The sequence below is a fragment of the Macrotis lagotis genome, chromosome X (genome assembly GCF_037893015.1).
Source record: "Macrotis lagotis isolate mMagLag1 chromosome X, bilby.v1.9.chrom.fasta, whole genome shotgun sequence".
Lineage (NCBI taxonomy): Eukaryota > Metazoa > Chordata > Mammalia > Peramelemorphia > Peramelidae > Macrotis > Macrotis lagotis.
In genome coordinates, this window is record NC_133666.1 from 41,589,744 (window position 1) to 41,661,832 (window position 72,089).

Below are 72,089 nucleotides of genomic sequence, written 5' to 3' on the forward strand. Positions count from 1 at the left end.
TGGACTATCAGAGGTTTTCTGCTCAGTGGTGGTAGGAATAGAAGGAAGAATCCTTGTCATTAAACACCTTGATAACTCTCTATCTTTCTAAAAGAACCTCCATGTTCATTACTCTCCAGTTAGTAAAACTTAGGTAACACAAAGTTGTTCCATTACTCCCTAAGTTGGGGTATTGAGATCACTCCCCTAGCTCCTACAAATGTTTCTTCTAACTTCTGTGTCCTAGAGATAGGCAACAGCCTTTCATATAGCCTTTTAAAAGGTTCATTTATTTGTTTTGTGCTTTTTAAGGCATTGGTAGGATCATGGATTCATAGAATTTAATGCTGAAAGGGATCTTGGAGGAAAAAACTACACGTGTAGCAGAGTTGGGTTTAAAGTAGACTCCAAAGCTTATGGCTGTTTTCTAGTGAATTCATTCCAGTTGACCCAAATGTGTATCTTCCTATATATTTGAAGTGCATTTTTTATTAATTTTTATTAAAGACATTATTTGAGTTTTACAATTTTCCCCCATCATACTACCCTCTCCCTCCCCCCCACCGGAAAGCACTCTGTCAGTCTTTACTTTTTTTCCATGTTGTACCTTGATACCAATTGGGTGTAATGAGAGAGAAATCATATCCTTAGAGAAGAGACAAGAGGTAAGTGCATTTGTTACATACACAGAATAAATCTGTGTTTCTAATCTTGTTTGTCTTGGGCTGTAGTTAGTTCCCACATCCTATTAGTCGATAAGCAGTGTCAGCTATGTGCCAGGTCTTGCCAGGACCTGGATGCCTAAATACAAAGGATACTCACAAGAAGCTTACATTCAAAGAAGTGTGGTTTGCTTGACATACCTTAAGTCATTTAATCCTTCAAACCACCCAATGTATAACAATTGTTAAAATGGAAAATAAGCCCCACAACTTCTAAGTTTTGAGGTAAAATTTGAATCCAAGTCTTTGCATTTGTGCTAAAGTATTTATAGGGCAGATGTTTTCAACTTTTGTTGGGTTCTGATCCATTGGGCTTTTTGGTGATGCCTATGAATGCTTTCTCAGAATTATATATATATATATGTATAGTTTTTAGTTTTTGCAAGGCAATGGGGTTAAGTGGCTTGCCCAAGGCCACATAGCTAGGTCATTATTAAGTGTCTGAGGCCCGGATTTGAACTCAGGTCCTCTTAAGTCTAGGGCCAGTGGTCTATCCACTGTGCCACCTTAGCTGCCCCCAGAATCACATTTTTTAAAGTAAAATAGAAGTAGCAAAAGAAACACTGAGTCACAACAGATGTATCTTAAAGATTTCATTCTTCAGCATGCCATCCATATATGCGTGTACATGTAGCTTCAATCTCCAATTCATGGATTCGTATCCAAAATGGGATTACGTAGGGCCGACATTGAGCCTCAACGGAAGTCTGGACTAGATGGTCAGTCTATTGGGGGAACTTGTTAATTCACGTGTTAGGGCGCATCAGCAAGCGCATGGATTTCACTGCAAAGGCACTGGTCTGTGAGTCGGCATGGACCAAGGTTCTGAGCTGGAGAGCGCAGGCGCATCATGTTGCCCCGCCCCCGGAAATGAGACATCATTAGGTGTTTTGTTGCTCAAGGCGGAAGGCCGAGTTCCGGCGTGAGTGCTCGAGCACTTGCTCGAGCTCTACCGCCTCGGCCTCTGTTCATCTAGAGCGGCAGGAACTTTGGCGCCTGGATTTCTAGGCCTCCCAGGGAACGGGTTTTGTTGGGGCGGAGGAGGCAGCTGGGGTCAGTCACTGCAGAGGCTGATCCGGGAGGTGGCAGACGCTTCCGGCCTGCCGTCGTCAGGACGAGGCCGAAGCCGGAAGTCTGTCAAGATGGCGACCTTCAAGATTTTCGTTGGGTGTGTTCTCTGCTTACTGCTTGGCGGCTTGGCGCTAGGTAAGTGCCGCGGGTGGGGGGGTGGGCCAGCGTTAGCTGGGGCCTGGTTACCCCAGCCGCCTTCGTGGGACGCCTCCCGCCCCTATCCCACGAGCCCCTCCGGCCCATGGGACACCCTGGGAATGGTGATGCGCCAGGGGCACTGACCTCTATTCCCTGGTGGCCCAGCCTTCTGACACAATTATCCTTGGGAAGGAGGTGCTAAGGTTGTCGGGTAATCTAGATCTCATCCCAAACCATTTCTGATTCTGATGGCCAAATAAGTCTAAGACTTTTTGAAACATGGCGATCTTCAGAACTGGAAGATGGGAGATGGGATCTAGTCCAGTATCCTTCTGCAAAACCAGGGTCTGAAAAGGTGAATGCTTAAAAACGGTAACAGTAAACAAAGAACCTAGCAAGCTTTGGGAGGCAGTGGTGTAGTGTAGGTCCATTAAGGCTCCTGGCTAGAGGGAATCACTTCTCCCCACCCTCTACATAATTAAAGAGAAAAATCATACACCCCAAGAACTACCTTATTTTGCTTTTCCTTCCCCTAGCAACCAAATATCAAAATTCCTCTTGGCCCAAGGCCCACTCAGTCTGGCTCCAAACTCCAAACCTATCCAAGCTGAACTTGGCTAGAAACAAATCAGTAGGGATTCAAAATATGACCATAACAGAACTGAAGCCCCCAGTTTCTCAGAGCAGCAAATCTCTTTGTTTCTACTGCCCCCAAGTCCTTAAGAATGTAGGTGGGGATTACTAGATTTTAAACTTGGGTATTGCAGGTATTAAACACTTTGAAGCGAAAAAAAGAGCATCATTTGTATTATGTCGCCTTGGCAAAATAATTCCCAGTCTAGGAGTTAGTCTGCTGGCAACCAGCCTCTCAATTCTTAGGTTGCTCTGTAGAAAGTAGATTCAGTTTGTTTCTGAGATCTTATCTGACTGAATCCAATGAGATAATACATACAGGTAAAGCAAGGCACTATATACTAGCTGGCTATTGTGATTTAAAGTCATTCTTTCTTGGTAGAACCTGTTAAAGTTTGACTTCTGATAAGAAATCGAGGAAAATCCAGCTAAGAAAACACTTGTCAAGGGGAGAAACATATCATCCAGGGAAGCAGCAGTTTAGAGTACAAGTTCATTTATATACATTAAGAAAGAGCCTATTGGAACATTATATACTTTATCATTTAACAACAACAACAAAGACTAATGGAAGAGAAAGTAATCCTATTGAAAGTTTCAAATCAGTCAGATTTAAATTGAATTAAGGGTATTTTTTAGAGAAGCTAGGACAACAAATATAAATGAGATAGAACAGAAACCCACCTGTGTAAGAGTATTTACATCAAACATGTCATATATGTGATGGAATGAACAAGTCCTTCAAGGTTGAACACTCCCATGTTGCTGTTAGGATGTACAGTATTTTTCTGGTTCTGCTCATCTCACTCAGCATCAGCTCATGCAAATCACTCCAGGCTTCCCTGAAATCCCGTCCCTCCTGGTTTCTAATAGAACAATAGTATTCCATGACATACATATACCACAGTTTGCTAAGCCATTCCCCAATTGAAGGACATTTACTGGATTTCCAATTCTTTGCCAGCACAAACAGGGCTGCTATAAATGTTTTTGTACAAGTAATGTTTTTACCCCTTTTCATCATCTCTTCAGAGTATAGACCCAGTAGTGGTATTGCTGGGTCAAAGGGTATGCGCATTTTTGTTGCCCTTTGGGCATAGTTCCAAATAGCTCTCCAGAAGGGTTGGATGAGTTTACAGCTCCACCAACAGTGCAATAGTGTCCCAGATGTCCCACAACCCCTCCAACAATGATGATTATCCTTTCTGGTCATATTGGCCAATCTGAGAGGTGCGAGGTGGCACCTCAGAGAAGCTTTAAGTTGCATTTCTCTAATAATTAATGATTTAGAGCATTTTTCATATGGCTATGGATTGCTTTGATCTCCTCATCTGTAAATTGCCTTTGCATATCCTTTGACCATTTGTCAATTGGGGAATGGCTTTTTGTTTTAAAAATATGACTCAGGTCTCTGTATATTTTAGAAATGAGTCCTTTGTCAGAATCATTAGTTGTAAAGACTGTTTCCCAATTTACTACATTTCTTTTGATCTTGGTTACATTGGTTTTATCTGTAGAAAAGCTTTTTAATTTAATGTAATCGAAATCATCTAATTGGTTTTTGGTGATGTTCTCCAACTCTTCCTTAGTCATAAACTGCTCCCCTTTCCATAGATTTGACAGTTGAACTAGTCCTTGATCTTCTAATTTGCTTATAGTATTGTTTTTATGTCTATGTCCTATAACCATTTGGATCTTATCTTGGTAAAGGGTGTGAGGTGTTGGTCTAATCTAAGTTTCTTCCATACTAACTTCCAATTATCCCAGCAGTTTTTATCAAAGAGGGAGTTTTTATCCCAATAGCTGGACTCTTTGGGTTTATCAAACAGGAGATTACTGTTATCATCTGCTTTTACACCTAGTCTATTCCACTGGTCCACCACTCTGTTTCTTAGGCAATACCAAACAGTTTTGATGACTGATGCTTTATAATATAATTTTAGATCAGGTAGGACTAAGCTACCTTCTTTTGCACTTTTTTCATTAAGCTCCTGGCAATTCTTGACTTTTTATTTCTCCATATGAATTTACTTACAATTTTTTCTAACTCCTTAAAGTAATTTTTTGGAATTTTGATTGGTAGGGCACTAAACAGATAGTTTAGTTTTGGTAGAATTGTCATTTTTATTATATTAGCTCGACCTATCCTTGAGCAGTTGATGTTTGCCCAGTTATTTAAATCTGATTTAACTTGTGTGAGAAGTGTTTTATAGTTTTCAAAAAGATTCTGAGTCTGTCTTGGCAAATAGACTCCCAAGTATTTTATATTTCTGAGGTTACTTTGAATGGGATTTCTCTTTCTAGCTCTTCCTGCTTTATCTTGCTAGACATATATAGAAGAGTTGAGGATTTATGAGGGTTTATTTTATAACCTGCAACTTTGCTAAAATTGCTAATTGTTTCCAGTAGTTTTTTGGATGATTTCTTGGGATTCTCTAGGTAGACCATCATGTCATCTGCAAAGAGTGAGAGTTTTGTCTCTTCCTTCCCAATTCTAATTCCTTCAATTTCTTTTTCTTCTCTAATTGCTGATGCTAACATTTCTAATACAATATTGAATAGTAGTGGTGATAATGGGCACCCTTGTTTCACCCCTGATCTTATTGGGAATGCCTCTAGCCTCTCCCCATTGAATATAATGCTTGTTGATGGTTTCAGATAGATACTGCTAATTATTTTAACATCCCATACTTTTTAAAAAAAATTTAGGTTTTATTTTTTTTTTGCAAAGCAATGGGGTTAAGTGACTTGCCCAAGGCCACACAGCCAGGTAATTATTAAGTGTCTGAGGTCAAATTTGAACTCAGGTCCTCTTGACTCTAGGGCCAGTGCTCTATCCAGTGAACTACCTAGCTGCCCCCAAAATAAAGACTTTTAAGATCCTTTCCAATCTCTTTCCAGGCTATTTTTCGATCCTAATTTCACATTTCTTCCCTTCACAATGTATCCTAGCCAAACTACCTTGCTTAGATATTTACCAAACTAGTCATTTTATCTCCCGCCTGAAGTCAAGAATACGTAAGTTAAAATTCAGCCCCAAACATTTTGTAGCTATGTAACCTGGGGCAAAGTCTGCCTCTATCTGTCTAAGTTTCTTTAACTCTACAATGGGGGTGATAATAGTACGTACCTGCCAGGTTTGATGTGAGGGTCAAATAAAAGAATATTTCAAAATACCCGACACAGTGCTTGCCACATAGTGGGTTCTTTTTCCTTTTTTAAAGGTTTTTGCAAAGCAAATGGGGTTAAGTGGCTTGCCCAGGGCCACACAGCTAGGGCCGGTGCTCTATCTACTGTACCACCTAGCCGCCCCTTACATAGTAGAGTTTTGCTGGGTAGTTGATTCTTGGTCATAATCCACTTCCAAGGCCTATAGTCCCTTAATGTAGATGTTGCTAAATCTTGTGTTATCCTGTTTGTAGCTCCACGATATTTGAATTGTTTCTTTCTGGCTGATTGCACTATTTTCTCTTTGACCTGGGAGTTCTGTAATTTAGCTGTAATATCCCTGGCAGTTTTCATTTGGGGATCTCTTTCAGGAAGTGATCAATGGATTCTTTCACTTTCTATTTTACCCTCTGCTTCTAGGATATCAGGGCAGTTTTCCTGCATTATTTCTTAATATATGATTATGGGCAAAGCAAAGAGACCTTTGCAATCTCCCCCAACCCCTTTACCATCTGTGGGCTTAGGATTTTGGAAGCAGCATCTGGGTGACTCCCAAGACCTGTGCCTGGTTCTCTGAGGCCAGGTCTGTACTGTGCCTATGCTGGGCTCCTCTCTCACTCTGGTGTGGTAGAGTTTTCCTGCTGAGCTTCCCAATTATTCTTGGCAATCCCTGGGCTGAAATGTCTGGAAATCTACCCCACTGCCACGAACCCAGGTGCTCCCAGGAAACCAGGTGCCCTGTGGTCTGTTCTTAGGTGACTGGAGCTGGTTTGCTCCTGTGTGGCTTGGGCTGTACTGCAGGCCCTTTCTGACCCCAGTGGAATAGACCTTTCCCAAAGACCTTCCAAGTTGTCTTGGACTGGAAAATTATTTCACTCTAACTTTCTGTGTGTTCGGCCACTCTAAAATTTGGTTAGAATCATTATTTTAAGGTATTTGGAGTTGCCCACAGGAGTCCCTGCCTTCACTCCACCATCTTAGCTCTGCCCCCAATTTCTAATTTATCTTTTATGGAGTTTGTTTATACATTGTTATTTGCATATTTTCTCCCCATTGGACTATGAGTTCCTTGAGGACAGGGCTTGTCTTTTTCTTTCTTTGTATGCCCATAGTAGGTGCTTAATAAATGTATCCTGACTGGCTTATTAATATAAAATACTATCCTGATCAACTGCCACCCCCTTTGAAACCTCACATGTACTCAACTCCTTCTTCTTGAAGGACCAAGGACCACTTCCATTTTGGTTTTCTCTTTTCAGAATAAGTCTTTGAATTTGGGAGGAACTTAGTAACTCACCATTTCATTAAAGTATTAGTAATTCCTTGGTCAAGGAGGGGTCAAAGAGTTATAATCTGCATTGACAAAGGAAGTCCCTAGTTCAGTGAGCTCATAGTTCTCTTGAAGGTTTGATGTTGAACAGAATGCAGTCTTTCTTTGAGACAGGGTGAAACAGTGAAAAGAATCATAGGACCTAGGACTTATCTTGCCTCTTGCAACTATCATGTATGTGACAACTGGCAAGTTAAGGAACTTCTCTGTATTTCAGTTTCCTCAGCTATAAAACAAAGGAGTTGGACAATATGACCCCAAATCCCTTCTAGCTCTAAATTGGTAGTCCTGTGGTATCAAGTGAATGCTGGACCTGAAGTCAAGAGGGTCTGTGTTTCCGGCTTGCCCCCAAACAGATCAGCTGTGTGACAAGTCCTTGAAACTTTCTGTTGGACTTGATGATGCCTCCTCTGTAAAATAGGGAAAGAGGTAGTACTAAGTTCACAGGGTTGTTGTGAGATTAGAAAGGGGTCAAATGCTATCTAAATGTGTGCTGTTGCCACCACCACTACTACTAAATGTAGAAATTTACCCAGAGTGTTTTCCAAGATCATGTAAGGTATCTCCCTTCTCAAATCAAAGGGTTCCCTATTGATGGAGTAGTACTCCAAATGTTTCTATTGGCAGATAATGCTGTGCTAATGGCTTTAGGGGCCAGAACCCTATCAATCCTCCTTAGCAATGTGACAAAAGCCAGTATAACCATACGTGCTGAAAAACTCAAGCCAATGAAAATGTCTATTTTCACAGTAAGTGAAAACTGACAGCTAAACAGTAAAGGAGGGAGCAAAACAACAATAGAATTTACAAAGCACAGGAGTCTGAGGACAGTGAGTGTAGGGGAAACCAGTTCTATGTATTCCAGAATCTCACTGTTTAATAAGGTGACCATCACCCTGTATGGTAGGCAAGCAGTAACTTTTTTGAACAACCCACAATCTGTGTTTTTCGGGTAGACATTTGCTGCACATAAATAATAAGCTGGACATGGAATGGAGTAGGAAGGGAAGAGTGGCGAGTATTATTTTCAGTGATTCCAATATGATGGCTGCTAAAATGTGCAGTCTCTTTGAGGTGTTTGATTTAAGGAACTTATAGGGTCTCCAAGGACAGAAAATTGTGAAAATGACAAATGATCCACAGAGCAATAGAAGGATGTAAATGGGCTATAGCATGCTGCCAACTACTTGCTTGCTATAAGTAGTTGAAAAGGCATTTTTAAGAACAGCAATAACTGAAAAAAGAGGTGAATTAGCATCATCCTGAGACTGAAAGGCAACAAACAGGTTGTCAATCCGAATAGCACATTGGCACCCCTGCCCAAGACACTAAAGGGATAAAGACAAAGCATGGAGAATGTTAGGAAGAGCTTGTCTGGGTTTATTGTGGAAAATTAGGATGAGAATCATAAATAATGTGACTGGGGAAGATGGTGGGTTTGGAATACTTTTTGTGAAATGAGTGGCATTTCCTGAAGCTTTCAGAGTATCAAATGAACTAAGTATTATACTGGCCTCTGTTGCTATCTAGTTGTGTGACCTTGGTTAAATCATTTCCCTTATCTTGACCTTGGTTTTCTTAGTTTTCCAGTAAAGTAAAGAGTGTTGGACCAGATCAGTAGAACATCCCCAGTTCATAGTATATTTTTACTGGTTCATAATCTGTGGCCGGCAACAAGGTGGCACTGCAATATATAGAGTGTGAGGGCCTGAAATCAGGAAAACCTGAATTCAAATCTGCCTCAGACTCTTACTAGCTGTGTGATCCTGGACAAGTTACTTTACCCTGTTTTCCTTACTTTTCTTGTCTGTAAAGTGAACTGGAGGAGGAAATGGCAAAGATTCTCCAGTATCTTTTCCAAGAAAATTCCAAATTGGATCTCAGAGTCTGACAGCTGAAAATTGACCATAGCAAAAAATATATGCCTGCCAAAGATAATTGTTCCCTAAAATTTATAAGCATAAATAAACCTTATTCTTCTTCACTGTAGTGTCTTGCTGCTTGTGAACCAGGAATCTTCCTCTTCAACTTGCAGTACCAGCCCCAGAGTCACTGAGAGCGTCTGAGCTGTGAATATGGAAAGTGCAACTGTCCTTATTAAAAACAGTTGGATACTTTGCCAATCTATGCTATAATCTTTGGGGAATGATGAACTGCCAATACATTGTTCAAATGTATTATTAATTCTGTTTTCTTAAACAGAATAAACGGAACATATTTTTTGTTCGCTAATTCATGCGAGCATTATAATTGTATTGTGCCTTATCCATAGTTCCTTCCACTCCCATTCCCAGGTCCTGAGAGCATACATCCTGTTAAACAGTGACCCTCTCAGGGCCTTTTGGATTATGTAGGACTGGTTACCCCTATACTCTGTGACCCCAGACTCTTGGTGCTTTGTAAATTAGAAGTTTGGTCTATCTTTTGTTGTTGACCCTCACTGTTAGGCTGTTAAGTTTTGACTTTCTCTAGCATCAGTGGAACTTGTCTGTGAAGACAGAGTAGACAAACAATGGAGACAAAGAAAATGAGAGAAAGTTCAAAAGGGAGCAAGTGTAAAGCAAGCGAAGTTTAAGAGCATAGAATGGGGGTGGGGTGGGTTAATCTTGTAAAGGAAAAACAACATGTCTTCCTCTGGGATTGGCAGAATGGATATAGAAACATGCTTTTCAATGACGAGAAGGGAAGAGATGTGTGCTCCTATTGGATGACCTAGGTTTTTCTCACTGAGGCGGGAAGCAGATGGGCCACAAATCCTTCTGTGAATTTGCTGTAGTTAGTAGATGACTGACCACATAGAAGAGAGGGGAGTGCCCTGGATTTGGATTCAGATTTCTCTTTTACAACTTTATGGCTTTGTGACTTTGATCTGGTGCCTTCACCCATTTGGGCCCAAGTTTCTTTCTCTGAAAAATAAGAGGCTCAGTTGGACTTCATAATGCCACCAGCTCAAACACATGGCTCAAGAACCTCTGATCCTCCTGTCTCCAAGTTAACGCATCTCTCGCTTGATAAATGACTAAGAGAAGTGTCATATGTGCCTTGACACTTACTACTTTTCTGATTATGGACAAGTCACTTAACTTTTCTGAGCCTCAGTTTCCTTCTCTGTAAAATAGAGCCAGTGATCTTCACAGGAGGTCCAAATAAAATAGCTATAAAGCACCATGCACAACTTCAAGTGCTGTTGTGATTATGTAGTTGTATCAATTCCCTTTTTTTAAGGTTTATGCCAGGCAAATGGGGTTAAGTGGCTTGCCCAAGGCCACACAACTAGGTAATTATTAAGAGTCTGAGGCCAGATTTGAACCCAGATACTCCTGACTCCAGAGCTGGTGCTCTATCCACTACGCCACCTAGTTGCCCCCAGTCTTCCCTTTTACCACTTTGTTTTTATAAGTTATTCGAATATAAGAGAAAAAGTGACTTTTGTCTTCTGTCCTGTATATTTGGAAATGTGTTTTACTGTCATAAAATGCTCTGCTCTTCAATTATTCACATTAGCTACTTACTGATTAGAGTCAGGAATATTTGAACAAACATTTAAAATCTGGTATCTCTCTTAATTGCTTTTAATGCCCTTATAAGGAAAAGGCATTTAAGGAAAAGTTATATCAGGAAAAGCATTAAAAGTATTGAATGCTTGACTATATTGGACCCAAATAATCTAATTCTCAGGTTTTTCAGTATCATTTGAAAATGCTTTGAGAAGGAATGAGGAGTATTTCGAAGATCTTGAAATAATATTAGGAGGACCAAAAGCTGATGCAATCCAGTTCTTCTTCCCAAAGAGTAAGTGGACTCTCCTAACCTGCCTGTGCCTTGCACATAGCAAGCAGGTAAAAAAGTGGGTGCTCAGTTGTGGAATTGAATGAAATCTATCCTTCTGAAGCTCTCGAAGTCATTCCCCAATGATTGACCTTTGGAGCAGTGCCTGAGACTCAGTCATTGCCCAAGGATTGGTGGAATCTGAGCCTTCTGTGGCAGTTAGCCAGGTGTTGGGAAGCCCTGATGTTCTGGATGAGACCAGATGTTTTTTCCATCTGTCTTGCTGATCCTTCTTTTTAAAGGTCAGATTGTATCTCCCAGGGCCTCTGTAATACTGTACTTAATGTGTTTCTCAGGCCTGCAACTGCCCCGTGAGAATGATTAACCGCAATGAGACATTTCCCCTATTGGAACACATTTGGTGTCCCTTCAAGGAGAAGTACCATACATGCTGCCACATGAATTACAAAGATAAATCAATTATTTAAAATTATGCAAAGATATGCCAGAAATAATTGGAAGCCATTAGTATGTTAACAGAGCATTCCATCAATTGCTTTGTTTCTATTCCAGCTTTAAACACTGCCCCAATCTGTGACCTTGGCCTAATCTATTTCTTGTATCTGTGGCCCTTTTCCTAGTCTACAAAATGTCCACGAGAGTTAGAGGGTGGTGCTTAGCATATGCCAAAAGCCAAACTGCCTTTTTTTCCCTGTAGTGAGCAGCCCAGTGCCAGAGAAAATCAGAACTGGGGTCTTAAATGATTTAGCCTTGCAGGATCCTAGAAGGAGCCACTTTACATTTCCACGTCTGTCACCTGGTCCCAATAGATTGTCCTCTGGAAGATACACAGCTCTTCCCTGCCTGCATCAAAAACAGCTTGGATCACAGTATTTGCACAAGAGATTGGTGTTTCTGAAAGTGTGCAGAAACAACCATTGGAAAGTGGAACCCCAAATTTGGTTCTCTGACCTAATGCTGACACATAATAAAATCCAGCTGTTCCATCTCACAGAAAGCATAGAATCTGTTGTGAGTCAAATCTTTAAAAAATGCTGATGATCAAATGGTTTAAAATTGCCTTTCCCTGCCCTAAATCGGCCAAGTATGTCCAAAGATCAAATGAGATAACATATGTACAGTGCTCCTCATAATTTAAACCTCTACATAAATGTACTATTATTTCCCCCTGCACAATTGCGGGTATATGGAAAGACATTTTACAAAGCTTAAAGCTGTATCAGAGTCTTGAGTCAGAATGAACAATGAGCACTCTTCCCCCAGCTGCTGCTGCTTCCTTTTCAATAGTCTCTTTGTCTTTCTGCTGTTGCACAATAAACAGTCTCCTGTGGGTTAAAAAATGATGGAGTTGAGGTATAGCAGCATTGACCTTAGAGGCAGTTTTTGAGATTCCCTTTGGACAGATGTTCATCTCTAAGTTTGGAAAGGCTGTGATCGTCACAGCCTTCCTTTAGCTCCCCTTTGGCTTGCCTGAGTCTGGGTATTCTTCCAACTGGTGAATCCAAAACAAGATTTTGAAACTTAAAGACATGTGAAGCTTAACAACACCATTCAGGACATGTCTTTGGAAGATAACTTTATCCTTAATCTGTTGACAACTCATTTATCTTATGTTCATCTAGGAACAGAAAGACCTGAGGTGGTCTGCTTTTAATTTTGATTTAAATTTAATAATTTGTTATTTCAACAATCATTTGACTATTTTCTTTCATTTTCCCCAAATTCTAAATGGAGTGTTCCTTCCACTGTGCACTTTGCCAGCCTGGCAGCACTATTTTCTTTCATGAACTTGCCTTTCTCTTGGTTTTTGGCTCTGGGAGACATGTAGGTAATAATAGTTTATCAAATGGGGGAAGGGATTAATGACAATTACTAAAAATCTCTTTTGGATTTCTGTCTCTCAAAGCTTGTCGGCTAAAGGAAGGACAGAAGATGGAGGCATGTCATGAAGATAAGAATCTTAATCAAACTATGTGTTTGCAATTCAACTGCTGCTTTTCTTTAAAAGGAAAACATGAGCCAACTTGCTATACTCCTGTGGTAGACAGTAAGTTGATCAGCAAATAATAGATAAGGGTCTAGCTGAGAAAAATGCAGAAACTGTTTACATGACAAAAGTTTCAATTCCGAGCCTTCGGTCAGAATTTTGCACAGCTTCCCCCCCAGGTCCTAGGCACATTCCAGTTTTATTAATCCCTTCTTAATGTTCAAACTGGGAATTGGTCCAAAAGCAAGTGAAGTAGAAATCTCTACAGTATTTGGGGTGGATTAAGTGGTAACAATAGGAATAGTGTGTGTGAGATTTTTCTAAGGCAATGAATTCATAAAACAAGGGCCTCTGATTTGGAAAGAAATCCCAGTTCTCTCTGACTCTGTCGCTCTCAATCTTCTTTCTCTCCTTACTCGTGTCTCCCTGGTATTTGGGATGATACTTTATCCCAAGGGATCCTGAGGGAATTTCAGTAGAAATGCAAGCCATCTCCTGGCATGAGACAATTTGCACTTAAACTAGTTGTCTGTTCTCCATTGGAGCCCCTGAATCAGGATTTGGCAAAAGGTTAAGAATGGTGTCCAAATGAATCAGAAAACTTTGGGTGACTTCAATTTCTAGTCCTTTTTTTAATACAGCAGTCAGAGTAACCCAGTTAAGTGATGCACTTACTGATTAGATGAGAAAACTGTTATTTATTTTCCCTAACAAAAAAAATTCTCTCTGGAAAAAATATCTTGGAGATAGATACTATGTTATGGCCTATGGAGCTCAACTGTTAGCCTCCTTCACAATTTAGTCAGCCATCCCACTTATTCCAAAGTGGGTCCAAGAGTAATGGAATAGCTTTCCATTCCCCATTTGGAGGGCAGAGAGTAGCTATATAACTTCCACACAGCCTGTTATGCCCAGTTACAATGGAGTTCTGTATGGTGAAATAGAAAGAAAGATGGATTTGGATTCTGAAGACCTGAGCTCAAATTCTGGTACTACCACTTCACTGCCCAAGTGACTTTGGACAAGTCACTTTTCCTGTTAGAACCTCAGTTCCTCTGTAAAATGAGGGGGGAGAGCGGTTGGACTCAATACTCTCTAAGGCTCCTTCTAGTTCTAAATATTTTGTCCACAGAAATGACCTTAGCACCTGAGAGTAAGTGGATGATCTTTCCCAGTTGGCTTGTAATCCACCATCACTGGTGCACCTTCCCCTTGGGTCTGTGGCTGATCACATTGCAGCTTTTCCTTTCTCTTGCTTTGGATTTTCCTATCATTTTGTCTAGTTTTTAGGGTTTTTTTTTTTTTTTGGAAAAGAACCATTTTGACTTTAGAGGAGTTACCTTTTTTTTTCCATGCATTTATATTGCACACATTCCATGTCTCTTAAGTGGCTATCCATTACTATCATATAGAAGGACTTTGGCAAGGGTGGGGACTGGGGGCTAGGGGGGAGGGAAAGGAGGATTCTTTTAGTTTGAAGTTTTTTACACTACAGTTCTCTCCTGATGCCTCATTGCATGGGATACATGAGGGGAGCAAGACTTTGGCAAACCCTCTCAACCAGGCTGGATAGAGAGGCTTCAAGTGCATATATTTTCAATTCTGTTCTGAGAAAACAAACAGGATCCAAGAGAACATAGTAGTTTGGTCATGCTGGGCTACTCACTTAACCTTTCTGATGCTCAGATTCCTCATTTTAAAAATAGAGATAGGGGTGGCTAGGTGGCATAGTGGATAAAGCCCTGACCTTGGAGTCAGGAGTATCTGGGTTCAAATCCGGTCTCAGATACTTAACACTGACACTTAATAGTCTCTAGCTGTACTTAACTCCGTTTGCCTTGCAAAAACCTAAAAAAAATAAAAAAATAAAAATAGAGATAATAAATATCTATCTCACAAAATTGTTGTGAGATTCATATAAGAGAATGTTCAGAAAACACTTGGTAAATTTTAGAGTACTACAGAAATGACAGTCATCATCATCGTTGTTGTTAGTTTTATTCAATATTTATTCAATACCTATTTATGAGGCACTGGGGTGAGAAGACTCGGGAAACGAAACCCCAAAGGAAATAAATGGTTTTTGTCTTCATTTGATCTTTTTTTTTTAGGTTTTTTTGCAAGGCAGTGGGGTTAAATGGCTTGCCCAAGACCAAACAGCTAGGTAATTTTTAAGTGTCTGAGGCTGGAGTGAACTCAGGTACTCCTGACTCCAGGACCGGTGGTGCTCTATCCACTGTGCCACCTAGCCATCCCTGGTTTTTGTCTTCAAAGAGCTTTGGCATTATCCATTAAGGTCATAGATTTTACAGATGAGAAAACTGAGGCCCAGGGAAGAAAAACGGCATGCCCAAGGTGACCTAGAGAACTGAAAATGAAAGCCCTGTCCCCAAAGTCTAAACTGAGTGTTCCTTCCATTGTGCACTTCCCAGCTTGAGAGTGCTATCTAAATATTGGTTCTTCTTGTTTTTGTTATCTTGGGCCCAGTACCAGGCTCTGTCTCATGGCTGAGGATTTGGCTGACCGGGTGCAGAGAAGCTCAACCCTAGAGTCATCTAGGGTGATGCATTTGTTGGCTACAGTACCTCTCAAAGCCTGTCTGTTAAATTAGAAAGAGGCCATGTTCTGTGGGCGGGAGATACTCCCACCCAAAGAACTGGAAGAAGACTTGAAGAAGCAATTTAAAGATCACATATTTTTCAATAATAATAGTAATTATAATAATGTTAACAATAATAAAGGCTAACATTTATGGGGTGCTTTTTAGAGGTGTTTTAAGGTTTGCAAAATACATTTCTTAATTTGATCCCACAGGTGCCTTGTGAAATGTCATTATATCCATTTTATAAATGAGGAGACTCGCCTCAGAGAAGTAAAGCAACTTGCCAAAGGTCACACAGCCAGTTTGTGTCAGAGTAGTTCTCTTTGTGCCAAGGCCACTGTTCTTTAAACCACACTATACTAGATTTGATCAAGCTTCTTGGACAGTTCCTCAGAATAGTGAGGGCACATGACCAGTTTCCAGTACTTGAGGATTTACTACCGCAAAAAGTCCTATGAGAAGCCATTTTTTTTTAAAAAAAAGTTAAGATAGTCACTGTTCAAATCCAAATTCTTTGTTGAGCAATGTAACCTTAATAATGGAAGCCAGACCTTACTCATAACTATAGTATCACAAGTTTAACACTTAATAGTTACTATTCATTCATTGGTATAGTTTTTTTGTGTTGTGCTTAGACTGACAATTCTTCAGCTCTTATAGAATGTGCTTTTAAGAGTGAAAGTCAAAATATTCCTAGTCAGCTGCAGCTACTTGTTACCTCGATTAATTTAATGGGGCTATAGTTGGAAGTCAACATTTAGGGGGCCATTACTTTACCAAGTTAACTGTTCAGAGATGAATTAGTTCCTTGAGTGCCCAGGGATGTTTAGCATATGTCCAAAAAGGAAGCAGACGTGCAGCCCTAGGAGGGAATGCCTACCATGGATCACAATCTGTTGACAAAAAATAGCCTCATTTTTAAAAAAGCTTGCCTTTTGGGGAGCTGCATTATCTTAGGCCCAGTACTAGACTATGTCTCATGGTTGAGGATTTGGCTGCCCCGGGTGCAGCCTTGAACTGCGTATATATGTTATCCCTTAACATGAAACAAGAGCGGCTCCTTCTCCAACTTGATAAGCTAATGGTTTTCTCTAAAGATCTGATGAAAGGTATCTTATCTTTGGCTCCCTCAAGTCACAAAGGTGCTGTCATTTGCCCAACAGGGATTCAACTGTCCATTCGGTCCTTCATCTTCAGCTCTGCCTTCTTGGTTTTACTGGGATGTATTCCGACCTGTTTCCGCGTGTTTTGCCAGAAAAGGTAAGCAAAAAGCAAATATATTCTTTTATTTCTTAATCTTCTGGAATTGGAGGATCTCTTTCTAGGGGTTCCAAAGCCTAAGTTCCTCTTCTTTCAAAGGGGAGGGCAAGCTATAGGCATTTTTGAAATCTCTGAAAATAATGTTTCCATAAGGTTTGTGTAAGCATGGTCTTTTAAAAGAAAACTATTCCATGGGGGCAACTAGGTGGCATGGTGGATAGAGCACCAGCCCTGGAGTCAGGAGGACCTGAGTTCAAATGTGGACTCAGATACTTAATAATGACCTAGCTGTGTGGCTTTGGCTAAGTCATTTAACCCCTTTGCCTTGTAAAAAAAAAAGCTAAAAAAAGCTATTCTACTTCAATTCTTTTATGCTCTCTCCCAACCCAACACAATATCTGCATTTGTAGAATGTGTTTTAGCTCTGTTTCTGAAATACACGGGCTAATTGGAGATGATTGAGCGCCCACATGAGAGGTGGAGATGACAAAACGTGTTTCCTCCCAGTTTAGAAGAGATGAAGGGATTGAGGGGGGCTAGCAATTGCCTAAGCAAGTTCCTTAGAAGTAAAACTGGAACTTGATCTCAGAGGTGATCCCATGATAAGTACATGATTTGGATTTGAGTGAAGTAGGGTTGTGCTAAGTCACCAGCCTCACTTTCTCCTCCAGAGCCATCTGGATTCAATGGCCAGATAGGAATCAGGATGATTGGAGATGGCCCTGGATGAGAGGCAGTCAGGGTGAAGTGACTTGTCAAAGGTCATACAACTAGTAAGTAACTGAAGTAGGTTTTGAACTCAGATCCTCCAGACTCCAGTGCTGTTACTCTAATCATCATGCCTCATAGCATATCTATGTGGGGCTTCTTTCCTGCAATCCTGCAGAACTTTGCTGCAGAAGTAATATGTTCTTTCACCTCTAACACTTCGTATTTTTTTCTAAAGGAAATTTTGCCAATATGAACTGTATGTAAATGTAGAAAAATGGAGCTTGTGCGAATTTGATGCCAGTGTCTTAATCCTATGGTCTACAATGGCCTGCTCAATTGCCTCCAAGTCTCTCTTCATTATCTGCTAGCTGGGGTCAGCAAGTACCTGTGAAAGCTCGCTAGTGCAGTGAGGTACAGCTGTCCATCTTCCTAGATGGCTGAAAGCAGAGAAAGGAACTGATCGTGGGCTAGAAGAGGGAGGGAGTGGTCCATGGCCCCATTCATGGTTTTGAGGGCCAACCCCTTGCCAATATTTACCTGTTTGTATACACTTGATAGGATACCATTTGCTGTTGTTGGATTTTTTTTTTAGATTTTTTTTTGCAAGGCAATGGGGTTAAGTGACTTGCCCAAGGCCACACAGCTAGGTCATTATGAAGTGTCTGAGGTTGGATTTGAACCCAGGTCCTCCTGACTCCAAGGCCAGTGCTCTATCCACTGCACCACCGCCCCCTCTTGTTGGATTTTAATCGAGGTACTTTTAAAATGCAAATGGTGCTGGTTATATTTAAAGAAATTCATGTCCAGAATTCTGTTTTCTTCCTTGAAGACTGAATTACTGAATTTGCATTAAGTGGAGAAATCAGTATTACCATCTGAAGATGACAAACCTGTCATTTTCTTTTCAAGCCATACAAAGCACTGGTTTTGAAGATTGCACATGATCTGTTGTTATACTTTGAAGGAATTAGCAGACAGTAGGAATGCCCCACTAGATAGTACTGGTATTTGTCTAGTGATGCTCTATGAAAAATGTCCCCTCTGAAATATAAAACATGGTGTAAGCTTCTGTATTATGTAGATTCTGGTATACAGATAGCCTTGCTTACAGAGGGTTCATCTCCTTAGTGTGGGAAGGCAAGGAGAGAGAAAGGGTTAAAAAAAATGAGTAGAACGGAGTCATAAAAGTGGCCTAAAAATCATTATCATTTGCATTTGAGGATAGAACACAATGTTCTTCATGTTTGTGTGTTTCTCTGAACTCTGTAATATGACCAGAGATGTTCTTTGGAAACTCTGGATCTGGTCATTAGCCACCTGCTGAAAGGTTTTCAGTTTCCGGGCCTTGCTGTTTTCCTAAGTCTAGCTTTCAGAGAAAGGAAAGAAAATCCTCCCAATTCTCAACACAGTGCTAGTTCTAGAGAAATATTGTAAAAGAACATTTTGATCACAAGCAGAGTACACTGGGGCCTGGTGATAACAGTTCACGTTATAGTGGAAATTCTTGCTTCATCCAAGTCAGTTCAGTTACTGAAGTAAAGGTCAGTTTTTCCATATGAGATGTTTTTGTCATGAGCTCTTGAGAACGGCACAAGAGATTCGAGGATGCTAAAAGGTCTGCTATTAGAGATGGCCTTAAGGTCACAGGCAGAATACCTGGGGCCAAATCCAGAAGGGACAGGATCTTGTTTTGAATCTTGACTTTAAAACTTGTTATCTAAGTGACCTTGGGCAGATGACTTACTTTTCTATGCTTCAGTTTGTACATCCAAAGATAGAAAAAGCTTTGACTTATAAGCTACTCATCAGTCCGATACACGATTGGCTAATAAGCTTTAACACTTGGACAGTGCCAGTTTGCCATTCATAGGGCTATACTGCTCTGCTATTAGTGCACTCCCTAGAGATTGATCTCATCAGATGGGCTGGAACCACGGCACTTTCTAAGGCCTGAGGCCCCCTCTCTTGGAGTGAAGCCATTCCAGGGCAGCCCTGTCCTTCACAAAGAAAGAGAGAACTCTCCCTAGGGCTACAGTCAGCTTCCCCAGGATCAGGTATGTTACCACACTGGATACCTCATGGGAGCCATCTCTGTCCTCCAGATTTGGGAATTTGAACCTTTAGAGGCTTTCAATCATGGTAGCTTTGCCGTATTGGTTCCTCAACCAAGCACATACATCAAATGTGTGAACCTGTGGTTCCTCTTGGACTGAGCAGGATTAATATGTCAATAACCCTTCATCAGTAGGGTAAAACTAACCTGTATTAGGACTATCTGAGAAGAAAGACTGTACTGATGACTGGGTCTATTGAGTGGCAGATTAGGAAGTACAAGGTTGTTGCATTCTATTGTTGTATTGTACATGCTACTGCTGTCTGGAGTTGGTGATGTGCTGGGATCCCTCTCTGATATGGGAGGAAGAGAAGTCAAGGAAAGTCTTGAGGAAAGACCAAACTGATGATTAGTCCATTGAGAGACTGTCTAGGATTTATTGGGGATCATCAATTCTGTCACCAGATATCACATGTTGGTGCTTGCCTGGCATTGATGAAACCCTGTGGTGCCTCACTGATATGGGAGCAAGTGAAATTAATTCAAGGCCAAGATACTCCTGCAACAGCCAGACTATCTCTAATAGTCCTATTTCCTATTAGGCCACAGGTAGAACAATTCTAGTAAAGGCAAGTGAGAAGGATGCCTTGTACAGTATTTCCCTCCCTATAATAAATATATAATTGTGCAACTCATGCCACCAATTACTTGGCTGATTGGTTGGTTGGTGTGGTCCCCTTTAGTACCAAAGGGTGACCTGTAGCAGACAGAAAAATAATATTTATAGTACCTATGTCTCAACTTTGTTGTGAGGATCAAATAATGAAAACACTAAAATGCAGCAATAAAGTGACTTGGAGTCAGGAAGACCTGAGTTTGAATCTTAACTCAGATACCAATTATCTGTGCGATCCTAAACAAATTGTTTAACCTCTGTCTGCCTCAGTTTCCTCAACTGTAAATGGGGTTAATAATAGTGCCGTTCTCCCATTGTTGTGAAGATCAAATGAGATCATATTTATAAAATGCTTTGCTAAACTGAATAAATGATAATTGTGGTTGTTGTTGTTAAGGTTTTTACTCTTATTACATCTGCATCCTCCCCAAGCCCTCATATTCTGTTTTCATCCTCGTTTTCATATTGAATATGTTCTTTTTTCAGGCTTTTTTGCTACCTTATCCTCTCTAATTCCTTGGTCTCCATGATCCTGTACCCTTGTGGTGCAGTCCATCTGACTGTTCCTTTTCTAGTCCTTTCCTAGGTTTTCTTTCCCCACCTGTTCCCAAAGTGTGGGTATCCCTGGAAGACTCTGTTCTCAGCCCAACCTTTTCTCTACATTTCCTCCCTTAGCAGGCTCATCGACTTCCATGGCTTCAATGATCTGCCTCTTTCAGTGACTTTGCAGGTGGTGATCTCATTGCCCTCTGCTGGTGTCAGCTTGGTTGCACTGGCATGTGTTGATAGGGCTACTTGTTTCTTGATCCAACGGCTTCTGCCAGCTGCCTAGCATCCCCCCAGTTTTTGCCTATAGCACTCTCTGCAATATTTACATATGACAAGCAGGAACCTGGTCCTTGCTCTCTCTGTGCCCTGGCCAGTTATTACTGCTCTTTCAACTGACTGTAGAGCCCTGACAACAAGGCAATTGATGAGGGATTCTGAATGCCAGAGACTGGGAGGATTGTGCCTCCTTAGAAAGTAATTCACCATTCTCTTTTTGGAGGAGACCCAGCTGGAACGCCCCTATTGGCAAAGAGTTGGACGGAAATGTTAACCCAACTCTGCAGGGTGTTTGGGTGGGTCATCCATTCTCTAAGAGCAAGGCATCCCCACTCTCCTTTAACTAACACTTGGTCTCTGTGTCTCTCCTTTTCTCTCTCCTCTGTTTCCCTTTCTCTTTGTCTCTGACTCTTTCTGTCTTCTCTGCCTGTCTGTCTGGCTCTCACTGGACACCAGGGATGATTTTTTTTTTTAGTTTTTGCAAAGCAGTGGAGCTAAGTGACTTGCCCAAGGCCACACAGCCAGGCAACCACTAAGTGTCTGAGACCGGATTTGAACTCAGGCACTCCTGACTCCAAGGCCAGTGCTCTATCCACTGTTCCACTTAGCCACTCTCAGGCCTGATCATCTTGACCTTTTACCAAAGCATTTTGTAAATTAACATACTTTGTAATCACTCTTTAGAATTCCTATTCTTGTTGCAAATCATCTCCACTAGGTGTCTCTCCACTTAAATTCCTGTATACAGAATTGTAAAAATGCCACATCCTCTGTATTTCTTTTTTTTTAATTTTTGAAAGGTTTTATTTATTGTGTTACAATTTTCCCCCAGTCTTGCTTCCCTCCCCCACCCCACACAGAAGGCAGTTTATCAGTCTTTACATCATTCCCCTGGTATGCATTGATCCAAGTTGAATGTGATGAGAGAGAAATCATATCCTTAAGGGAAAAAAAATTAAGTATAAGAGATAGCAAAATTACATAATAATATAACATTTTTTAAAAATTAAAGATAATAGTCTTTGATCTGTGTTCAAACTCCACAGTTCTTTCTCTGGATACAGATAGTATTCTCCATCGCAGATAGCCCCAAATTGTTGCACTTGTTGGAATGAGCAAGTCTGTCAAGGTTGATCCTCACCCCCATGTTGCTGTTAGGGTGTACAATGTTCTGGTTCTGCTCATCTTGCTCAGCATCAGTTCGTGCAAATTCTTCCAGGCTTCCCTGAATTCCCATCCCTCCTGGTTTGTGATAGAACAATAGTGTTCCATCACATCTGTTGTATTTCTTGTGAACTTAGGCACTAAATTAACAAGACCATTCTGGGGTAACCAGTCACATCCAGAAGAATCAGCAAAGCCTAGGACACAGAGGGTGGGACTTGGAGTCAGGAAAACCTGAGTTTTGTTCCTGATTTTGATACTCCTCTATCACTCTGGATAAGTAGCTTTGCTGCTCTGATCCTCAGTTTCCTCAAATGGAAATATTCATTCCTCCAATAAGTACCTCCCAGAGGTGTAGTGAGGATCAAAGCAAATGATTACTAAAATGGTTTGTGAGGTGCTAGATAAATGACAGTTGTTGCCAGTGACTACTACCAAAGGACTCCCTCTCTGGTTGGCTCTGCTTCACATGATGACAGTCATCTTTGAGCTCTGTCAGAACATGACATTCAGTGTAACGAAAGAGTAACAGACTGCCTTCTGTGGAGGGTGGGAAGCGAGATTGGGGGAAAAAATTGTAAAATTCAAAATAAATAAATTAATTAATAAAATTAAAAAAAAACCATGACTTTCAGAGAGCTCATCATCTGTGTATATAAAACAACTATAGGCCCTTGGCTAATAATCCGAGAGTCCCAGGAAAACTTGTGGTGATCAGCATGCTGCCTTAAAGGCCTACCACTGAAAAGGACATCGGGACACATCCTCTGAAAGTACATTGAATTTTTTTGCAACATAGAGAGTTTGAACATAAAAAGTGGCTTGTTTTGCCAGTCCTTCCCTTCAGTGGCTTCTTTTAGATCTAGAGATACTTCTATGAGGATTTGCCAAATGTCCTGTTTCTTGGGGTTCCTTTTTTATTCAGGTTAGTCTAGTGGTCACACAGTTATGAAAGTTAGAGAGAAAAGGAGTAAATCCTGGGTCTCTTGTATTAGTACCCCAGGAGAGACCAGATTCCAGAGACAGAAAAGCAGGCAGGCCACACTCCTTTCAAAGAATAGATCTGAGGATTTAGAACTAGGAGGATATGTGGTGGGGATCAGGGCGAGAACCTTACAAATCATTTCATTCAACTCCTGTTTATAGAGAAAGAAACTGAGGATCAGAGATAATGTGCTGATGGGGCTGATGAGGGGAAAGGCTGGGCTGCCACCTCAGGTTTCCTGATTGCCCCTCTCCTGTGACATTTCCATACTACTCTTATCTTCTCCATGTTGCTGGGCATTGAGTGCTGGATTTGTCTTTTTTTTTTTCACCTGATCTGTAGGTTGTACAACCATTATCCTTCACTAGGCTAAATGGTTTTCTTTTTCCCTCTATCCTTTTCTGTATTCTTCCTTGACCTCTGCTATGGCCACTTCTCTGGTTTGTTTTTTTTCCCTTTCAGGGTACACACACCCATCACATTTAAATTTTCTAGGTGTTTGGTTTGCCAAGCAGCCAATCAGCACAGACCTATTACTGTGAATGACTCAAGAACAACTGAATAAATGAAATCATACCGATAACTCATATGAACCTTCTCATTGCTTAGGCCAGTTAGAAGGAGCATAATTAGACAGGGCACAGGTGGGTGTTGAATTTGAAGGTACAAGATATTAAAAAGATAGAGTTAATGGGGAGAAAAGAATATACTGGGAGAAAGGGGAAAGAGGGTAGAATGTGGTAGGTTATTTTAGCTACAAGAGGCAAGGAAAAGCTTATGTAGTGAAGTGAAAGGGGGAAGGTGAGGGGGAATAAGTGAACTTTACTTTCATCAGAAGTGGTTCAGAGAGGGAATAATATGCACACTCAATTGAGAATAGAAATCTATCTTACCCTAGAGGAAAGTGGGAGAAGGAAGGAATGGGAGAAAAGAGATGGGGAGGTAGGGGATGAGTAGATGATAGAAGAGAGGGTAGTCAGATGCAGTACACTTTGGAGGAGGGACAGGGTAAAAGGAGAGAGAGAATAAAATAATTGGGGTGGAAGGAAATAAGATAGAGGAAGATATAGCTAGCAGTAGCAACTGTGGGAAAAAATGTTGAAACAATTTCTCTGATGAATTTAAAATAAAAAATGCTACCATTCCAAAGACAGAGTTGATGGTATCTGAATACAGACTGAAGCATACTGTTTTTTCTCACTTTATTTTCCTTGAAGTTTCTCTTTCTTGTGTGTGGGGGGTTTATGTTTTCTTTTACAACATGACTCTTGTAGTAACTTTTTCACGCCTATACTTTTTTATTTTTGCAAGGCAATGGGATTAAGTGACTTGCCCAAGGTCACATAGCTAAGTAAGTATTAAGTGCCTTCGGAGATTTGAACTCAGGTCCTCCCAACTGCAGGGCCGATACTCCATCCACTATGCCACCTATCTGCCATATGGCTTCACATTTTTAGACTACACCAAGTAACTTACTCTCTCAATGCGGGGAGTAGGATGGAAGGAAGGGAAAGAATTTGAACTCAAGTCTTTGGAAAGAAATGTTGAAACTTGCTTTTGCATGGAACTGGGGGAAAAATTTTAAAAATGAAATACATAAATTTTAAAAAAGAATAAATGAATCCATGCAATACAAACATTGTCCTATAGTAGATTGGCTGCCCCTTGGGGGCAAGGACAGCTAGCCATGCCTGACCCCTGGGCTGAATACTTTAATCAGATATGTTTAGATGACTAGTCACGTGGCCCATGATGTCTGAAAGACCATTTAAAAGAATCAGAAATTTCTTGTAACAGAATTAGAATTCTTCTCATTAGAATCAGAAACAAAGAATTAGAAAAGAAGACGTAAAAAGAATGACTAGGAGTGTGCTCTTGGGAGCTGAGTGTCTTACCTTCCATTTTGTTGTTGCAGAAAACCTGTCAAATTGCGAATGAGAAATTCAGGAGTCACCAGGAGCCTGCTCAAACACCGAAGTTCTGGGAAACACAGACATCGCAGCAATAATGTGAAGGAACACTTACTTGGAGAACAAAAGAGAAGGAGGAAGAAGAAGAAGAGTCAAAAAGGTAATCATTTCTTCATTGATCATCTTACAAAAGAAATGATAGGCTGCAATTGGAGATTATTAGCTTCTAAAATATAGAGACCTGAAGGGAAGTGATCCCTTAGTTTAACTCAGAGGGACACTGGCATCCTGGGCATTCTAGTAGAGGTAGGGAAAAGCCTGCAGGTTAGACAGGTGCAAGTAGGAGTAGAGGCAGTCTCACACTGCCCTCCAGGGCTCCCTCTCCCACCCACCCCAAGCATCCCTGCTCCAAGTGTTAGTGGGATAGCTGTCCAGGGAATCAAGCCCTAGGGGGCAGTAAAAGATTCATTCTGCCCTAACCTGCTCCTAATTCTTAGAGAAGGATGACCCTAAGACCCCCTCTGAGTTCTGACCTCAGGGATTCCTGTGTCATTGTAGAAGCAGGTAGGAGGGAAGCTTTCTTCACTTCCTCCTTAGTGAGAACTCTCTTAGCATTTTCACTGGGCAACAAACTGATTAACATTGGGGTAGACAGTAGAGGTGGCAGAGGTAGAAGGGAATCTGAATTTGAATCTTGCTTTTGGTACTCAAACCTTTGTGTGATTAGACAAGTTATTTATTTTCTTGGTCTGTTAAATGGTGGACTTCTCTTAGTCCAGTGAAAAGGATAATGAATCAGCACAGTAAGTGTGCATTCACATCACACCTGTGTTACCTGTAGCCAGGTGAGGCTATCTGTGCTTCAAAGTGCTTGCCTTTGGAATGACAGAGTGGCTGCTACATAACCTCTCAGGGAGTGGCTGCTACATAACCTCTCAGGGCCTTTTGAACTCAGTCCAGAGATTCCTGATCTCTGCACTGACCTTTGATTTCCCTACTTTTCCCTTTTCCTTAAAGGATTTTTATTACCTGTAAGAGAATGCAAGTGGGGCGGCTAGGTGGCATAGTAGATAGAGCACCGGCCCTGGAGTCAGGAGTACCTGAGTTCAAATGTGGCCTCAGACACTTAATAATTACCTAGGTGTGTGGCCTTGGGCAAGTCACTTAACCCCATTTGCCTCGCAAAAAACCTAAAAAGAGAGAGAATGCAAGGGAATAGTTGTTTAGCAAAAAAGGTAGCATGAGGATGCTGAAACTTGAAAAAATCCCTTAACCGCTCTGGGCCTTAGTCTTTTTTATTAACTTGAATGTCTTAGTTTAAAGTAGCATGGGCCTCATTTTCCCTTCTCTGAGATTCTTAGCTGCTCAGATATTTTAGGATTCTTTGAATGGTGAAGTGCACCCCTAGGCGCACCTTGGTTTTTGGCTATGTAGCAGGATCTGTGTGTTTGTTTTAGTCTGGCTTGTAGCATTTCACCTGGAGGAGAATACTCAGTGGGAGGTCTGAGGACAAGTGTGCTGTGCCTCAGCACATGAGTAGGTTAACATCGAAAACTGGGTTATGGTTAGCAAATATTAGATAAATAGATTGCTTCAATTGGGAGGAGGGGAGTCACTGACAATCAATAAAGTAAAATTGAAGGAAATTAGATAGAATTGAAAAAGTATCCAGTTCTGAATAATATTGTCTTCTTTATTGTAAAGTCTGATGCCAAGAATTTTTAAATGCAGAAAACCTCAATGCATTCAAGTCAAATTAAGTTTAATGTGCATGGAATAGAAAATGATGTTTTTTAAAGTTGATTTATAGTTTGTGTTTTGGCACAGGCAAGGGAACTCTATTTTGTTTTGTAGGAATAGCATTTTGTTGAATAAATACATTGCTAGAAAGCACATTGTCAGTCTGCTGGACCAAGGCATGAAGACAACTTCTTCCAAATAGAGTGAGAATAAAATGCTTTGAACCACATAGGAAAATAAAAGGAAAGTCAAAATCTAAGTTTCTGCCACTGGTATTCCCTTCCTAGTTCTTTGTGTATGTTTATAGGCAGGATCATAGGAATTGGAAGGGGTCCTAGAGGTCATCTAGTTCAACATTCTCTCTCTTTACAGATACTGAAACCAGGCCTGATCTTGGCCAAATGTCACCCAAGTAGTGCCACTTTCCCATTCTGTCTCCTCTCTGTGTGTCTGTGTCTGTGTCTGTATTGATGGTAATTTAATAGTTCAAGTGATCTTCCTTTATGGCATTAGGGAAAGAGGATTCAGAAGACCAGGCCTTCCAGCCAGAACTCAAAAGCTTTACTCCTCTCGTTGTGCTCTGGAGTATCACTATTGATCCTTCCCCAGGGAATGTCACAGGGTCAGACTAGTTGATTCCCCAGGACTCTTCTAACTCTTATATTTGAAGATGCCTGTCCCAGCCTGCTATGCTAACAATCTACAATGAAGCCCATAAATTGCAGTTTTGTTTTTTGATTTTGTTTTTTAACTACCGCAGCAAAGCCCCAAGCCATGGAAATAGATTTTGTTATATAGAACTCTTCTTTGTAATGATATCTGGGCTAGTGGATTCTTAGCAAGAACTGTCACTGTATGGCTCAAAAAACTAAGGGAGACACAGTAACTGATCTTTTCTGCTTTGAGCATGATACTCTTTCTAAATTGGCATTTGGAATTCAACCTCTGTTTTGTTTTGCTTTTCTTTATAGGAAAATCCACATATTAAGGGATTTCAGGTCCTTGAAGTGCACCAGCAAGAGGAATATGTTATGTTGTCCATTGCATTGAACATCTTAGAAAAAAGAAATATATTTTCACCGTTTTTTGCCTTTTGCTGATTCTGAATGTTAATAAAAAGGTTCATTTGTCTCACGCAAATATATAATTTGTGACTCCTCAATTGTTTAACTATATAAAACTAAAATAGAGAGCTTTGGGAATCCTTATGTGAAGATGACATTACACAAATTTTTGGTGGGCAAATAGTGAGGGTGGTTTTTTTTTTTTTTTTGCTCTTTAGGTTATTTTAAGAATATGTGCCTTCCTCTTACTGTGGGACTAGAGAAAATAGGATACTTGCTGTAGTTCTGCCCTCCATCAAAGTAACCCAAATTAGCAACCATATTTCACTCTATATTAACTTTCTCTCGAACTGTGCAGGGAGTTCTATCTTTTCTGGTAGCGTCTTTTTTTAAAAAAGAATGTCAATTCCACAAGAGACTTCCTCTGTGTTGGTTAGGAGAATGCCTTATAAACCCTAGGAGTAACAGGGATGATAGTGGGAAAATATTGGGTGGTCTTGTCTAGGGTTCCAGAATGTGAATTCACTTAAAATTCACTTAACCTAAAAGTATTTAGGGACAAAAAGATTTATTTTGTTAACAAAGTAAAGGGATTCAATAGTAATGGAAATTTAGCAAAGTAAAGAAGGAAAATTACAAAATTACAAAAGTGCTGCAACTGGCTGATCAGCAGTAGGCAGCAGGGCCTCTCTTCTTCCCTCCTTCCCCCCCCTTCCCTTCCTTCAGAAGGATCCATAGACTTCACCATGCTGCCAAAAGGGTCCATGATGCACAAAAATGATTAAAATCAAACATGCTCTCAGGAAAGCATCTGATGAATTCATTTACATTACAGTATAAATGAGTAATGGGGCTTAATGTATTACCTCTCCCATGAGTCTTTGCATTTTTACAGAGGCATTAAACCATTAAAACTAAATACTAATGGTAGAATTCAGACTTCAGAATGCCCTCATTTTATAGAGAGAAACTTGGGCCCAGATAGGAGATGTGACTCGCCCAAGAAGCTACACTGGTAGAGGCAGGTCTTGAACTGTCCACCCCCAGCCTTTGACTGACAGATCCAGTGTTTGTTCTACTATGCCCCAGTTCATATATATAGAGAGAGCCCTTCAAAGTTGGCAAGGCTTTTTTACACATTTGATCTTCCCAATAGCCTTGTAAATCCAGTCATGATTATCCGGTCCCATTTTTCAGATAAGGGAACTGAGGCTCAGGATGTGGAAGTGACTTGAGCAGGGTCACACAGTTGAAGCAAGGTTGGAATCCAGGTTTTTGTAATACTGCAAGTCCAGCATGCTATTCGCCAGCAATGCTTCATTTAATTTCTAGCACTAACATTCTCTGTTATCTTACTCCAGAGCCTTTCTGTGGACTAGTACCCAGTAAATGATCTCACACACAATGCATTTATCAAAGCTAGACTGTCAGTACATAACCATCCAACTTTTTCTCTAAAATTTAATATTGTAGTTTCAGGTTAATTATTGAGCTGTACCATGATGCCTCCTTTTCTTGTACCTATCATTTAGAAATGACAAAAAATTTGCTTTTAGGGGGGACAGAAAAATTCTCCAAAAATTCATTCCAGATTTCAATTTCTTAGCCCTCTGTGATCTCAATGATAAAGACAGCAGAATGCAAACAAAAGGATTGTACTGTTGAGCTGAAGGTGTCCTCCTCCATTTCTCCTTAGTATGTGGGGGCAGGCTATGGCAGTGACATTTTCCAGCTCCATGTAAAGCGACTACCAAATGCAAGACAGGACAGGGCTTTGCTAGCAGTATAGTCCAAATACAGCCCAAGGACAACGGGCCTTCATTTCAGTAGCCTGTGAGCCATGGGGATTTTTCTCTTCTTCTCTTGGCTCTTAAGCCATCTGTGTAGATGGATTTTTCCACAACCTAGTTGAATGTGAATGTCATCTTTGTGTTATCTGTACATTTGTTACTCATCTTCTTTTGAAATGGGACATGACATAGCTATTTCAGGAAATCATAGCTGTTATAAGCATTTGTGGCCCCCCATACAGTGCAAAATAATCACAGTCTTAGAATAAGGCCCTGAAAGATAAAACCATTTCAGCTACCACTTCTGTTCACCCATTAGCTGACACTGTGCTAAGGCAAAAAGTTGCAAAACACAAAGCAAATTAAAATAATTCACTCCTTCAAGAAACTCACACTTTTAGGGGAGAAAACAAGACATACATCATTAAAGGTACATAGCAAATTATATAAAGTAGATGGAAAGTAATCTAGAGAGAAAGGCAATAGTGGGGAGGGATGGGGGAAAGCAGAAAAATGCTTCTTGGATTTGAGTTGAGTCTTCAGTGAAGCCAGAGGTGATGGGATAGACCATTCCAGCCATGGAGGACAACCAGTACATAGGCAAGAAGATGGGAGATGGAGGGTTCTAGGTGATGTGCAGTAAGTAGGCCAGTGGAGTTGGATCATGGAGTACACTGGAGGAAAGACTGGAAAGATAGGAAGGGTACAGGTTTTCTTACTTCTTTTGTGTTTTAGTATTTTATTTTTTCCCTAGTTACATGCAAAAAACACATTTTTAACATTCATTTTTTAATTCTTCAAGTTCTAAATTCTCTCCCTTCCTCCCCTCCCCTTCAGTCATTGGAAAGGCAAGTAATTCAGTAGAGGTTATACATGTATAGCCAGGCAAAACATTTCCATAATAATCATGTTGTGAAAGAAAATATAACGCCCTATCCTCCCCCCAAAAACCTCTCAAAAATAAACTTTTTAAATATGCTTTGATCAGGGCACCTAGTGGTGGAGTGGATAGAGCACCAGCCCTGGAGTAGGAGGACATGAGTTCAAATCCAGCCTCAGACCCTTAATAATTACCTAGCTGTGTGACCTTAGGTAAGTCACTTAACCCCACACTCTTGCAAAAAACCCCCAAAATATGCTTTGATCTATATTAAGATGCCATCAGTTCATCCTCTGGAGATGAATAGAAATTTTCATCATAAGTCCTTTACAGTTATCTTAGATCATTGTATTGCCTGGGAAAGTTAAATCATTAACAGTTGATCATCTAAAATATTGCTGTTGCTTTGTACACAGTATATTTTGCTTTGCATCAGCACATGTAAGTCTTTCCAGGTTTTTCTGAGAGTATCTTTCTTGTCATTTCTTATATCAGAATAGTATTCCATCATGATTACATATCACAGCTTATTCATTCAATCCCCAATTGATGAGCATCCCCCACAATTCCTAATTCTTTGCCACCACAAAAGAGCTGCTGTAAATATTCTTATACATATAGGTCCTTTCCCTTTTTGTTTTTGTCTCTTAGAATACAAACTTAGAAGTGGCTTTGCTAGGTCGAAGGGTATACCTGATCCCTTTGGCATAGTTCCAAACTGCTGTACAAGAATGTTTGAATCAGTTCACAACTTCACAAACAGTGCATCAATGTCTCATTTTTCCCATATCCCTTTCTGCATTTGTCACTTATTTCTTCTGTTCTATTAGCCAATCTAATAAGTATGGAGTAGTACCTCAGAATTGTTTTAATTTGCATTTTCCTAGCAATAATGAATTAAAACATTTTCATATAGCCACAAATAGCTTTGATTACTTTATCTGAAAACTTCATATCTTTCGGTCATCTATCACTTGGGGAATGGTTCTTATTTTTATAAATTTGGCTCAGTTCTCTATGTTTGTTCCATGACATACATATACCACAGTTTATTAAGCCATTCTCCAATGGAAGGACATTTACTTGATTTCCTATTCTTTGCCATGACAAACAGGGCTGCTATGAATATTTTTGTACAAGTGATGTTTTTATCCTTTTTCATCATCTCTTCATGGTATAGACCCAGTAATGGTATTGTTGGATCAAAGGGTGTGACCATTTTTGTTGCCCTTTGGGCATAGTTCCAAATTTCTCTCCAGAAAGGTTGGATGAGTTCACAGCTCCACCAACAATGTAATAGTGTCCCAGATTTCACACAACCCTTCCAAAAATGATCATTATCCTTTCTGGTCATATTGGGCAATCTGAGAGGTATGAGGTGGTACCTCAGAGAAGCTCTAATTTGCATTTATCTAACAAGTAATGATTTAGAGCCATTTACAATATGACTATGGATTGCTTTGATCTCCTCATCTGTAAATTTCCTTTGCATATCTTTTGACCATTTTTCAATTGCAGAATGGCTTTTTTTAAAAATTGACTCACTTTTCTGCATATTTTAGAAATGAGTTAGGGGAGCTTTCTTATCTTCCTTTTATTTGGCCAATTATTTTTTTTGGCCTAGACTTTTTTTTATTTTATTTCCCCCCATTTACATGTAATAACAAATTTTGACGCTCATTTCTAAAACTTTGATTTCCAAATTCTCTCCCTTCTTCCCACTTTATTCTTTCTCATTGAGAAAGCAAGTTAAGATATAGGTTAAAAATATTTTGTCATGCAAAACATTACCATAATAGTCATGTTGTAAAAGTAAACATAACTCTCCCCCACCAAAAAAGTGAAACGTCAAGAAAAATTAAGTAAGAAAAGTATATTTCTCTCTGTATTTAGGCACCATCAGCTCTGTCTTTGGGATGGATAGTATTCTTTATCATAAGTCTTTCAAAGTTGTGTTGGGGCAGAACCAAGATGGCAGCATGAGTATAGAATTCCTCAGGATCTCTCTTCCAAAATATTCCAAAAACATTAAAATTATGACTCTAATTCTCAAGCAACAGAACCCATAGAAAGATTCAGTGAGGCAATTCTCAAGCCCAAGGTAACCTGGAAGATCATGGGAAGGCTCTCTTCCATGGGGTTGGAGGGGGTGGCAGTGCAGCTAGGATTAGTGAGTAGGAGTGAAGGAGCTCCAGCCTTCTTGGAACAGCCCACAGGGTGTCTGGGTCCCTGGGAGCGCCATCTGGTGGCAGCAGAAGGAGTTCCCTGACCTGTTAACCCATGAAACACCAAGCACAACTTGGAAGATCAGCAGGGAAATCTATGCTAAAGTGAGAGTGGAGCCAAGGCCAGCATAGCCCTCAGCATAGTCAAGGCCCTCAGTGCATCCCAGATCCCGTAAAATGGAAGCAGGCCACCAGAGTGGCCCAGTAGGAGCCTCCTTGTAGCTGCTTCCAGAGTACTCAGCCCACAGAAGGGAAGAGGATGGGGGGAGACTGCTGAGGTCTCTCCTCTGTCCCTGGGACAGGGCTTAGGCTATGGCATAACTTGAAAAAGATTTTGAAAATCAAGTAAGGGAGGTAGAGGAAAAATTTGGAAGAGGAATAACAGAAATGCAGTAAAAACATGAAAACCAAGTCAGCAGCTTGGTGAAGGAGATCCAAAATATTCTGAAGAAAACATGTTAAAAACCAGTTTAGGTCAAATGGAAAAAAGCAATCCAAAAAGTTAATGAGGAGAAGAATACCTTAAAAAGCAGAATTAACCAGATGGAAAAGGAGATAAAAAAGTTCTCTGAAGGAAACAACTCCTTCAAATGTAGAATGGAGCTAAAAGAAGCTTATGACTTTGTGAGTAATCAAAAAACAATACAACAATATCAAAAGAATGAAAAAACTTGGAAGAAAATGTGAAATATCTCATTGGAAAAAGAACTGACCTAGAAAACATGTACAAGAGAGACAATTTAAAAATAATTGGGCTACCTGAAAGTTAGGATCCGGAAAAGAACCTTGACTTTATTTTTAAAGAATTTCTACAGGAAACTTGCCCTGATATCCTAGAAGCAGAGGGCAAAATAGAAATGGAGAGAATCCACTGATCTTCTCCAGAAAGAGATCCAAAAAACAACCCCCAGGAATATTATAGCCAAATTCCAGAACTCCCAAGTCAAAGAGGAAATATTACAAGCAGCCAGAAGGACACAATTCAAATATTGTGGAGCTGCAGTCAGGATCACACAGGACTTACCAGTGTCCACATTAAGGGCTCATAGGGTTTGGAATATGATATTCCAGAAGGCAAAAGATCTTGGAATGCCACCGAGAATCAACTGTCCAGCAAAACTGAGCATCCAGGGGAAAAGATGGACATTCAATGAAATAGGGGAATTTCAAATTTCTTGCTGAAACATTCAGAGCTGAACAGAAAGTATGATCTTCAAGTACAGAACTCAGGTGAAGCATAGAGAGAGGGTGGAGGAGAAGGGATTTATTTAATGATGATGAACTGTGTGTATTCTTGCATGGGAAGATCATACTGGATAATACTCATATGAACCTTTCTATTTGATGGAGCAGTTAGAGGGAACAGATTTAGACAAGGCACAGGAGGGAGTTGAATTTGAAAGCATAATATATTGTAAAAATGGAGTCAATGGATGAAAAGGGAAAGTACTGGGAGAAAGGGAAAGGAGAGGCAGAATGGGCTAAGATATTTCATTTAAAAGAGTCATGAAAAAAGCTTTTGCAATGGAGTGGAAGTGGGGGAGGTTAGGGGGAATGAGTGAGCCTTGATTCTCATCGGAAATGGCTCAAAGAGGAAACAACATGCATATTTAATAGGGTATAGAAGTCTAGAGGAAAAAAAGGAGAGGAAGGGGGAGAAAAAAGATGGGGGAATGGAGGGGGAAGGGAGGGGATAGAGGAGAGGGTAGATTATGGGAGAGGGTAGTTAGATACAACACATTTTTTTTCTTTTACTTTTTTGCAAGGTGGTAGGATTGGGTGGCCTGGCTGGAACCATGCATCTGTGTGATTGCTGGGTCTCTGGGGTGGGATGTAGGCTTGGGGCCTCCTAGTCCCAGGGCTGGAGCTCTGTTGCTGCAGCACTTGGCTTCCCCATAGCATACTTTTGAAGAGGGACAGAGTGAAAGGAGAGAGAAAATATAATAAATGGGAGTGGGGAGGAATGAATGGAGGGAATTACAATCACCACCAACTGTGGAAAAATATGGAAGTAACTTCTCTGATAGACTTATAACAAAGAATGTGATCCACCCCAGAGACAGAACCGATGGTATCTGAGTGTAGACTGAAGCATTTTTTTTCTTTCTTTCACTTTATTTCTTGTGATGGGTTTTATTTTTGTGGGAGGAGGGAGGATTATGTTTACTCTTAAAACAAGACTATTTTAATAATGTGTAAATAAAATGTAAATCAAAAGTTTCTTTTTTAAAATCAAGGTTGTCTTGAGTCACAACATTGCTGAGAAAAGGTAGGTCATTCAAAACTGATCATCTTACAATATTGCTGCTACTTTCTATACAGTACATTTCCCATTGAATCTGCTCATGTAAGTTTTTATTGAGAGCATCCTGGCATCATTTCTTCATAGTATGTGACTACCGCAATTTGTTTAGCCATTCCCCAACTGATGGGCATCCCCTCAATTTCCAGTTTCTTGGCACCAGAAAAGAACTGCTATAACTTTCCTTATGCATATAGGTCCTTTTCTTTCCTGTTTTTCATCTCTTCTGGAATATAGACCTAGCTGTGGCATTGCTGAGTCAAAGGGTAGGCATGGTTTTATAACCCTTTGGGCATAGTTCCAAATTGCTCTATAGAATTATTGTTTCATTTCAGAACTCCAACAGTGCATTATGTCTCTTTTTCCCCTATAACCCTTCCAACGTTTTTCATTTTCTCTGTCTTATTAGCCAGTCTAATAGGTAGTACTTCAGAAAATTGTTCTAATTTGCATTTTTCCCATCAATAGTTAGAATTTTTTTTAAAATGGCCATAGATAGCATTGATAACCTCATCTGAACATGATTGTTTTCAAAATTCTTTTTAGTCTCTTCCATAACCTGAGACTAATTTATATTTTTCTTGGAGGCTTTTGATATAGGAGCTTTGGCTGTGTTATCTTCTTCTGAGTGTATATTTTTATCTTCCTTGTCACCATAGTAATTTTCCATGGTAAGAATTTTTTTCTTGTTATTTGTTCATTTTCCCAGCCTATTATTTGATTTTTACTCTGTTAAAGTAAGACTCTGCTTCCAGGGCTGGAGGGCACACTATCCCAAGCATCAGAGGTTTTTTGTAGCTGTTTTTAGAGATTCTTCTAGGGATCTCTAAGTTTTCAGTTCTTCCAAGATGATATGTTCTGAGGAGAGGTGTTTACTCCTCTCCTGGCCTGTAATCTAGTCTGTGAGTGACCACAAACACTCTTTTCTGCCCTGGAATTGTGGGAAGGGTTCCCAACTTGTGGCTACAAACTCTGGTGTGCTAGTACTTCTCCTTACCCAGGGACTGCCATCTAGGACTCTGACCTGGATCCAAGTATGGGCTAAGCGATAAGGTCCTGCCTCAGTGTTAGCAAAGAGACCCCTGTAATCTACTTCTGACCAGTTGTTTGACCCCCTCGGCAGCTGTGGGTCAAGTATTCCAGAAGTAGTTTTTGTTACTGCTGCTGGTTCAGTATTTCCTAATGCCTGCTTCAGGTTTGCTATGGCCTAGGCTGTACTGGTGTGGCCTACACTGGACTGGGACCTTATAAGTTGAATTTGGTGTCTGTGGGCTTACTGCTTCTACTGATTCAGTCACCCGAGGTCTGCTACTGGTTTGTTGGGGCTTGGTCTGTGCTGCCTTGGCCTGCAAAGGACTACCTTCCTCTCTCATCACTTTTCCTGCTAACCTTCCAAATTGTCTTGGGCTGGAAAATTGTTTCACTCTCTTTGTGGGATCTACCATTCCAGAATTTTTTAAGTGTCATTTTTTTTAGTTTTTCAATAACTACTGATTTAATAGGTTGCTCTTTATATCTCAGACTTTTTGGCACACCCATTTTGCTCCTTAACAAATATCTTGACATGTTGTTTTCCTGGTAGTGTCAAAAGCTTCTCTCTTTCTCTCTCTCTCTCTCTCTCTCTCTCTCTCTGTCTCTCTCTCTTAAATATTTATTTGTTTTCCAATTATATAAAATAGTTTCCACCTATCATTTTTTGTAAGGTTTTGAATTTTATACTTTTTCTCTCATCCTCCCTTTGCTACCCCTCCCCCCCCATTGAAGGCAGTCTGTTAGTCTTTACATTGTGTCCATGGTATACATTGATCTAAACTGAATGTGTTGAGAGAGAAATCATATCCTTGAGGAGAAAATAAAATATTAGAGATAGCAAACTTATATAGTACATAAGACAGGTTTTTTTTTAAATTGAAGATAATAGACTAGAGTCATTATTTAAAAATATTTGGATGAGACCTCAAGCAAATCCCCTGCTTTTACCCTGCCATCTTGGGAACCAGGTTCTAAGGGTTCTGGATGGCAGAGGGTTTTGTACTTTATCCTGCAGGAAAGAGGGAGTCATTAGAACTTCATGAACCAGGAAGTCTAACATAAGCATTTGAAAACTAGAAAAATCAACTTTATAGCGATGTGAAAGATAGATTGGAGTAGAGAGAGACTTGAGGCAGGGCCACCAACCAAAAGGCAATAACTGTGGCTAGAGGTGCTGAGGGCCTGATATAGAGTCATGACAGTGTAAGGCAAGAGAATGAGACTTATATGAGAGGTAAATGAAATGACAGGATTTCACAAAGGATTGTATGCATGGAATGAATGAGAATAAGAAGTCAAGATTGCCACCAATGTGGCATATATGAGTGACTAGGATGAATAGTAGCCCCACAGTAATAGAGAAGTTGGGGAGAAAGAAGGGCTTGGGCATCATTTTAATGAATTCTGTTTTAGATCCTCATGTTGAGATGTCCAAAAGGTATTTGATGATAGGAGTTTAACTCATTAGGGAAGTTAGGACTAGATAATATAGATCTGACAATGTTTACATAGAGATTATTAAACTCACAGAATAACAAAATATACTCAAAATTCTCCCTGTAGTAGGAAATGATATAAATGCATATCATATTTTCAAAGATTATTTTTGTTCTTTATCTGGCTTTTGGTAGTAATTTAAAGTGAACACATTCCATTGAACCAGCCACTTCCTGGTTCATTTCTGAGTCTTTCAAAATTTTCCATTATATAATTTCATGTATCTTACATGTCTTTTCATGAAAAGCCACAAGATGTCACTGTAGGGGAACAGTTTATGTCATGTTTATCTGTTGATCACTTAGATTCTGTATGCTACAGGCAATACATAGAGGGGGCTACTGAGAGAGTGGACAATGAAATGAGCTCTTAGGAGTCTAAGAATACCACTCAATCTGGTGTTCTTTAGAAAACTTAGTTTTAGAACTAAGAATACAAATGTAGAGAATACAAATTCATCATAATACATGCTGATCTTGAGAAGAGTTCACACATATGTGTATATGTATATCTTTAAACATTTAGATATATCTGCTAATCTTGGTTCTATTTTCTTGATAAGATCTACTATGATGCTTTCTAAGATTGGAAATGACAAATTCTAAATCCTAACTTACTTCTTGAACCATAGAGGATACAACCCTTACTTTGGTCTCCTTTCCTCATTGTTTGGGAGACTGTGAAGAAAAATGTGGGGGAGAAGAGGTATTCCACTGACTACCAGACTGAAGGTTTACAGAGCCATTGTACTGATTTCATTGCTGTATGCCTGTGAAACATGGGCAGTCTACCTGGCACCATGCCAGGAAAAGGAATGTCTTCCATTTGAATTATCTTGGGAAGATACGGTACTAGACACTGGCAGAATAATATACCAGACACAGGTCCTATTTTTTTTTTTAGATTTTTTTTTCAAGGCAATGGGGTTAAGTGGCTTGCCCAAGGCCACACAGCTAGGTAATTATCAAGTGTCTGAGGTCGGATTTGAACCCAGGTACTCCTGACTCCAAGGCCGGTGCTCTATTCAGTGCGCCACCTAGCTGCCCCCACAGGTCCTTTCTTTTTGTTTTGTTTTTTGTTTTTTTAGGTTTTTTTCAAGGCAATGGGGTTAAGTGGCTTGCCCAAGGCCACACAGCTAGGTAATTATTAAGTGTCTGAGGCCAGATTTGAACTCAGGTCCTCCTGACTCCAGGGTTGGTGCTCTATCCATTGTGCCACCTAGCCACCCACTGAGGTCTTTTCTTAAATGAAACTACCAACCAAACTCAACTGCAGAGAGTGAAACTCTGATGCACTGACCACATTGTTCTAATTTGCCCATTTGAACTTGCAGTGGAGTTCTCATTCTTGCCATGAGAGAACTCATGCAGGGCAAGCACTCAGAAGTGATACAAGAACACTTTTAAGTTCTCTCTAAAGAACTTTGGAATCAGTTGTGAGATAGTTGAGACACTGGCACAGACAGGACTGCCCAGCATAGTATGCCCATCAAAGAAGACATTATGCTCTATAAACAAAGTGGAATTGCTGTAGCTCAAAGAAGCATGAGATGCACAAATTTAATCATGTAGATTATTTGTGTCCAATGTATAGTAGAACTATTTGCATTCATATTGGTCTGATCAGTCATGGTCAGACACATTGTACATTAACCCCAACATCGGAATGCCATTTAGGTCTTCTTTGAATATGAAGGACAACATCCAATGTTCATAACTTTGATATTATCTCAATTCATTTTACTTTACCCAACTAGGCAGTTGCCAAATCTCTCCATTTTCACCTTTATTATAGAGCTCCCATCTGAATGCTTCTCTTTACTTACAGTTACTACCATATTGATGGCTACGCCCCTCACTTACGATTATTGCGCTAATCTTCTAATTGATTTCCTTGCCTCAGGTCTCTCCTCCTCTAATCTTTCTCAGCTGCAAAAGTGATTTTCCTTAAAAGTACACATCTGATCATGTTATGCCTCACTTAACTTCAGTGACTCTAGGATCAAATATAAAATCAACTGGTTGACTTTAGAAGCTTTTCACAACCAATCCCTCAGTCTGCCTCCCTTCCTCATTATATATGACAACCCTTCATGCTTTCCATAATCTTGTCAAAAAAAGCATTCTCTTGCTTCCTCACTCATGGCACTCCATCTTCTGTCTTCAGGCTTTTTCACTGGCCATCTCTTATGCCTGAAATAGCTTCTTTCCTTAATCTCCACCTCACAGAATTCTCTTCTTTTCAACACAGCTCAAGCATTACATTCTCTATAATCTTTCCTTATTTCTCTCTCCCTGTCTTGCATTTAATTACCTTATTTATTCTGTATTTATAGTTCTATATGTACATGTTATCTCTCTGATAGAATGTAAGCTCTTTGAGGGCAGGGGCAATTTCATTTTTTGCATCTATATTCTTAACTCAGCACCTAGCACAACATGTGGCCATTATAGACCTTTAATAAAGACTTTCTGGTTGATTAATTGATACATAAAATCTTTGTTCTAGAATTGAAAGGAATCTTTTGAGGTCATCTAAGCCACCACTTCTATTTGTAAAGTAATATTCTCAGGCCAGAGAAATAGAGTGACATACTCAAGGTCATATATATAATAGGGAATAAGCAATCCTTAATACCTTGTTATGAGAAGCAGCATGGTATACTGGAAAAAAGAGCTAGATTTGAGATTAAAAGGCTTTGACTTCATAATACTTTGGTTTGAATTCCAGCTCTGTTATTTAGAGGAATTATAGTAGATAGAGTGCGAGGCACTGATTTAGGTACTTTTTACAAATATTGACTCATTTGATCCTCACACCATCCCTGGGAGGTAAGATGCTGTTATTATTTACATTTTACAGTTGGGGAAACTGAGGCAAATTGTTACGTGACATGCTCAAGTGTCTGAGGTCAGATTTGAATTCAGGTCTTCCTGAATCCAAGTCTAGCACTGTATCTACTATACTACCTCCAAACAAGAGAGCTGTAATTCAAACTAAAGTATTACGAAGTCAGTCTTTTAATTTCAAATTTAGTTCTTTTTCCAGTGTAGCATGTTATTTCTCACAAGAATCAGAATAGACATGAGTTTGAACCCTGTGACTGACACTAAGGCATCTTGTAACTTCGGACGAGTCACTTAATCTTGCAATGCCTCAGTTTCTTTATCTGAAAAGAGGAATAAGTAATACCTAAAGTACCAACCTCACAAAGCTACTGTGAAGTTCAAAGGAGATAATGCAAAGATTTTTCCAAGCCTTAAAATGCTTTCCATGTGAGTTACATGTCTGTTTCTTTCTTTTTTTTAACAAGGCAATGGGGTTAAATGACTTGCCCAAGGTCACACAGCTAGGCAATTATTACTTGTCTGAGACTGGATTTGAACTCAGGTCCTCCTGACTCCAGGGCTGTGCTCTATCCACTGTACTACCTAGCTGTCCCACATGTCTGTTTCTTTAAGAAATCCATTATTTCCCTGTGCTTTTGAAATGAGTCAGCTGCTGCATATGACTTGAAAATTTACTCAGTCACAAGCTCTTCACCAGTGATTTTTAAAATTTCCAATGAGACAAGTATTTATTAAATGTCTAGCATGTACAAGACACTGTCCTCATAATACAAACATTTAAAAAATGAAGCGACTTCTCCCTGTAAGATGTTTTATTCTGCATGTACACATAAGTAAATATTACATGATATATTATTTATATATAAATATCTGTCTGCCTATCTAGCAAGTATTTTTTTTTTCAGGAGGTATGGAGGCAGTGGAACTATGAACCACGAGATTCAGGAAAATTCCTAGAAAAATGAGGGGCACTTGAGCTGAATTTTAAGGGTAACTAAGTATTTGGATAGAGGTGAGGAAAGAGAATATTCCAGACAATGGGAGGACAGCTACTTCAAAGACGTGGATGTGGGAGATGGAATATCTTATCTGGGGAATAGCAAATAGACCCTATTATCTGGAAGTTAGAGTTCATGAGTGAGATGAAATCAATTTAGAAAGTTATACTAGAGATGATGGTAGGGAGATAGTGACACATCTTGGGCAGGGGAAAAGTATGGTCTGACCTGTATTTTTAGAATATCCCCTTGACATCTGAGTTGAGGATGGATTGAAGAGAAGAGACTTGGGGCAAGGAGACTAATTAGGAAAATATTGTAGTGGTCCAGATGTAAGATGATAAGAACCTGAAGTGGGATGGTGTCCATGTGAGTAAAGATTAGAGATCAGAGGAAGGAATGTTGTGGAAATAGAATCAGCAAAACATTGCAACCTATTGGGAGGTAAGGGATGGAATCTTTCTTTGAGGGGAAAAATGTTATTTTTATTTCTACCTTTTTTACTTTATATCATTTATAAATGTTTCTTCCCTTTCCCTATCCAGCAAGCTATCAGTTGTAACCAAGTCTAAAATAGAAAAGGAAAAAAAAGTTTTTGCAAACCAATATATCCAATCCTCATGATGCTTTGTATATAGTAGGTGCTTAATAAATGTTTATTGGCTAATTGATTATTGATCTTGTTGGTGTGTGTAATATGCCATGTTCATAGTTTCCCACTATTGCAGAGGATGGATAAACTTCATTTTCTCATCTCTCTGTGGGTCAAAATTGGTTATAATTAGTGTCCAGCTTTATCTGGTTATTTCTAGTTAAATTTCTATAGTCATTTATATTAGTTTTCTGATTCTGCTTGCTTAATTTAGTCTTTTCAGGAAATCAGCCCATTACAATTTTAAAATAATAGACCTAGAATTGGAGGGGGATTTAAAAACCATCCTGTGCAACCTCTTTGTTTTACGGATGAGAAACTAAGGCCCTGTGAGTCGAGATGACTGGTCTAACATGACAGATATAGGAACATCATAGTTCAAATATCTTCTCCTGACAGGAAACAGTTAACCATGTTAGCACTGTCCCCTTCCCTCATCCTTCCCTTCCCCATATTCAGATTTTCTTCAGGGGCTTCATCTCCTTCTACTATTGAATTTAGTGTGAACTGACCTTGTGAGTGGTCCAGTAATCATAACAAGAGTTCTGGTCATACCACATCTGATCTGTGTGGAGTTCAAATCTGCTTTTTAAGCCAGAAGGCAACTAGAAGAGGGCATCCAATTTGGTGAACAGACTTGGTTAAAGGAACAGGTGGCATTTGTCCAGAAGAGAAGTCTTTTTTAATTGTTTTTTGAATTTTACAATCCCCCCACCAATCTTGCTTCCCTCCCCCACCCCCACAGAAGGCAGGCTGATAATTTTTACATTGTTTCCACTGATCAAAATTGAATGTGTTGAGAAAGAAATCATAGCCCTTAGGAAAAAATAAAATATAAGAGGTAGCAAAATTACTACATAAATTACCTTTCTTTAAATTAAAGGTAGTCTTTTGTCTTGGTTTAAACTCCACAGTTCTTTCTCTAGATACAGATGGTATTGTTCATCACAGACAACCCCCAAATTGTTCCCTATTGTTGCACTGATAGAATGAGCGAGTCCATTAAGGTTGCTCATCACCCCCATGTTGCTGTTAGGATGTACAGTGTTTTTCTGGTTCTGCTCACCTCGCTCAGCATTAGTTCATGCAAATCTGTCCAGGCTTCCCTGAATTCCCATCCCTCCTGGTTTCTAATAGGACAGCAATGTTCCACGACATACATATACCCAAAACATACATATACCATTGCCCAACTGAAGGACATTTACTGGATTTCCAATTCTTTGTCACCACAAACAGGGCTGCTAGGAATATTTTTGTGCAAGTGGTGTTTTTATCCCAGAAGAGAAGTCTTAAGAGGAGTTGGAATAGATGTCTAAGAATTTAAAGGACTATTTTATGAAAAAGGGAATTAGACTTGTTTTGCTCAGCTCAGAGAGGAGAATCAATGATTGGGTAAGAGAAGTAGATTTGAGCTCAAAATATTTTGAATAATTTACAAAAATTCCAAAAGCAGGATATGCTGCCTCAAGGGGTATTGAAGATGGAGGTCTTCAAGTAAAGGCTCTATGCTTTTGTCAAGGATGTGACAGAGGCCATTCCTGTTTGGCTTAGTTAGGATGGTTTCTGGGATTCCTTCTGACCTTCAGTCGGTGATTCCTTGAACAGTATGGAATGTTTAAAATCCCTGATAACCCTTTTCTTCTGTATCCCCTGTCCTTGACTTTTCATAGCACTGCTGTCTCCTTGTTCCCTTCCTGTCTGACTGTTTTCTCAGCTTCCTTTGCTAGATCATCATCTCTGTTTCCTTTCCTGTGTTCAGATGGGGTCATTCCTCAAGTTCTATCTTTTCTGACCTCCATCTTTTGCTCCTTCATATGGCTCCGTTCATATGCCACCTCCTACAAGAGACCTTCTCTGATTTCCCCTTTGTTGTTTCTCTCTTCTCTGGCCCCGCAAATATTTCATATTTTGTCCATGTTTTGATTTATCTAAGTACTTTTTATCACAAGGATCAATTAATTTTTGTCACTGCATACTTACCAGCTAGTATTGTGTCCTCTTCAGAGATACCCAATAGATGCTGAATTGAACTGAATTGGGATGAGTGAAGAATGGAGGCAGAATGGGTTTAAGAATCTCTCAAGCTTGAGATCCATAGGTAGGAAGGGGTGTCATGGGAGCTGTGGTAGAAAAGGTATACCAGGACAAATTCCTGAGCGTCTTTGGCATCAGGGCCAGGACATGTATCTAGCACATTTCCTGTTTCCTGACTGGCTTCAGCTTTTCCTGGAATGATTTTAATATTTCATCCCATCTGCCTCAGAGAAGTCTGATGATCCCATTTGTCACCATTTTTGCAATTGCTGTGATTGACCACAAGAGGGGGCGATAGGCAAAGTATAATGAAGGAAAGGCCCTAGCTAGGAAAGGATTTTTTTTTCTTCCTGAAATAACTGAAGACCTTACCTGACTTGATTTCTTCTCTGCCCTTACAACCTCAGGGAGGTGAGAGACTTCTCCCTGAAGTAAAATGGAAAGGCCACATTCACCAGGCAGAGTGGGAGGGGAGAATGATCAGTTTGTAAATTAGCTTTCTGGAAAAAAAAAAGATAAAGAAAAAGAAGGCCATTTCCCTTGTAGTTGAATAGAAACAGACAACCACTATTTCCCAGTGATCACCTGGGTGGCTGGAGGATCAGAGGGTTCTAGACTTCAAGCTGGTAAGAACCTGTAGTTTCACCACTCATTTTCCAGAAGAAGAAATTGAGGCCCAGGGAGGTGAAGGGACTTGCCCAAGGTTATCCAGCTGGGGTGTAGGGAGGAATGGGAGTCTAGATCCTCGAGCTCCAAATTCAGTCATCTTCCTGATATATACGTCAGGCCTTTGAGATGAAAGGAATCTTAACAATCATCTAGGTCACTTAGGCCTCCTTATTTTTATAAAGGAGAAAACTGAATCCCAGAGAGGAAGCTACTTGCAGGTCACACAGAGAGAGGAATGACTGACTGCATTCTGAGTCAATCTAGCTGAGGATACTGCAAAGGAAAAAACCTCCCAGCTTGAGACTGATTGGCAGGCTTATTTTGTCTTTGTCCAGCCCTTCCCGTTTCTGAATATTTTGCAGTCATTAGCCAATGAATGCAATCCAGCTTCTTCCTCCCAAATCCTGCATGATTCCTTGGCCATCACCCCAAATAAGCATGCCAGGGGAGAATTCCAGGGCTTTGCAGGCCTCTCCTCCCACCCTCCTTCTCCCAGCCACCAAATTAGATCATTTTCTCCCTCATCTCACACACATAAGGTTCATCTACCAATATTAATCATGGAAGTTAGATTGGTCAGGTCCTACACACACACACACACACACACACACACACACACACACACACACAAAACACATTCATCCTCCACCTCTCTCTCTCTCTCTCTCTCTCTCTTTCTCTCTCTGCTTCCCTCACTCTCTCCCTGTCTCCCTCCCTCTCTTTCTCTGCTCTCTGCCTCCCTCTGTGAACCAATCTCTGTCTCTCTGTCTCTGTCTCTGTCTCTGTCTCTGTCTCTGTCTCTCTGTCTCTCTCTCTCTCCCTCCCTCCCTCCCTCATCTGTATTGATTAAGTAGCTGGAAGTTTCAAACAACTTATCCCAGGTTCCCCTAAAGAACAACTTGCTCCCAGTTTCAGATGTTACTAGGGTAGAGGCAATTTGCTCAAATGACTTTGCTTATGTGATGGCTTCACCCAGTGCCAGACATCTTTGCCAACCACTGATACTCAACATTTGCTGCCTTGTTCCCTCCCCCTCCCCCTCCCCCTCCCCCTCCCCCTCCCCCTCCCCCTCCCCCCAACCACCATGATTAACTGCTGGGAGAGACAGCCTCACAACTTTATCTGCTGGCACTGCAGGAATGAAGTAGCAGGGCAGCGGACACTTTGGAAAAGATCCATTTTATTTTTTTAAATTTTATTTGAGTTTTACAATCTCCCCCCCCCCACACAGAAGGCACTTTGTTAGTCTTCACAATGTTTCCATGGTATACATTGATCTAAGTTGAATGTGATGAGAGAGGAATCATATCCTCAGGAAAGAAAAATAGCATATAAGAGATAGCAGAATTACATAGTAAGATAACAGTTTTTCCCCCTAAATTAAAGGTAAAAGTCTTTGGTCTTTGTTCAGACTCCACAATTTCTCTGCATACAGATGGTATTCTCCATCACAGACAGCCCCAAATTGTCCCTGATGCACTGGTGGAATGAGCAAGTCTATCAAGGTTGGTCATCATCTCCATATTGCTGTTAGGGTATACAGTGTTTTTCTGGTTCTGCTCATCTCACTCAGTATCAGTTCAAGCAAATCCTTACAGGCTTCCCTGAATTCCCAACCCTCTTGGTTTCTTTTTTCTTAAGGTTTTTGCAAGGCAATAGGGTTAAGTGGCTTGCCCAACGCCACAGCTAGGTAATTATTAAGTGTCTCAGACTGGATTTGAACCAAGGTACTCCTGACTCCAGGGCTGGTGCTTTATCCACTGCACCACCTAGCTGCCCCTATGAATTCCCAGCCCTCCTGGTTTCTAATAGAACAATAGTGTTCCATGACATATACATGCTAGTTTGTTAAGCTATTCCACAATTGAAGGATAGTCACTTAATTTCCAATTCTTTGCCACCACAAACAGGGCTGCTATGAATATTTTTATACCAGTGATGTTTTTACCCTTTTTCATCATCTCTTCAGGGTAGAGACCCAGTAGTGGTATTGCTGGATCAAAGGGGATGCACATTTTTGTTGCTCTTTGGGCATAGTTCTAAATTTCTATCCAGAAATGTTGGATGAGTTCACAGTTCCACCAATAATGCATTAGTGTCCCAGAATTCCCACATCCTTTCTGGTCATATTGGCCAGTCTGAGAGGTGTGAGGTGGTATCTTAGAGATGCTTTAATTTGAATTTCTCTAATAAGTAATGATTTAGAGCAATGTTTCATATGACTATGGATTGCTTTGATTTCCTCATCTGTAAATTGCCTTTGCATATCCTTTGACAATTTCTCAATTGGAGAATGACATTTTTTTTAAAGTTGACTCAGTTCTCTGTATATTTTAGAAATGAGTCCTTTGTCAGAAAAATTAGTTGTAAATATTATTTCCCAATTTACTACATTTCTTTTGATCTTGGTTACTGTGCAAAAGCTTTTTAATTTAATGTAATAAAAATCACCTAGTATGTTTTTAATGATGTTCTCCATCTCTTCCTTGGTCATAAACTACTTCTCTTTCCATAGATCTTCCAGCTAAACTACTCCTTGATCTTCTAGTTTGCTTATCTTATGGTTTTTTTTTATGTCTAAGTCCTGTATCCATTTGGATCTTATCTTGCTATAGGGTGTGAGGGGTTGGTCTAAATGTAAATTTCTTCCATACTAACTTCCAATTTTCCCAATAGTTTTTTATCACAAATGATCCATTTTTAAAGGCTTGCTTTACATCACCAAGGAAGGAGGGGTTGGGAGAAGGGTCAACCAACCAAGGTGCCTATGAGAAGAATCCTTTCTTAGGCATCCAGGCAGATGGGACTGTGCTCATTTCCTACCACTTCTTTTTCATTTACTGTCAGATGGCTGCATCAAAAATGAGGGCTCTTTGCTCAAATCTACGTGTTTGAAGTTGAGCATGGATGCTTTAAAGAATCTTAGGAAAGAGGGCCTAGTTAGAGCCTTAGTTGGAATCATAAAAGCAGTCTTGCAGTACAGTTGAAAGAATGCTAGATTTTGGAGTCAGAGGACTCCTGGGTTTAAGTATTAAGTCTCCCATTGAACAACTTGTATTGAACATCTCCAGGCCTCAATTGTCTCCTATCAAAAATGAAGGGGTAGGATTAGATGAACCTTAAAGTCTCTACTAGCTCAGATTCTATGATATCTCAAGATGTTAAATGATAGAATTGTCAAATATCAGAGTTAGAAAGGACCCCAGTATCCAGGTAGAGTGGATTGGGTCCTAGATCTAGAATCATGAAAACCTGGGTTCCAAAATCTCATCTTTGACATTTGTGATCATAGACTAATCACTTCTTTTCAAGAATCAGTTTCCTCAGTTGTACCTTCTGAACTTGGCTGAGATAATGAATCTGCAGCATTTTACTATGCTTAGAATGATATAGGGATGTGAGCTGCTCCTCTTGTTGTTAGCATCCATCTTATCCAACACTTTCATTTTACAGATGGAGAAATTTATTGAAGGTGCCATAATGTATTAGAACTAATAATTTAAACTGACATTTATTTAGTACTTGAAAATTGGCAAATTTCTTTATATTAAGCCTCATGACAATCGTGGGAGGTAGATACCATAGGTATTCTTGTGCCCATTTTTACAGATGAGAATATTGAGGCTTAGGATATTTGGACCAAGGTCTTCATTTTCCATATGTAGAAACTGAAGCCTAGGAAGGTTAAATGTTTTGCCAGAAGCAGGTAACTCTCAGAAGTGGAATTTGAATTCAGGACTTATTGGCTTCATATTCAATACTCAATCTACTACGATTCAGAGTTGGGAAGAATGGTGAACTTGGAATCAATAAGCCCTAGGTTTGATTTCTGCCTCAATGACTCACAAGCCTCAGTTGTACCTTTTATAGAAAGGTAATAATAATAATAATAATAATAATAATAAATGCTTTATATTTCTTAGTCGAGTTATTCACTCATCCAACAGATATTTATTAAACACTGTGTAACAGGTACTCTGCTAAGCACTAGGGATGTCAAGAAAGGCATAAACATGGCTGCTGCTCTCAAAGAACCCCCATTCTAATGTTGGAGACAATATGCAAATATGTACATACATATAAGACATATAAGAGATATAGAGTAGATTGATAAATGTTGTTGCTGTTTGTCCTTTGTTCTCAAAGAGGACCGTGACATCAGGAAGGAGATGTTATGATATACAAGTGAACTGAATTTGAATGAAGGCATACTGTGCAAAGTCACCCCCTGCTGGAGTCATCTGGGCCCAGTGACCAGATATGGAGCAGGATAACTGGAGATGGCCCAGGATGCAATGGGAGATCAGAATTATGATAATTTCAGAAGCAAGGCACTAGCAATGAGCTGGGGAATGGGCTAGGAAAGGGTTCTTGTAGAAGGTAGGATTTGAGCTGAGTCTTGAAGGAAGCCAGAGAATCCAAGAGGTGGAAGTGAGGAGGGAGAGTCTTCCAGGCATGGGGGACAGCTACAACAAAGATATGTAGATGGGAAATGGAGTATTTTGTTCTAGAAAGATCAAAAAGGCCAGTGTCACTTAAATTCTAGAGGGCATGGAGGAGAATGAAATGAAAGAAGATCAGGAAGGTAGGAAGGGTCAAACTGTGAAAGGTTTTAAATGTCAAAGAGACAACTTTATATATGATGTCTTTAAAGTCTTAGTGTAGTTTTAAGCTTGAACAGCTCAAAATTGTTCTGGAGACTTTTGGGATCCCTGTATCTGATCCTGGAATTAATAGGGAACTATGTGTATTTATTATGTAGGGAGGTGACATGGTTAGACCTGTGTTTTCAGAAGATCACTTAGGCACTTGAGAGGATAGACCAGAGTAGGGAGAGAGTATAGGCAGGATAACCAAACAGTAGGCTCCTTTGATTTGTGGGCAGCTAGATGGTACAGTGGATAGAACACAGGCTTTGGAATCTGGCCTCTGATGTTTATTATCTGTGTGACTTTGGACAAGTCACTTAACCCCGATTGCCCCACATCTGGGACCATCTCCAGTCTTCCTCATTTCTGTCTGGCCACTGGATCCAGATGGCTCCAAAGGAGAAAGTGAGCCTGTTGACTTAGCCCAGCCCCATCTCACTCAAATCCAATTCATGTGGCATCACTTCTCTGATGTCATGGTCTTCTTTGAGTACAAAGGACAAACATTATTATTATTATTATTATCTTATGATTGTCCAAATGAGAGATGTGAGGACCTGAATTGAGGTTGTGACTGTGTGAATAGAGAGAAGGGGATACATATGAGAGATATTATAAAGATTGTAATGTCAAGTTTTGATATAAGGAGGAGAATAATGAGTAAGATTGAGGAGCTGGGGCTGACATTAACTTAATGTGACTGAGAGGATGTTCAAAATCAGTGTTGGAGGGGAGGCTAGGTGGCGTAGTGGATAAAGCACCAGCCCTGGAGTCAGGAGTACCTGGGTTCAGATCCGGTCTCACACACTTAATAATTACCTAGCCGTGTGGCCTTGGGCAAGCCACTTAACCCCGTTTGCCTTGCAAAAACCTAAAAAAACAATAAAATTAAAAAAAAAAATTTAAAAATCAGTGTTGGAACTTCTTTGATTTCCTCCTTATTCAGATTCATGTAGTCACAGTCTGACCTCTTCCTAAAATCTAACTTCTTCCATTCCTGCAACCCAATTTACTATGTGGTTAATCTCTATTTTTCTTCATTCCCTGAAAGTAATACATTCCAGGGTGGTTAGGTATCGCAGTGGATAGAGCACCGGGCTTGGAGTCAGGAGTACCTGAGTTCAAATCCAGAATTAGACACCTAATAATTACCTAGCTGTGTGGCCTTGGGCAAGCCACTTAAGCCCATTTGCCTTGCAAAACCCCCCTAAAAAACAGTAATCCATTCCATGCTTACAAAGTGGATTCTTCTATGCCTGAAGTCTGGATTCTTTCATGTTCAAAGCATGATTTCTTTTTAGCACTGTTCCCCTTTTCTTCTGAGGTCATAGGCTCCTTCTCCCATGATTGTAGCTCACATTTAATCCATTCTCTTGGCCTATGGTTTTCCATGATTGGAGCCCAAATTTTTTCATGGATTTTTGATTGGTTGTGTAAAGACCTCTAAATGTATATTATATGCTCATTTTCAGTGCTGGTAAAGTTAAGTAAACAAGTTGAGATCTCTCCCACCTCCAATTTGGCAAGATGAGAGACAGGTGATAGTGACAGAACAGAGATTGCCATAGCTCCTTTCCTTTTGTTCCTTTTCCATCCCCAGGGATATCTCAGAGGGCACCACCAATCCCTGGATTATCTCATTCATTGTAAAGATATCTGAGGATACCACCAGTCCCTATGTATCCATTTACCCCACCCTTTTCACTACCACTCCCATTCCCCAAATCTCATTTCTTTTCTTTTTTGTCAAGGTGCCTTCCCTTCTCCCCTCCATGCTGCATTTTGTTCAAGTGGTTTGTAGTATACTCCCACAATAATATGACCCACATTTCTCTCTCCATTATCATTTTTCTTCTGCTTTCTTAATTTCTTTGTTTGATTTCAGTATCTTGAAACATAATACTGCTTCATGCATACCCTTTTATGTATTTGGTTCTTTTTGAAAATGGTATATACTTTTAAAAAACTTTACATATTTTATTTTTCTTTTTCTCCATGACATATCAACAAATTTTTAATGTTTATTTTTTTTTAAATTTGAATTCCAAATTCTCTCCCTCCCTCCCTTCCATTAAGAAGGAAAGAAATTTGATATAGATAATACAAATATAGTCATACCACATTAGCCCTATACAAAAGAAAGCGTAGATTAAAAAAACACCAAAAAATAAATTTAAAAAGTATGCTTCAGTCTGCATTCAGATTCCATTAGTTCTTTCTCTGGAGGTGGATGGCATTTTTTTTGTCACAAGTCCTTCAAAATTGTCTTAGATCATCTTGCTAAGAATAGCTAAGTCATTTACAGTTGTTCATCATACAATATTACTGTCACTATATTTTTGTATAATAGACATTTCTAGCTTCAAATCTTAGAATTTGTATATTTGTAGCTGGAAAGGACCTCCAAGGACTACCTACTCCAACTTTCACTTTGAAGATGAAGAAATGGAGCCCCAGATTAGTACAATAATTTGGCCAAGGTCACATCAATGGTAAGTGGCAGAATGAGGATTTGAACTTGGTTGTTCTAGCTTTATATCCTGTGTTGTTTCAAATACTGTACCTTGGAACCACTTCCCACCATCAGTCTCGTTTTTGTCCACGTGGATAATAAGCTAATCTTTGTGTTATAAAAATGGATCTCATTGAAGAAGCTGTGTGCTCTTCTTGGACTTGTGTCCCCTTGCAAACAGTAGCATATTTGGAGAACCTCACTTCTTCCACTTGGAACTGATACCAGACATCCTTTAGGATGGTGGCAGACAGCCTTGGGCATCTATTTTTGATTCCTTACTTGGTATTAAAGATCAAAGGATCATCCCAAAATTATTTCTTTCGTTATATAGGATCATAGATCAATAACTGATAAGATTCTTATTATACAGAAGAAGAAAACTGGAGCTGTAGAGACTAAGTGTCTCACATAAGGTCACAACAGGTAGTTAGCATCTGAGGTAAGATTTGAACTCAGATTCTCTGACTGGTTCTTTTTTCATTATATCACAATCCATCATCTTCTAAAGAATCTTGTATACTGTTTTTACGTAGGTATTGGAAACACCTTACTGGAATATGATCCTTAAAGCAATATTTTTCTAAATTCAGTCAACTTCTTTTTTATATCAACAAACAGTAAATGCAATAGTATCTCATATTCTCTTTCAGTCAATTGTATGATTGTAAAGAGACATTCTATGTCATTTGCAAAAGTCTCTTCCTTCTCTTCTCCTAAACTTAAGAATGCATTTGATATTTATGTGGATAATTCTTATAAATATTTTAAAAGAAGGAAAAGTAAATATATGGGTCCGTAATTATTGATATGGTCTCAGATGCCTTTTCTGGAGTATTGATGTTCATGATTTTTTTTCAAGTGTTTAATATCTTCCTTTCAGATCTCTGGGGAGCTGAGTAAAGTCCAAGCTCCTTGAGAGATGATTTCATTTTTTTTTCTTTTTATCATCAATGCCTGGCACAAAGTTAATTTAATAAATATATATTAAATGGAATTGATCTTTCACAGTTCCCAAATGATATCACCCTCAGCACAGACTTCATCTGTATATAATTGGTCCAGTCATGCTAGTCTTCCTATCTTTGTTTAAGGGTATATCTGCTGCCTTATCCAACTTTTGGGGTACTATTATAGTAATCTAAATGTGATGAATCTATGAATAATGATGGAGAAAATAATTTATTTTAGAAATTTTGGCAGATCTTTTCATTTTCTTAATTTCTTACAATACTAGTTTCATCTTTAATGTTCATGAGATAATATGGCTTAAGTGGATTTTTGCCAGACTTTTAAAGCTTGCTTTTTCTTCTATCATTTCATGCTGTTTTATGAAGCAACATTGCTTCTAACCTTCCTCCACTCTCTTTCATAAGATTTTACAAATGAATTTGAATTCTAAACTGTTATTGCTCTTGGCTGCACTATCTCTCCACTCAGCAAGGAGATTGTGTTTTTTTAGCTGAGGTAGTTTTTAGGTTCTTTTAGCCTCTCCATTGTGGTGATTGAATAAAATTTCATAGGAAATAGTTATAGTCTGTCAGCATCTGTTATTTTATTCATTTCCAATTTTACAATACTAACAGCTTGTTTAAAAAAAGGTCATGTTGAATTTCTATTTATTTAGAAAAAGTCAGTTTTATTTTTTTGTGTGATATTATTTAGTGCTCACTATGTTTAGCATCTCTCAACACTCCTCTTGAACAAGGTATTTGTAATATAAATGTGTAAGGCTTTTGTCTAGCCTACAAATTTGGGATCTATTGTTTTTCTTAATCTTGACTTTATTTTATATTTTATATTTTTTGCTGAACACCTCTATGTGTCCATATTTGAAGTTACTGAGTGCTAACAGTTTAGAATCTTAATGAATTCTTCATAGATTTTTCCCTATCTCCTTTTCTTCTGCAGTTCATAAACTACAATTATTTCCATGGTAATCTTTTTGCAAATATTCATCTTGGGCACTGTAATAGGGGGTGACCAGCTGTTGCATGAAATGATGCTTCTTTTTGCATTTGTATTCACAATAAAACTAACTTCATTAGCTCCTTTACTTTCCTTTCCAAGCAGAACCCATGAGTCATCCTATTTAGATGAAACTTTATTTTTCCTCTGGTTTCATTTTTTTAGTGAGAATGCAAGATTAATATGCCTTACTCCATCTAGTAATGTATCACCTCATTGGTCACTGGACAAGAATCTCATATTTAGAGTATGTGATTAAATTAATGTTGACATATGTTCTAAAATAATGGTCCCTAGGACCCTCTGCCTACTTTTTCTGCCATTTTGTTATTGTCACCACAGGCTTAAGGTCATTTTGTAATTGCTTTGAAAAGCTACCTGAAGTGTTTAATAATTGTAATAGATCCTGAAGGACATTCATGTTACTTTGCTTGATGCATTTTACTCTCAGGACATCTTGATTCAAGAAATCTAAGATTAGCTGTCCATTCACTATGGCTATGAATGTTGCTTGGACATTCAAATTGACTGAAAAAGCATTTATTTAGTGCTTACTACATTATGGGCACTGTGTTAATCATTAGGGATCCAAATACAAATTCTAAAAGCAAGACAATGTCTGAACTTAAGGACTTTACCTGCTTTAAAATTTTAAAAACTTTAATCAGAATTTAAAACACCAAAAAAAAAAAGATTTCCATATATTTAACAGAATACAAAAATAGGATTCTATCATGAAAACATGACTATTCATTTAATACCTTTTGCTTTTTTAGGTATAGGACAGTCATTTTTTCACCTTTCATAGAAAATGAATAAATGCAAAGGAGTCAGAAATCCACGAACAAATCCTGAAACATAAAGCACTAAAACATCTTATCAAAACTCCCCTGGAGAGTAAAGAAATTTTATGACTACTGAATGGTACTCTCCCTTAATCTCAGACCTGTGCTCTCTGTCAAACCCTCAGTCTTGCATATAAAGTACATTTTAGGAACTCTTTCCCATGACTTGTGCTCAGAAAAAAAGGAACCATAAACCCAGAAAAGAAATTTGAGAAACCGAAACCCAGAAATTTCATGCCACCTGTGTTGCTGGAGAAATTTGTACTGCCAATAAAGATTTGAGAGTTATTGAAAGTGAATGAATTCACAATTAGCCCTGTAGTTGAAATAACTTAGGATTTATTTCATAAATCTGCCAAGTTTACAGATTATGCTAGTAAATTGCATTAGGAAAGGGTGAAGAACAAATTTTAGGTAAGGCTACCTAAGAGTAAGGGAGGAAGGAAAGAAGGCCATAGCTCTGTGATGGCCTAGGCCAGGAGAACAGGGCCTAGTTTAGAGAGAGAAAGACAGTGTGTCTATCTTGGAAGGGGGAAGGAAGGAAAGAGTTTCTCTTTTGGGTACTGAACTTAAATCCATTTCCACAGTGCGTTGAATAAGGGTGGTACTTGGGAAGTTGTTTAGTACGATGGTCCTTCAAGATGGAGTCAAGATAGCACACATTGTTCATGGGTGACACAAGGACACAACAGTTCTTCCTTTCCCAAAGTACATGACCTTTAAGTCCAACATGTCATTTCCTGCCTGTGTTATCAAGCTTGGTCAAAGTTGGAGTGAAAGTCGAGAAGAATTCCCCTCCACAATTCCCTGTAACACCTGGACAAAGAATTAACCCTGTACTCTCCTGCAGCCCACATACACCTGAGGTAGAAAGGAAGGGAAAAAATTCCCTTGCCACACATTACTACATTTTCATCTAGAACAGGGTTGTCCAACCTTACTCTTAAAAGTTTTTATTGAAACAATGGAGAGTATATTTTGATTTTCCATTTTAGTGAGAGCACTGTGGTAGCTCAGCTTTGTTTACTAAAGCATTTAGTAAACCCATAGGGGAGAGCATAAAATTGCCCTGCAGCTGCATGTGGTCCACAGGTCAGCTTTTGGACAACCCAGGTCTAGAAGCAGTCACTGATGATTAATTAAAGGAGCTTCTTGTAATGCCTCAGAAATATACTAGGGTCACATGTTTACCTTAATGGGAAGATGCCCATGAAGTCTTTTTGTTGCCAGGGTTTGGTGTCAGCAATTTAAAATTGAGATGCCTTGAATGGTGAAAGAATTCACACACAGCCCTGGGATTTTAAAACCGCTCAGGATTTGTTATAGAAGTCTGCAAAATATACAGACTAAAATCTTTTCACTTCTTGGAGAAGCAGCAAACTATTGGTAAGTTTCTAGAGGGCAGAGAAACAAAGCCTAGGCAAGGTTTGTTTGAGAGAGAGATGGAGAGAAAGGATAGGTAGCCATAAGGGATGGTTTAGTCTGGCCACATGGCATAGGTACCTATGGTTCTCTAGCAGGCCTAGGCCAGGAGTACATGACCTAACTTAGGAAGAAAGAGAGAGGTATCCATGATTTCAAGGCAGAGGTAAGGGGAAGAAAAGAGAAAAGTGTGTTGCTTCTCCTCCAGACGACTTAAATGTGCACTTCTGTAGTGGTTGAACAAGGTGGCACTTAGGGAGTGGTCTAGCACCTGGCTCTAGGTGTTCTCCAATAGGGAAGCTATGTCCTGGTCCTTCCTGTTCCAAGGTGTATGACCTCTAAGTCCAACATGTCATTTCTTGTCACACCAGTGTAAGCTTGACCCGTCATTGGCCAAGGTCAAGTAGATTGGAAAACTGAAAGTTGGAAGAAGGGGAACAAGCTAAGGCTGTTTGCATGTTAATGAATTCACTTTTTTTTAGTTTTTTTCCAGGGCAAATGGGGTTAAGTGGCTTCCTCAAGGCCACACAGCCAGGTAATTATTAAGTGTCTGAGACCGGATTTGAACCCAGGTACTCCTGACTCCAAGGCCAGTGCTTTATCCACTACACCACCTAGCTGCCCCGAATTCACTTTTAACAAATGAGTCGCTTTGAACAACAGAATTCCCCAGACTGGCACAGATAATATTTTTCCTTTCACAAAATTTGTTTCTAATCACTACATCTCCTATGTCCATAACTCCGTGTATCACTGTCACATAAAGTCCATCACATCAAAGTCCTTTCATCTGATTTACTGGGGGACTTATTAAACATATAAGGATTACTGCACTTATATATCCTTTGTTTTTCTAAAAATAATTTAAATTTTATTTTATTTTCAGTTCTGAATTCCTCCCCTTGCATCTTCCTCTCCTCTACCCACTACAAAGGCAAGAAAAACAAAATCTGTTACAAATGTTCTGTTAAGCAGAATAGATTCCTGTGTTAGCATTGTCAAAAAGAGAAAAAAAGAAAAAGAAAAAGAAAATATACTTTGGTCTGAACTCTGAGTCCATTAACTTTCCATTTAAAAGAAGAAAATGGAGTATGAAAAGAGAATTTTATATGAAATCACAAATCTCCCTTTGATACTACTTGCTTCTTTTAAACTGTATAATAAATTACCCATATTACTTTCAGAACTGTCCTGCTTTTCAGTATTTTTTTAAACTTCCTTCTATTCTCTTCTGTACATTTAAAAATGTTACAGTGACCTCTTTCTTGTGGGGAGAAGAATCACTATTGCTAACCTTCTCTTCCAATTACAAGTCAAGAAGAAAAATAATCTTTTTTTTTTTTTTAACAAATAAGCATTGTCAGGAGTAAAATGAATCCATAAACAGTAGCCATGTCCAAAAATGCATCTCTATTTCTGTACCTTGTAGCCATCACCTTGTCAGAAGTTATTGGGTAACATGCTTCATCATTTATCCTCAGGAGAAATTGTTGGTCATTGCATTGATCAGGGGGATTACATCTTTTAATAGTTTTTCTTTGCAATGTTGCTATCCTCATATAAGTTGCTCTGGTTCTGCTCACTTTACTCTGTATCATTTCATATTTTTAAATCTTTTTTCCCTTTTTAAAAAAATGAATTTATTTATTTTTTTCCTCATTACATGTAAACATAGTTTTCAGTATTCATTTTTTGGTAAAATTTTGAGTTCCACATTTTTCTCCCTCCATCATTTTCTTCTTCATCTCTAGTGAGTAATCTGATATAAGTTATGCATGTATAATTATCTTAAACATATTTCCCTTTTAGTCATGTTGTGAAAGAAGAATCAGAACAAAAGGGAAAAACATGAGATGAAATAAAACCAAAAAGCATAAACCAAATTTTAAAAATAGAAAATAGTATTCTTTGGTCTGAATTGGAGAAAGAATTCCATCGTTCTTTCTTTGGATGTGAATGATATTTTCTTTCACAAGATCTTTTTTTTGGGGGGGGGTGTTAAAATGACTTGCCCAAGGTCACACAGGTAATTGCTAAGTGTCTGAGGCTGGATTTGAACTCAGGTCCTCCTGACTCCAGGGTCAGTGCTCTCTCCACTGCATCACCTAGCTGCCCCTCATAAGATCTTTAGAATTGTCTTTGGTCATTGCGCTGTTGAGAAGAGCTATACTAACTGATCATCACATATTGCTGTTAATGCGTACAGTGTTCCGCTTCCGCTCACTTCACAGCTTCATTGTACTCTCATATACCACAACTTGTTCAACCATGCTCCAGATGAGCATCCCCTCAATTTCCAATTCTTTGTCATCACAAAAAGAGTTGCTATAAATATTTTAGCACATATGTGTTATTTTCCCTTTTGGTATTGTTGGATCAGTGGGTAGGCACAGGTTTATAGCACTTTGGGCAGAGCTTCATATTGCTCTACAGAATGGTTGGATCAATTCACAACTCCTCCAACTAATGTATTAATGTCCCAGTTTTCCCATATCCACTCCAACATTTATCATTTTCCTTTTTTTGTCATTTTAGAGATTTAGCTGTTTTAAGTTGCATTTCTTTAGTTAATATTGATTTAGAGCATTTTTTCAGATGACTATCAATAGTTTTAATTTCTTCATGTGAAAATTACTTGTTGGTATTTTGGGGGTGAATCCAAAATGGCAGTGTAAAATTAGCATGCTCCTGGAACTTTGCCCTATACCACATTAAATGAAGCCTCTACACATACGTTAAAGCAACAGATTCCACCCAAAAAAGGATTGAAACAAATTTTCAACTGTATACATTGTGGAGGATAAAAAGTGAAGTTCTATAGGGATGGAGGGAGTGAGTATACTTACAGGGTCAAGACATGAAAACATCATGAAAAGATTTTGCTTTGCTTGAGGCTGTAACTACAATTAGAGGGGAGTATGCTGGGGGGGGGTTGTTAAATGGTTCATGAAATGATTTGGCTTTGCATAAGGCTTTGGCTCATGAGTATTTTGTGTCCATGAAGGGTACTTGAAAAGGGGCAAAGTAAAACCTATTTATGTTTGATGTGATTCATGATGCTTGAAAAGTGTATTTCTAATGAGAAAGAAGAGAGGAAGGTACTAAGTGACTAAAGCAATGCTGCTTTATCAATCAGTCAGCCTTTGGTTAAACTATAAGGTCAGATAAAAGGAATATATTTTGACAGAGGGGATATAAGTACAAGACATGGTCAAAACAATAGAAACAAAAAGGACTATACTGGGAGAAGGCTAAGTATTAGTGGATGAATAACACCAGATGAAGAAGCATAGAGTCCTGTTATAGCAGAGGGAAAGAAGGGAGGGTATGAACATTGAATAAAATAGATTTGGCCTAGAGAGGCAATAACATACACTACCAATTGGATTTAAAAATCTATCCTACCTTACCGGGAAGTAGGGAGGAAAGGGAAAGAATAGGGAAGAAGGAACTGATAAAAGGGAAGGCAATAGTAAAAGTGAAAATAAACTTAAAGTTAAAATTCAAAAGAAAAGTTAAAGGGGAAAAGGTGTAAAACACTGATGAGGAGGAATAAGAGGAAAGGAAAAAGTACAAATGGGGGATATGGAGGGAAATACAGAATTAGTAATATTTTTTTCTGCTTTTTGCAAGGCAATGGGGTTAAGTGACTTACTCAAGATCACACAGCTAGGTAATTATTGAGTGTCAGAGGCTGGATTTCAACTCAGGTTTTCCTGACTCCAGGGCCTGTATTCTATTTACTATGCCACCTAGCTGCCCACTAGTAACCTTAATTGTAAATGAGAATGGGATGAACTCTCTTATAAAATGAAAGTGGATAGCAGAATGGATTAAAAACCAGAATTCTACAATATGTTTCTTTTTCTTTGCAAGGCAATGGGGTTAAGTGGCTTGCCCAAGGCCACACAGCTAGGCAATTATTAAGTATCTAAGGTTGGATTTGAACTCAAGCACTCCTGACTCCAGGGCTGGTGCTTTATCCACTACGCCACCGACCGCCTCCTACAATATGTTTCTTACAGGAATACATCTGAAGCAGAGAGATAGACACAGGGTAAAGGTAAAAGGCTGGAGCAAAATATATTATACTTCAATGGAAGTTAAAAAAAATCAGGGGGAATGATCCTGATCTTAGACAAAGACAAAGCAAAACTAGATCTCATTAAAAGGAATAAAGAAGGAAACTACATCTTCTTAAAAGGCACCATAGGCAATGAAGTTATGTTATTATTAAACATATATGCATCTAGTAGCAGAGCTTATAAATTCTTAGAAGAGAGGCTAAACGAATTACAAGGAGACACAGACAGCAAAACTATAATAGTGGGGGACCTCAACCTCCTCTTAGAATTAAATAAATCTAAACCACAAAATGAACAAGAAGGAAGTTAAGAAGGTGAATGAGATGTAGAAAATCTGGATTTGGTAGACATCTGGGGAAAACTGAATAGGAATAGAAAAAAATATACCTTTTTCTCTGCAGCATATGGCACCTATAACAAAAGTGACCATGTATTAGGGCATAAAAACCTTACACTCAAATGCAGAAAAGCAGAAATAATAAATGCATACTTTTCAGATTATGATGCAATAAAAATTAAATGTAATAAAGGACCATGGAAAAATAAACCAAAAATTAATTGGAAACTAAATAACTTTAAAGAATGAATGAATCAAACAACAAATCACAAAAATAACCAGCCATTTCATCCAAGAAAATGATAACAATGAGAGCATACCAAAATTGATGGGATGCAGCCAAAGCAGTTTTTAGGGGAAATTTTATATCTCTAAATACATATATGAACAAAATAGAGAAAGAGTAGATCAGTGAATTGGGTAAGCAACTAAAAAGTTAGAAAAAGAACAAGGGGAGCTAGGTGGCACAGTGGATAGAGCGCTGGTCTTGGAGTCAGGAGGATGGGAGTTCAAATCCAGCCTCTGACACTCACTTAACCCTGATTGCCTCACATGCAGGACTATCTCCAATTGTCTTGATTCATATCTGGACCCTGGACTCAGATGGTTCTGGAGGAGAAAATGAGGCTGGTAACTTAGCACACCCCCCCCATTCACGGAAATCCAATTCATATGCTTATCATGGCATCACTTCACTGATGTCATGGTCTTCTTCAATAACAAACATTATTATTATTCTTGTTCTTCTTCTTATTATTAGAAAAAGAACAAATTAAATATCTCCAATTAAATAACAAGTTAGAAATTCATAAAATGAAGAGAGATTAATAAAATTGAAAGCAAGAAAACCATTTATCTAATAAATAAAAAATAAATTTATGAAAAAGCAATAAAATAGATAATCCTTTGGTTAATCTGATTTTTAAAAAAGAAAGAGGAATACTGAATTACCAGTATCAAAAATGAAAAGGGTGAACTCACCACCAATGAGGAGGAAATAAGAAATAATTCAAAGCTATATTGTCCAACTGTATGCCAATAAATTTGACAACCTGAGTGAGATGGATGAACATTTACAAAAATACAAACTACCCACATTATCAGAAGAGAAAATAATATACTTAAATCACCCCATTTCATAAAAAGAAATTGAAGAAACCATCAGTAAACTCCCTAAGAAAAAGTCTCCAGATCTAGATGGATTTACAAGTGAAATCTACTAAACATTTTAAAAACATTTAACTCCAATTCTACATAAGCTATTTTCAAAAATGGGAGAAGGAGTTCTGCCAAATTCCGTTTATGACACCATATTGGTGCTGATACTTAAACCAGAAAGAGTTAAAACAAACAAAGAAAATTATAAACCAAGTCCCTAATTTGCATTGATGCAAAAATCTTAGATAAAATTTTAGCAAAAGAGATTGCAGCAAATTATCACAAGGATAATACATCATGATCAGGTAGGATTTATACCAGGTAGGCAGGGATGGTTCAATATTAGAAAAATATTCAACATAATTGAATATATCCATAACAAAACTAATAGAAATCATATGATTATCTCAATAGATGCTGAAAAAACATTTGACAAAATACAACATCCATTCCTATTGAAAACCCTAGAGAGTATAGGAATAAATGGAATTTTCCTTAAAATTATAGGCAGTATCTATTTAAAACCATCAACAAATTTTACATGTAATAGAGATAAACTAGGAGCATTTCCAAGATTGGGGTGAAACAAGGATACCCATTATCACCATTAGTATTCAATAAAGTATTAAAAATGTTAGCTTTAAGGGGTGGCTAGGTGGTGTAGTGGATAAAGCACCTGCCTTGGAGTCAGGAGTACCTGGGTTCAAATCTGGTCTCAGACACTTAATAATTACCTAGGTGTGGGGCCTTGGGCAAGCCACTTAACCCCGTTTGTCTTGCAAAAACCTAAAAAAAAAGTTAACTTTAGCAACAGGAGAAGAAAAATTGGAGGAATTAGAACTGGCAATGAGGAAGCAAAATTTTCAATTTTTTGTAGATGATATGATGGTATACTTAGAGAAACTGAGAAAATCATCTGAAAACCTATTTGAAAACAAATATATGTATGAAAAAGCCCAAGGGCAAGAGATAGAAAGTGAAACTCCATTTTAAGTAATTACAGACAACATAGAATACTTGGAAATATATCTCCCAAGACAAACCCAGAAATTGTATTAATACAATTACAAAAAGCTTTTTATACAAATGAAGTCAGATCTAAACAATTGGGAAAATGTCAAATGCTCATGGTTAAGTTGAGCTAATATAATAATAATGACAATTCTATCCAAATTACTTATTTAGTGCCATACCAATCAAACTACTAAATAACTATTTTACAGAGCTAGAAAAAAATAGTAACAAAATTCATCTGGAGCAACAAAAGTTCAAGAATTTCAAGGAAACTTGAAAAAAATGTAAAGAGTAACTGTACCAGATCTAAAACTACAATGTAAAGCAGCAGTCATCAAAACTGCCTGGTACTGGTTAAGAAAATAGAATAATGGACCAGTGAATTAGAATAGGTACAAACAAAACAGTAGTAAATGACTACAGTAATCTATTATATGACAAAATCAAAGACATTAGCTTCTGGGATAAGAATTCACTATTCAACAAAAATTGTTGAGAAAACTGGAAAGTAGTATGGCAAAAACCAGGTATAGACCCACATCTAATCCTATACCAAAATAAGGTAAAAATGATACAGGATTTAGACATAAAGGGCGGTACCATAGACCAATTAACAAATCAAGAAATATTTTATCTATCAGATCTATGGAAAGGGGAGAAATTTATGACCAAAGAAGAAATAGGGTACATTATAAATTGCAAAGTGTATGATTTTAACTACATTAAATTAAAAAGGTTTTACATTAATAAAACCAATGCTGCCAAGATTAGAAGGAAAACAGAAAACTGGGAAACAATTTTCACAACTAGGTGTTCTAATAAAGGTCTCATTTCTAAAATATATAGAGGGGAGCAGCTAAGTGATGCAGTGAATAGAGCATTGACCCTGGAGGCCAGAGCACTTGAGTTCAAATCCAGTCTCAGACACTTACTTATTACCTAGGTGTGTGACCTTGGACAAGTCAATTAACCCTATTGCCTTGCAAAAACAAAACTAAATAAAAAATAAAATAAAATATATAGAGAATTGAATCAAATTTATATAGTTACAAATCATTCCTGAATTTATAATTGGTCCAAGGATATTAACAGGCAGTTTTCAAACAAAGAAATTAAAGATACATATATAATATAATATTATATATATATATATACACATATAATCACATGAAAAATGTTCCAAATCATTACTGATTAGAGAAATGTAAATTAAAACAACTATGAGGTACCAACTCACACCTATCAGATTGGCTAAGGTGACAAAAAAGGATAATAATCAATGTTGGAGAAGTTATGGGAAGACTGGGACATTAATGCATTGTTAGTGGAGTTGTGAACTAATTCACCTATTCTGGAGAGCAATATAGAATTATGCCCAAAGAGCAATAAAGCTGGTCATACCCTTTGACCCAGAAATTCCTATTCTAGGATTATATCCAGAAGAAATCATAAAAAATGGGAAAAGTCACACATGTTCCAAATTACTTGTAGCAATTCTTTTTGTAGTGCCATAGAACTGGAAATTGAGGGGATGCCCATCAATTGGGGAATGGCTGAATAAGTTATGCTATATGAATGTTATGGAGTACTATTCTATAAGAAATCGTGGATGGTTGGACTCTAGAGAAGAATGGAAAGGATTACATGAACTGATGCTAATTGAAGGGAACAGAACCAAGAGAACATTGTACACATTAGCAACATTGTGAGTTGATCACCTATGATGGATGTAGTTCCTCTCAGCAGTTCAGAGAGCTAGGACAACTCTGGGAGACCTGTTATAGACAATGCTATTCCCATCCAGAGGAAAGAAAAATCCCAACAAACTATAGAATCTGAATGAAACTATGTTCACTTTATAAAAATTTCTTTTAGGTTTTTCCTTGCTATTCCAAGATTTTCTTTCTTTTTCCTTAGTCCTAATTCCTCATACAGAAAACAGATTAATATAACACAAATGTATATGTACAATGTTCACTAGACTATTTTTCACTGAGGGGAAGGTAGTGGCAAGGGAGAGTGGAAGAAAATTGGGTAACATAAATATGCATCCAATGACTTGTTCAACCATTCTTTATTTGTCTAAGAGGCAGTTTGAGGCACTACCAAATAGTATAGTTCTTTCCTCTGCTTCCTATTTAATTTCCTTTCAGAATCAGGAAGTTCATTTTGTTTGAGACTATTCTCTTCCTGATATTATGCTCAATCTTAATCCCCCCTTCCCTCTTTCATTGCTTATTTTCTGATTATATACATGTCACTTTCAGATGAGAGATTCAGCTGATGCCTTCCTACCTGTATGCCTTTTGATATCTTTGTATATTCTTCTCATGCAAGCCAATTATGAAAAAATAGCAAGTTCAACCCCCTCCTTCGTCCTTTCTACACTGATGGATTCCTCCTTTTAATCTCCCTTTTTTCTGTTTTTACTTATTTAACTCTCTAAATACTGTTTTTACGATATTAATATTCTGAAAAGACCCTTGTTTACTCTCATCCAATAGCTTCTTTCAATTGATTAAGTAAATTTAATTTTCCAGTTGTTTCTAGACTCTAGTGTTTATATTTTAAGATTCACACTCAGTTCTGATTTTTTTCATTAGAAATGCTTGAAAGTCCTCTATTCCATTAAAGCTATTTTTTTTTCCTTGTAGGAGTATATTCAGTTTTGCAAGATAGATTATTCTTGGTTGTAAGCTCTGGTTAGAATATTGTATTCCCAAATCTCCTGGGACTCTAATATTCATGGATTTTTATCTTTGTGGTTCTTTTCTGGAAGTGATAAATGGATTATTTTTACCTTTACTTTTCCTTCTGGGCAGTTTCTGTTATGATTTTTTTTTTTTTTTGCACTACAGTGTCCTTGTTTTGTTTTCTCCATCTTTTGTTTTTTGTTTTACTTTGCTTTTTAGGGAGTCCAGTGATTTTTTATAGTTTTTTTTTGCAAGGCAAATGGGATTAAGTGGCTTGCCCAAGGCCACACAGCTAGGTAATTATTAAGTGTCTGAGACCGGATTTGAACCCAGGTACTCCTGACTCCAAGGCTGGTGCTTTATCCACTAGGCCACCTAGCCACCCCAAGTACAGTGATTTTTAAATTGTCTTCCCTTGACCTGTTTTCTGGGTCAGTTGCTTTGCATATCATACATCTTTTATTTTTTTAATCTTTTAATTTTATTGTATTATTTCTCATTGACTCATGGACTCATTGACTTTTCTTTGGTATATTCTTGTTTTTAAGACCATTCATTTCTTGTGTAAACTTTACTGATTTCTCTTCTCAGATCTTTAGTCTTCTAGTTCTTTCCTAAAGAGATGTTATTTCATGTCCTTCTCACTTGCTTCATTTCTTTTAGGTATTCTTATAGTCCCTGTGGAAAATCCATTTATTTTTGAGTCTCTGCTTGTATTTGTTACGCTGACACTTGGTTCTTCTTATAGGTTTTTTTTTTTTTTTTTTTTTTTTTGCAAAGCAATGGGATTAAGTGGCTTTCCCAAGGTCACACAGCTGGGTAATTATTAAGTGTCTGAGGCCGGATTTGAACTCAGGTACTCCTGACTCCAGGGCCGGTGCTCTATCTACTGCGCCACCTAGCCACCCCACTTGGTACTTCTTTTAGTGGATCTTAAGATCTCCAAATCTACAATATTTTTTTATTCTGATTACTTTTCCTTTTGACTTACTCATCTGTCCCAACTTATTTTCTGATTTGGGGCTTTGTGTCAAATGCAGATTCTTGATGACTGCTCTTCTTTTGGGTGGTTTGGCTAGCCTGCTTAATTTTACCCTGGATCACCTGCGCTTTCTATGCTGACCTTCACCTCCTAGGGTTAATTCTCTCCTCTCCCCCCACCTCTGGTTCTTTGAGGTTCAGATGACTGACGGGTAAACAATTCCTTGTTCTCCTAATTGGCTTATGGCATCACCCTACATGTCTAAATCTGGGACCTTCTTGGTATTTTAGAATAGTGCTAGAGATCTCAGAGCTCCTGGTTGTTCCGGTCTACACAATGCCATATCATACTGGCTGCTAGCCTTTGCCACTCCCTGGGTCTTTTAAGCCGCTTTGGGGAATATTTTGACTATCCAGGGGGCTTCTTTGGGAGAGTCTTCCCCTCTTGTTGACTCCAGACCTAGAATCTTTCAGTTTACATGCATTTTTTGTCTGGGGGCACAATAGGAAATTAACCTTACTGGAAGCTCCCCTTTGCCTGTTGCACTCAGACTGACTTGTGCAATTCTGGGGTAGAGGAAGTCACTTATCAGACTTGCCAGTTGCTTTGACTGTATTTCTTGATCTTTGTTTTGGTGTCACCTTCAGGATTAGATATATAGAAGTTAAGTGAATGTAGAGAACTGGTGGTGAGCCTGCATCCTGTTTCGGTCATCATTTTGGTTGGAAGTTCAATGAGCTTACATTCTAAAAAGGGGAAGGCCACTCATATACAGGAGTAATAGCCTAGGAGAGTTGACTTGGCCTGCACAGTTACAATGATGGTAACTGATGTCATAGGGCAATTGATTGGCAATCATTTCTAGGAATATTGATTCATTTATCTTTCCAAGAGCTGGGGGGAGGGGAGGGAATAGTAGGTACTTGACAAGAAAATGATGAACGTTTACTACCCATTGCAGCGCCAAGTACTTGTCCAAGGCATTGGAAGGGGACAGAACATAGCAGAAAAGGATGAAATTGGTTAGGTTTGAATAAATTTCAACTGTAAAGTGATAGAGGTGATTTATCATATGGTCATGTCTATCAATTTACAGTTCTTCAGATTGCTATAAGGCCAAATTGACTGTAGTGACAGTTACCAAAAATGAAATGAACTGCAGAATGGTCCATTCCATTGTGTTATATGGATCCATTCTTAGTTTGTGAAATGACATCTGGGAAATTTTAATACATCTCTTGACCTACTCTGTATGTAGACTCTGTATTTATTATGGACTCATATATACTTCTACAAACAGTTGAAATAGAGGAATGACCATGGACTCATGATCTCAGTCCCTAAAAACAAATGTATTGAACTTAAAAAAAAAAACTGCTGTAAAATATGAATGGCTAGATCTACCATCCTAAATGTGGCTATCTTTTAAGGCTTACTATAAATAAGGTACATATTCTCCTAGGTACATCCCTACAGGTATATGTTGACTTAGAAAACCACTTATTAACATTGTTTGTTTTATTTTTATTTATTTTGTTAATTATTTCCCAATTTATATTTTAATTTGGTTCCCTGGATTGCCTTAGGTTGTGTTTGATACCTCTGCTATAAGTTATGTCTCTTGGGGATCTTATTACTTCTTAGGAGAACAATTATAATCTCTATAGTATGTAGATGATTCAATCTATATATCCAAATCAAATTTCTTTCCTGAACTGTAGTCCCAAATTGTCAACTGCCTATTGACCATCATACTTGGTTATCCCATAAACAACTTAAACTTAATCTGTCTAAAATGAAACCAAAATCCAGGCACAAGGTCATAAATAGCCATGATACTTTCCTTCATCCCTTATAGCCAATTAGATACCCAGACTTATTTTTTTGGGGAGGCAATCGTGGTTAAATGACTTGCCTAGAGTCTGCGATCAGATTTGTACTCAGGTCCTCATGACTTCAGGGGCCATTGCTCTATCCACTGTGCCATCTAATTGCACCAGTTGCCCACTCTTATTTATTCTATTTCTACAATATCCTAGTACAGGCCTATTGGAGTGGCCTCCTAATTGGTTTCCCATCTTCCCATGTCCACTCTCTAAGATTACTTTCTATGTAACTGCCACATTGATATTGCTAAAGCACAGGTCTGACCATATCACTACCTGTTCAGGAAACTAGTGATTTCCTATTGTCTCTGGGATAAAATAGAAACTTAGACTGGAGTTGAAAGTTCTATATAATCTAGCTTTATTCTGCCTTTCCATATTTATTTCATGTTATTTACTCCCCTTCAATCATTGTGTGTTCTAACCACTTTGCCCTACAAAATTCCCTAAATTCTTTTGGCAATTGATGCATATTCTTCCTGCTTTTACATTAGCTATACCCCAAGCCTAAAATGCATCCCATTCTAATCTCTGTCTTTTAGAGTTCTCAGCTTCCTCCAAGGTGATACTTCCTACAGGAAGTGTCCCTTGATCCACCCTATTGTTGGTGCTCTTTCTCCTCAAATTATCTTGTATTTACTTATCTATGTACAATACTGGGATCCCCTCTAAAATGCAAGCTTGTTGAGAGAAGGGTCTTTTTTTTCATTTCCTCTTTATGTCCTTCATCACCTGTCACATACTAGGCATTTATTAAATGTCAAATTTAATGGAACATAATTGAATAAGAAGGAAAATGGACTTGCTCTGTCAGTGTTGTAGAAGAAAATCATAGAATTAGAGAAGGAAGGTACTTTAAAAGCTAGCTAGCTTGACCCATACCTCAATAAGAAATCTTTCTATGACAGAAGAAAATACTTCTTTGGTATAACACTGGACTGTGAACTTGAGAAAGTCACTTCCCTGCTTAGTACTTTTTCTATTTCTTCATACTTTTTCTCCATTTCACATTTCCTTCTCCATTTCTTTATCTATACAATAAACAGTTTTATCTATACAATAAACAGCCAGGTGGTGCAGAGGATAGAGCACTGGCCCTGGAGTTGGGAGGATGGAAATTCTAATCTGGCTTCATACGCTTGACACTTACTAGCTGTGTGATCTTGGGCAAGTCACTTAACCCTGATTGCCTCACATAAAGGGCCATCTCCAGTTCTCCTGATTCCTATCTCCTATTCCTATCTCCTGATATTCCTATCTGGTCACTGGACCCAGATGACTTTGGAGGAGAAAGTGAGACTGGTGACTGAGCACAGCATCCCCTCACTCAAATACAATTCATGTGCTTGTCATGGCAGCAGATCCTGATGTCATGGTCTTCAAAAATGAAGAGCAAACATTGAATGACTTCTACTAAAGTGAGCAATTATTTCTAAAAGCCTTTCTAAATCGGACATTATGGGATTCAATAGTTTTATCACTTTTTAAAATACAATTTTTATTTTTTGCAATTACATCAAGAAAATTTTTAGCATTTATTTTTTTAAAGATTTTATTTATTTTGTTTTAGAATTTTCCCCCTAATCTTACTTCCCTCCCCACCACCTATAGAAAGCAATTTGCTAGTCTTTCCATTGTTTCCATGGTACACATTGATCCAAACTGAATGTGATGAGATAGAAATCATATCCTTAAGGGAGAAACATAAAGTAAAAGAGATATCAAGATCAGATAATAAGATATCAGTTTTTTTTCTAAATTAAAGGTAATAGTCCTTGGTCTTTGTTCAAACTCCTCAGGTCTTTCTCTGGATACAGATGGTATTCTTCATTGCAAACAGCCCCAAATTGTCCCTGATTGTCGCACTGATGGAATGAGGGAGTCCATCAAGCTTGATCATCCCCCCCCCCCATGTTGCTGTTAGGGTGTATAATGTTTTTCTGGTTCTACTCATCTCGCTCAGTATCAGTTCATGCAAATCCCTCCAGCCTTTCCTGAATTCTCATCCTTCCTGGTTTCTAATAGAACAATAGTGTTCCATGACATACATAGACCACAGTTTGCTAAGCCATTCCCTAATTGAAGGACATTTACTTAATTTCTAATTCTTTGCCACCACAAACAGGGATGCTATGAATATTTTTGTACAAGTGATGTTTTTACCCTTTTTCATCATCTCATCAGGGTATAGACCCAGTAGTGGTATTGCTAGATCAAAGGTTATGCACATTTTTATTGCCCTTTGGACATGGTTCCAGACTGCTCTCTAGAAAGGTTGGATGAGTTCACAGCTCCACCAACGATCTATTAGTGTCCCAGATTTCTCACATCCCTTCCAACAATGATCATTGTCCTTTCTGGTCATATTGGCCAGTCTGAGAGGTGTGAGGTGGTACCTCAGAGATGCTTTAATTTTTTAGCATTTATATTTCAAGATTTTGAATTCCAAATTTTTCTCTCTCCATCTTCCCCACCCTTCTTCCTAAAATGGTAGACAATTTGATATAGATTATACATGTACTATCATGCAAAACATATTTCCATATTTGTCATCACAGTTATGAAAGAAGAAATAGATCAAAAGAAAAAATCATGAAAAAGAATAAAGTAAGTGAAAAAATATGCTTTGATTTACATTCAGAGTCCATCAGTTTTTTATCTGAATGTGGCTATCATTTTCCTTCATGAGTCTTTTGTACTTGTCTTGGATCATTGCATTGCTGAGAAGAGCTGAGATAATCATAGATGATAATCACATAATGTTGGATGGTTTTATGTGTTTTCCTGGTTCTGCACATTTCATTTTGCATCAGTTCGTACAAGTCTTTCCGGGTTTTTCTGAAATCTACCTATTCATCATTTCTTATTGCACAATAATATTCCAATTATATTCATATACTGTATTTTTCAACATCCTCTCAAATATTTATCATTTTCATTTTCTGTCATATTCTGTCATGTATGATAGGAGTGAGGTAGTATCTCAGTTATTTTAATTTGTATTTCTCTAATCAAAAGTGATTTATTATACTTCTTATACTATATAGCTTTAATTTCTTCATTAGAAAATTGCCTGTTCATATCCTTTGATCATTTATCAATTGATGAATGAGTAGTATTCTTTTTTTAAGTGTTATTTTATTTTATTTTTTCAATTACATGCAAAGATAATTTTTTTTGATATTCATTTTTGTAAGCTTTTGAATTCCTCATTTTTCTACTTTCTTCCTTCCCTTCTCCCTCTGCATGATAGCAAGTAATTTGATATAGGTTATACATGTACAATCATGTTTTTTATTTAATGACTTATATTCTTATTGATTTGACTCAGTTTGTGTATATATATATATATATATATATATATATATATATATATATATATGTATTTAAAAATTAGACCTTTATCAGCGTTACTTGCTATTAAGACTGTTTCTCAGCTTTTTGCTTTCCTTCTAATCTTGGCTGCATTGGTTTTGTTTGTGCAAAACTTTTTAAAATTTAATATAGTCAAAATTATCTATTTTGTAATGCTCTTTATCTCTTGTTTTGTTGTGAATTTTTCCCTTTTTTATAGAGCTTACAGGCAGACTATTCCTTGTTCTTCTAATTTGCTTATGCTGTCACTCTTTATGTCTAAATCAGGTACCCAATTTGACTATCTTGGTATATGGGGTATTAGATACCTAGTTTGTGCTCTCTTCTTTCCAGTTTTCCCATCAGTTTTTGTCATGTAGTGAGTTCTATCCATTTATGTTTTATGGGAGAGTTCATCTCATTCACATTCACAGTTTTGCTTACTA

General features: G+C 38.6%; 1 protein-coding gene across 2 annotated transcripts; it reads left to right on the forward strand.

Moving 5' to 3' along the window:
• Nucleotides 1-1,572: 1,572 nt before the first annotated feature.
• FMR1NB (FMR1 neighbor) lies at nucleotides 1,573-27,872 on the forward strand. 2 transcript variants are annotated; one of them, XM_074208003.1, is made up of 6 exons: nucleotides 1,573-1,907; nucleotides 10,720-10,833; nucleotides 12,737-12,877; nucleotides 16,583-16,679; nucleotides 25,009-25,163; nucleotides 27,715-27,872. In XM_074208003.1, exons 1-6 carry the CDS (start codon nucleotides 1,844-1,846, stop codon nucleotides 27,729-27,731), a joined length of 588 nt encoding a protein of 195 aa, XP_074064104.1. In that variant the 5' UTR covers nucleotides 1,573-1,843; the 3' UTR covers nucleotides 27,732-27,872. The 2 variants fall into 2 exon arrangements, with proteins under 2 accessions (XP_074064104.1, XP_074064105.1); XM_074208004.1 differs by lacking the exon at nucleotides 10,720-10,833.
• Nucleotides 27,873-72,089: the final 44,217 nt, after the last annotated feature.

Excerpts from the sequence above, each read along its gene's own strand:
- FMR1NB (XM_074208003.1), top strand. The coding sequence starts at position 1,844 with ATGGCGACCTTCAAGATTTTCGTTGGGTGTGTTCTCTGCTTACTGCTT. Across the intron at positions 1,908-10,719 it reads GCTTGGCGGCTTGGCGCTAG|GTTTTTCAGTATCATTTGAA; the intron begins GTAAGTGCCGCG and ends TCTAATTCTCAG. Across the intron at positions 16,680-25,008 it reads CGCGTGTTTTGCCAGAAAAG|AAAACCTGTCAAATTGCGAA; the intron begins GTAAGCAAAAAG and ends TTGTTGTTGCAG.